The sequence below is a fragment of the Aegilops tauschii genome, chromosome 4, assembly GCF_002575655.3.
Source record: "Aegilops tauschii subsp. strangulata cultivar AL8/78 chromosome 4, Aet v6.0, whole genome shotgun sequence".
NCBI lineage: Eukaryota > Viridiplantae > Streptophyta > Magnoliopsida > Poales > Poaceae > Aegilops > Aegilops tauschii.
The window spans coordinates 347,218,247-347,290,335 of record NC_053038.3 but is presented as its reverse complement, the minus strand read 5'-3'; the positions used below and the strand labels follow the sequence as shown (position 1 = coordinate 347,290,335).

Genomic DNA, 72,089 nt, shown 5'->3' with positions numbered 1-72,089 from the left:
AAGTAAATAAAGTGCAGCAAGGTGGCCCAATCCTTTTTGTAGCAAAGGACAAGCCTGGACAAACTCTTATATACAGAAAAGCGCTCCCGACGACACATGGGAATTATCGTCAAGCTAGTTTTCATCACGTTCATATGATTCGCGTTCGGTACTTTGATAATTTTATATGTGGGTGGACCGGTGCTTGGGTGTTGTCCTTACTTGAACAAGCATCCCACTTATGATTAACCCCTATTGTAAGCATCCGCAACTACAAAAGAAGTATTAAGGTAAACCTAACCATAGCATGGAACATATGGATCCAAATCAGCCCCTTACGAAGCAACGCATAAACTAGGGTTTAAGCTTCTGTCACTCTAGCAACCCATCATCTACTTATTAATTCCCAATGCCTTCCTCTAGGCCCAAATAATGGTGAAGTGTCATGTAGTCGACGTTCACATAACACCACTAGAGGAGAGACAACATACATCTCATCAAAATATCGAACGAATACCAAATTCACATGACTACTAATAGCAAGACTTCTCCCATGTCCTCAGGAACAAACGTAACTACTCACAAAGCATATTCATGTTCATAATCAGAGGAGTATTAATATGGATATAGGATCTGAACATATGATCTTCCACCAAATAAACCAACTAGCATCAACTACAAGGAGTAATCAACACTACTAGCACCCTACGGGTACCAATCCCAGACTTAGAGACAAGAATTGGATACAATAGATGAACTAGGGTTTGAGAGGAGATGGTGCTGGTGAAGATGTTGATGGAGATTTCCCTCTCCCGATGAGAGGAGCGTTGGTGATGACGATGGCGATGATTTCCCCCTCCCGGAGGGAAGTGTCCCCGGCAGAACAGCTCCGCCGGAGCCCTAGTTTGGTTCCGCCAAGGTTCCGCCTCGTGGCGGCGGAGTCTCGTCCCAAAAGCTTGCTTATGATTTTTTCTCGGACGAAAGACTTCATATAGCAGAAGATGAGCACCGGAGGGCCAACAGGGGGCCCACGAGGCAGGGGGCGCGCCCAGGGGGGTAAGGCGCACCCCCACCCTCGTGGCCAGGGTCTGGGCCCCCTCTGGTATTTCTTCCGCTCAGTATTTTTATTATTTCCAAAAATAACTTTCGTGGAGTTTCGGGACTTTTGGAGTTGTGCAGAATAGGTCTCTAATATTTGCTCCTTTTCCATCCCAGAATTCCAGCTGCCGGCATTCTCCCTCCTTATGTAAACCTTGTAAAATAAGAGAGAATAGGCATAAGTATTGTGACATAATGTGTAATAACAGCCCATAATGCAATAAATATCAATATAAAAGGATGATGCAAAATGGACGTATCAGTAGGCCAAGAAGGGTTCGGTCCATGGGGCAATGACTGCCATGATAAGATGGGCCGATGGTGTTATTTCGGTGGCTGAGCCCCCGATGGTGTCAGTGTGTTCGGGATCTGGGGATGTGGTCGGATCCAGACTGGTGTTGCCGCTCTCCCCTTGCCACACCACGGAAGGTTTAAAAAGCCTTTCCAGAAAGATGTTAGGTGGGACGGGGTCGCGCTTGGCGCCGATGCGAGCAAGGACGTCCGCCGCTTGATTGCTTTCTCGAGCCACATGATGGAACTCAAGCCCCGCGAATCAAGCTAACATTTTAAGAACAGCATTATGATAAGCTGCCATCTTTGGATCTTTGGCATCAAAGTCTCCATTTATTTGAGATATTGCGAGGTTTGAGTCCCCGCGCACTTCCAGGCGTTGTATGCCCATGGAGACGGCCATCCGAAGTCCATGTAATAAGGCCTCATATTCGGCTGCGTTGTTGGAGTCTGTATATAATATTTGGAGTACGTACTGAACTACGTCTCCGGTGGGCGACGTTAACACGACACCCGCTCCTAATCCTGCTAGCATTTTGGAACCATCGAAATACATGACCCGGTTGGAATACGTGCCGTACTCTTTAGGGAGGTCGGCCTCTGTCCATTCGGCGACGAAGTCAGCTAGTACTTGGGATTTAATGGCTCGACGCGGTTTGTATGTTATGTCACATGAAGGAGCTCAATGGCCCATTTGGCAATCCGGCCCGTAGCATCGCAGTTGTTTATTATGTCGTTAAGTGGTACTTCGGAGGCCACCGTGATCGAACACTCCTGAAAGTAGTGTCGTAGCTTCCGGGATGCCATGAAGACCGCGTATGCTATCTTTTGGTAATGAGGGTACCGGGATTTGCATGGTGTGAGGACAGTGGACACGTAATATACTGGCTTCGGAAGCGGGAATTTGTGTCCATCCTGTTCTCGCTCGACAACGAGCACGGCGCTCACCACCTGGTGTGTTGCCAATATATATAATAACATGGGTTCGCCGATGTTCGGCGCGGCCAGGATTGGGTTGCTTGCCAAAAGGGCCTTTATTTCCTCCAGTCCGGCCATTGCCGCGTCCGTCCACTCGAAGTGGTTGGTGCGTCGGAGAAGGCGGTAGAGTGGCAGGGCTTTTTCTCCCAATCTGGAGATAAAGCGGCTTAAAGCTGCCACACATCCCGCAAGCTTTTGGACCTGTTTAAGGTCCGTTGGCGTAGCCAATTGTGACAAAGCTCGGATTTTGGCTGGATTTGCCTCAATTCCTCTATTGGAAACGATGAAGCCCAGCAATTTTTCCGGCGGGGACGCCGAAAACACATTTTTCCGGATTGAGTTTGATGTCATATGCACAGAGGTTGTCGAATGTGAGACGTAGATCGTCTATTAGTGACTCAACGTGCCTAGTTTTGATGACGACGTCATCCACGTATGCTTCAACTGTCTTGCCGATCTGTTTCTCCAAGCATGTTTGAATCATGCGTTGGTAAGTGGTGCCAGCGTTTTTGAGCCCAAAGGGCATAGTGTTGAAGCAGAAAGTCCCATATGGGGTAATGAATGCCGTTGCGGCTTGATCGGACTCCTTCATTTTTATTTGATGGTATCCAGAGTATGCGTCGAGGAAGCATAGTGAGTCATGCCCTGCGGTAGCATCAATGATCTGATCGATGCGGGGGAGGGGGAAGGGATCCTTAGGGCAGGCCTTGTTGAGGTCTTTAAAATCGACGCACAGGCGCCAGGATTTATCCTTCTTTGGCACCATCACCAGGTTTGCTAGCCAGTCTGGGTGTTTTATTTCTCTAATGAATCCGGCCTCGATTAGCTTGGCTAGCTCCTCCCCCATAGCTTGACGTTTAGGTTCTGAAAAGCGCCGCAGTGTTTGCTTGACCGGTTTATATCCCTTCAATATATTGAGGCTGTGTTCCGCCAACTTGCGTGGGATTCCTGGCATATCAGAAGGGTGCCAGGCGAATATATCCCAGTTCTCGCACAGGAACTCTCGTAGCGCGGCGTCAACCATTAGGTCTAATTGTGCACCAATGGATGCTGTCTTCTTGGGGTCCGCTGGATGGACTTGGAATTTGACTATTTCTTCTGCCGGTTTGAAGGAGGTGGATTTGGGTCGTTTGTCTAGGATTACGTCGTCCCTGTCCATCGTGGAGCGCAGTGCGGTTAATTCTTCGGCCGCGAGGGCCTCAGATAATGCCTCAAGGGCTAAGGCTGCGGTTTTATTTTCGGCGCGGAGTGCTATGTCCGGATCACTGGCAAGAGTAATTATGCCGTTGGGCCCGGGCATCTTAAGCTTCATGTACCCGTAATGAGGTATAGCTTGGAAGCGTGTAAATGCATCTCGCCCCAAGATAGCGTGATATCCGCTGTTGAAAGGGGCCACTTGGAAGGTTATCTCTTCGGACCGGTAATTCTCCGGCGTGTCGAATACCACGTCAAGTGTGATTTTTCCCGCACACCGAGCCTCCCGACTGGGAATGATTCCTCGGAAGGTCGTGCTGCTTTGCTCGATGCAGTTCCTATCTATTTCCATTTTGTGGAGTGTATCCTCATAGATGAGGTTTAGTCCGCTGCCGTCGTCCATGAGGACCTTGGTGAGCCGAAAGCCGTCCACAATTGGACTGAGGACCAAGGCGGCTGGTGCTCAAACTGTCCTGTACTTTGGTTCGTCACCGGCATTAAAAGTTATAGCCGTGTCGTTCCAAGGGTTTATTGCTGCGATTTGGCAGACTTCGGCGAGTTCGCGGAGTGCCCTTTTGCGCCTATTGTTTGAAGCAAATGTCTCGAAGACCGTTAATACTTTGAGGTTGTTGTCTTCTGGGGGGTGTTGTTCTGGGGTGCTCTTGGTGAGGATATCCTCGCCGCTCTTGGCCACTTGCCGGAGTACCCAACATGCTCTAAGGCTGTGGGTTGGCGTGTTATCCGGTGTTGTATGTATTCTGCATGGCCCATCGAGCCATCATTCCAGAACGGTTCCGTGCTCCATAATGGGCTTGTATTTCTTTACTCTTGGACCGGACGTGCCATGAGGGTGCGCCCTTTTTCCCTGAACGAGGGGTTGAGTGGGGACCGATGATTCCCAGCAGGCCACCTGAGTCTTCCAGGCGCTTTCCATTGCACTGTACTTTTGTACGATAGTTGCCAAGTCGGCGAAGTGTAAAATGCGGCGACGATTGATGGCGTTAAGGATTCTTTCATCTGTGCAGTTGTTGCGGAACGCTGAGATCGCGTCTTCGTCGCGGCAATCTTTTATCTTGTCTTTGACAAGGAGGAATTTGGCCCAGAAGTGATGGACCGTTTCCTGAGATTGCTGTTGTGTGCTCATGAGAGCGCTTATGTTCGGGTGGGTGGGTGGATTTAAATCCAAACCCTGGCCCAACTTTGGATCCGGAGTTTGAAGATCTTCCGGAATTAATAGTTCGGGCTCCGAGATTGCTGTTGTGTGCTCATGAGAGCGCTTATGTTCGGGTGGGTGGGTGGATTTAAATCCAAACCCTGGCCCAACTTTGGATCCGGAGTTTGAAGATCTTCCGGAATTAACAGTTCGGGCTCCGAGATATTAATTGATTTTTCAGGCTTGCCATCCGATTCTATGTTCGGAGTACAAGGTGTGTCTTTCAGCCGGTGGGTGTCCGGCTCTTCGAGATCGGAGATCGGAACATAGTTCGTCCTCAACGTAGAGGAAGAGTTGTCTTGCTCCTCGACTACCTCTATCCGGTGGGTGATCGGCGGAGTTTTAATCTCTCTCTGGCCGGGTTTAAGCCCAGCCCGATCGTAGTCTGTAGTGACTCCCAAGGCGGTGATGCGATCTAGGAGTTCATTTAAGGATGATAGCTCCGTCGGATCCATCCGTTTCGAGTGTTCAGGATCAACGCGGAGGCGATTTTCGATGACTCGAGAGGTCATCGTCAGCTTAAGGGCCGGATAGGCGGTCATGACGAAGCCGCCCAGCCGGAGGGTTTGGCCTGGGGCCAAGGTTCCTCCGGTGGTAATATTTTCCTTGACAACAAGGCAAGCCATCAACCCTTTCGACGACGGCACATTGGAACTCTCAATGAAAGCACCAATGTCGGTGTTAAAACCGGCGGATCTTGGGTAGGAGGTCCCAAACTGTGCGTCTAGGATCGATGGTAACAGGAGACGGGGGACACAATGTTTACCCAGGTTCGGGCCCTCTCTATGGAGGTAATACCCTACTTCCTGCTTGATTGATCTTGATGAATATGAGTATTACAAGAGTTGATCTACCACGAGATCGTAATGGCTAAACCCTAGAAGTCTAGCCTGTATGACTATGGTAATGAATGTCTTGATCTGGACTAAGCCCTCCGGTTTATATAAACACCGGAGGGATCTAGGGTTACATAAGGTCGGTTACAGAGAAAGGAAATCTTCATATTTGGTTGCCAAGCTTGCCTTCCACGCCAAGGAGAGTCCCATTCGGACACGGGTGAAGTCTTCGGTCCTCGTATCTTCACAGCCCATCAGTCCGGCCCATGGCTAACAGGCTGGACGCCCGAGGACCCCTTAGTCCAGGACTCCCTCAGTGAACGCGGCTCTCCCCAGGCTTGAGGCCACGCGCCCGCTCAGGTGGTCCAAGTGCACCATTACCTTCAGCTCGTCAGACCAGCTCAAGTGCGTGGCAACTGCTGCCCCCCCCCCCCCCCGATGCTCTGCTCGCTCATCATCAGCAACGTCCAAGTAACCAAGACCCTCATCGACGGCGGCGCACGGCTCAATGTCCTATCCGTCGAGACGTTCGATCGCCTCCAGGTGCCGTATGATCAGCTACAGCCTACCAAGCCCTTCTCAGGAGTGACCGACGGCTCCACCACCCCGATAGGGCAGGTCCGCCTCCCTGTCACCTTCGGCAAGTGCGATAACTACTGCAGCGAGCTCATCGACTTCGATGCCGCCCACATTCGCCTGTCGTACAATGCCATCCTTGGGTATCCAGCCCTGGCCAAGTTTATGGCGGTGACTCATCACGGCTACAATGTCCTCAAGATGCCAGGGAGCGGCGGCATCATCACGGTCGCCTGCAAGGAAAAGGACACAGTGTGCTCTCTCAAGCACGCCTACCAGGCGGCAGCAGCCGAAGACCCAGACAACGAAGGCGCCCTGTACCCTCCTGAGGCTGTCCCCAAGAAGAAGAAGCAACTCAGCCAAGGGCCCCAAGAGAGTGGTGGCACCACATCAGGACCTGCGCCCACGGATGGGGCGCCTCCCTCCCTCGCATAGGAAGGCGCGCCCGGCGCCCTCCTCAGGCTGGGCTCGGGGGCTCTCTTCTGGAGGGCCTCTGACCTAGCCCATGCCACAAGGGAGGCACTCGGGCACCACGTGGAGGCGTGCTTCACCGCATGTTTCCCTCAAGAGGGCACAAGGCAGGGAGTGCCTGGTGCTCAAGAGTTCATCACCAAGGCGACCGAGGAACTTCAAGGGGCGAGAGCCATGCGCGGCGACCGCCGCCCACCACTTGGCGTAGCCCTTCGTCCTGGCGAGGACGACGAGCTTCGCGTCTGCGTCGACATTCCAGGGCTCAACAGGGCCGCATCTCAGGAGCGTTTCTAGCCTTCGCGCGTTGGTCGGTGCGAGGGTCCACCTCACAGCTATGTTCGCATGCCATTCGGTTTGCCGAACGCGGCTGTCACCTTCCAGCACCACTTGAGGAGCATTCTGGCGGCTTAGGAGGCCAGGCATCACGCTGTCCTGGCGGAGATGGCAATGGTTCATCATGAGCCACCCGGGCCCCCAGAGCCTCTCGAAGCTCAGGGCCCAAGCGACCCATGAGGAGCAACCCCTTCAACGTGCGTCTCCGGCTACGTCAACACCTCTCGAGCAATGGTACCAGGTGACTCTTTCTAGTTCATTCAGTCGGGAGCGCCTCTCGGGCTGCATCATTCACAGGTCGCACGGGCCTGTCCCTGTGACGCGTATCCTTTTGCATCTTTAGCTTACTCTATTGGGGGCGCCCCTCGGGCTGCATCATCCCCAGGCCGCACGGGCCCATCCCTATGGCATGTATCGTTCTTGCATCTATTCGAATTAGCTTGCCTCCTTGCATGAGTTACCTTACGATTACCACCTACCTGTCCGGTACTTCGATACCATGAATGTCGTGCGCCCTTGCAAGCCCACCCACGACCGCCTCATGATTAAGGACTGGCACGGCGTCTGTGCTCGGGTCCGTCCCTGCAGCGTCGCTAAACCCAAGAGGCTGAGCTCTGGCTCGCGGGCCATCTCCCGTGCACGTCACCTCCCATGGCCCTTGGTGCATTGTTCTTGCATGAGATAATCGTGGACGGACAAGCTAGGGCGCGCGACCCGGTGCCTCGCCACCACGGGAGCCGCGTGCCGGTCGTCTTTCTTCAGGATTTTTCACATGAGAAGACTAGGCACGACGTCTGTGCTCGGGTCCGTCCCTGCAGCGTCGATAAACCCAATGACTGAGCTCTGTCTGGTGGGCCGGCCCCGTTCACGTCATCTCATGGGGTCGTTGGTGTTTGGCCTTCTCATGTGATCACCTCAGGAGATTCATCCGGCGCAGGTTGCCTAACCATCTCGCAGGGCCACCGCAGCTATCAAGAATCAAGACCATGCGCAATCCGCCTTGAGGAAGGGCCTCGCGAGTCTCGCGCTAGCTCACGAGTGCCCAGACACACCTCGTCTAGCCCTGCCGTGCAAGCCACGTGTCAGGGCGGGGCTGTACACGCCCCGGGGTCTCCACTTAGAGGGAGCCCTCACCCACGCACCAGTGGAAGCACCATGCTCCGTGCTGGCAGTCTACACGATCGAGGAGCGGCTATGCCCATGCAAGTGCGGAAGCACTATGCTCCACGTTGGTGATAAACAATTGAGGGTGGCCGTACCAATCTCAGGGAGCCTCCTGGCTCAGTGTCCAGCCTCGTCGCAACACTTCCCCTCGGGAGAGTCGCGCGAGGGGGCTGGGCACGGGGGCTGCGCTCGGATCACACCCAAGCGTACGCCACCCTACCAGGTTCCTCAGACCTGGTCATGCGTGCCCCTCCCGAGCGGGACCTTGGCGAGGATATGTATGGAGGTCTGTTCGTACGTCAAGGGGGACTCCTAAGCATCGCGACTCAGGAGCCTAACTAGCCATGTGGCCCCTCATCCCTTGGTCTCGTCCTGGTGACCTGGACGACCCAATGGCGGCTGAGGCATGCGCGGGGCTGGGCCCTGCCGACGCAGAACGCTAAGGCCTAGTTTCGCGTTTCCCTCCCGAAGGTTGTTCGTACGTCAAGGGGGACCCCTGAGCATCGCGCCTCAGGGGCCTAACTGGTCATGTAGCCCCTCACCCCCGGGCCTCGTCCTGGCAATCTGGATGAGCCAGCGGCGGCTGAGGTATGCGTGGGGCTGGGCTCTGCCGACGCAGAACATTAAAGCAAACGGGAAGGAAATTGCAGAATCCTAATAAGTTATTACAAAACATACTATTCTTCAAATACCAGACACAAATTTTAAACGCCTCCACGAGGCATGGTGCATGTTGCAAGAGATGAAGTGGGAAGAGGCGCCGTCAGCAAGCCCCCTCATCAGCCTTAGGCGCTGCCATCGCCCGCGAGGAGCGCTCCTTCGTTGACGGTGTTGCCGCCACCCGTGCCGTCCGCCGGAGCCACAGGGCCGGCGGCACCGTCAGTCGGGGGTGCAGGGTCGATGGCAAGGAACTTCTTCAATAGGGCCTCCACCTGGCCGTTCACGGCTTCAGCACTGGCTGCGCAGCGCTCTTCGTCTACGGGCTCGAGTAGGACACCGAGGTCGGCATCAGGGTCGCGAGGATGAAGGTGGCTGAAGACGCGCGTCAGGGCTGATGAGGAGAGCGCGCGGGCTTCCCCCTCCACCATAGGGCCGATCCTGTTGACGACGCCCTTGAGCGTCGTGACAAGCTGAGGGAGTAGCTGGGCAGGGCCCTCATCATCAATCACCAATGGCTTCTCCAAGACCTTCTCGTAGAGCTCTTGCAGTGCCTCGCGGGACCTCAAAACTCAAGAGATTTAAAGGCCACGCGATCCTTGGCAAGAACCTTCACCTTGACTTCCAGTTGGGCCTTCTCCGCTTCCACCTTCTTCGCCAGCTCCTCCACGCGGCTGCGCTCCATGGCCAGCGCCCGCGCTGACTGCTCCAGCTCGGCGTCGCGACCGGTGATTGCGTCTTCCCAAGCCTTCAACTTCTGCTCCCGTACCCCGTGCTGGCGAACCTCGGCAGCACGTTCCTTGTGCAGGGTCTCCAGCTCGGCCTCTGCCACCCGGCAGCGCTCCTTGGCGACCTCAGCTTCCTTCAGTGCTGCGTCACGGGCGGCAGCGGCCAGGCCAGTGGCCCGCTCGCCCTCCTTGGAAGCTGCTATCGCCTAGCCCCACGCCGCCCTGATGGACGCATTAGATCGCAGCCACCCTGAGATCAACTCCAGGCGCCCTGACACCAGGCGACGGTCGGCGCCTTGAAGGTCGTCCCAAAGCTGGGTCGGCGCGGAAAAAGCCTCCTCCAGAGCGTCGGGCGAAGCAGAAGGATCACGGCCCAACGGCATGATGGGAGGGGGAGGAGACAGCGTCATCGCCAAGGCCTGTGAGCTGGTAGCAGCAGAAGAAGAAACTGGGGCTCCTAGACCTTTGGGACCTCGGCAGGCGAGTTGGGAGCGGGTGCCTCCGGAGCCGACTTGGCTGTGGAGGTCGTTTTCTCCCGGGGTCGGTCCTCCGGGCCTCGCGAGGATGACCGGGCCGAAGAGGCACGAGGGTCGGCGCCGCCCTTACGCGCCAAAGGAGGTGCGGCCGTGGCAGGCTGCTGGGTCCCAGAGGGTGTGGCCGCTCCCTCTCTCTTCTTCTTTGCCGCCAGCATTGGCCTGATGGTGTAATGGAAAAGCGTCAAGAAGCAGCGGCAGAAGCAGGAACGAAGTCAGGGCAAAGCACTTACTGGTCCACGGCGGCGTAGTCCCTCGGCCTCTTCTAAAGTACGAAGCCCAAAGGCTTCGTGGCCTGGGGCGCCGGCGTGCGAGTCCCAGGAGCGGATGAGGGCACGGCAGCTGGCCCTGCGGCAGCACCTGTCGGTGTCAAAGCAGGGGCGCCGCCTCGGGGGATCAGCGCCGACCTGCTCTTCGTTGGGACCCCAGCCAGCGGCTTCTTCGGGGGAGTGATCTTGGACCTCGTGGTGACCCCAGCGGGGGGCAGGGACTCCCTCACCGGATGGTCTTCGGCATCGTTGTCATCGGGGAAAGCACGGAGGAGATCGGTCATGCACGGAGGGGAAGTCTCCCCTGCCCCCTCCCGGGTCGCCTCCAAGTCCGGCTCCTCCTCCTCGCCAGAGTCACCAGAGGATAGCACCACCGGGGCCTCGGCGGGCACCGGCGGCATGAGCCCGTGCTCGTTGAAGACAGGCATGGCGGCAGCAATCTCTGCCCCGTCAGGGCGGCGGTACAGCGGAAGATGGGTGTCCGGCGGGTACCCCTGATCCTCCCCAACCAAGAGGCAGGGAGCCGTGCCCAGCTCCTCGTCGGACAAGGGGTCCGAGCACAAGCGGAGGTCATCCCCCCTCGTCCTCAAGCTTCCACAGGGGGCGCGAGCGCGCCTGGAGTGGGGCCAGGCGCTGCGCTAGGAACTCCTTGACTATCATGGCCCCCGTCAGCTTCTCCGCCCTCGGGTCGTCACGCTTCAGGTTGGTGGCCATATTCTCCAGCACATGCTTCGCCCGGGGGTTTGCGAGCTTCGTGCTAAGCAAACCCTCGTGGGGCGAAGGCATCCCCGTCGGCAGCATCAGCCGAGGGTAGGAGCATTTGGCATCCATGAGGACCCACTTGTTCCTGAAGCCCTCGGCCTTCTTCCCAGCCTTCGAGATCGCGTTGGTCCCATTAGCCGCGACGAAGTTGGCACATCCCGAGCAATGGCCCTCCTTGTTCCGGAGGTAGAAGAAGTGGCGAAGCAGCGCCACGGACGGCATCATCCCCACGAATGCCTCACAATAAAAGGCGAAGATCGACAGGAGGAGAACGGAATTGGGATGAAGATGGAGGGCGTGGAGATTGTAGTGACTGAGCACGGCATAGAACAAATCAGAAAAAGGAGGGACCAGCCCCGTGAAGACACTATTCAAGAAGAAGGGATGGAAGGTACCGCCCGGAGCCTCAGGCTTGGTGGAGGCGGCCCGGAGCGCTGCCTCTCTTTCCTCGTCGTCGTCGCCCGCCGTCATTCAGCGTGTAGCGGCAAGCTTCTCCTCCGAGACGGGGGCGCGCTCAAGGCCGGATCGTACCAGGCGGGTGAGCGCGATGCCTTGGCCTTGTCAGGCGCCATCGGATGCGAGCTCGGGGAGGATTTCTGATAGATCGGGAGTCTCTTGGGGAAGAAGGAGAAAGGGGATCTGGAGCAAGGCGAACGAAGGCAATGAAAGCTCTGTGGCACACACCAGCCTTTTGCCAGTCCAGGACGGTTGCCGAGGCAGCGTGGGGAAGCGGAGGTGCCCACGTCCCGTCAGTCGCCATGTGTCGACCGAGGCTGCATGCGGTTGGGGCCCGCGGCGCTCCGCACTTGCCCTTTGGCTTCGCCTCAAAGCCAAGTTCGCGCGCGCCTTGGGCCCCGGGGCTACTGTCGGCGTCCTGGGAACGGGGGTACCCGGACTTGCCTGCCTGCGGCGCACGGCGTGGCTCCACCAACGGCCCTGTACGGCCCAACTTCGGCAACAACAACTCAAGACCCTCGCGAGGGGTCAAGCCTCACGAGGCGAATGACACCAAGACCTCCCTGGGGGCGGCCTCACTAGGCCGGCTCCCAAGGAGCGGAGATATCTATGCAAGGGGCACCTCGCGAGGTTCGCGTGACGTGAGCCATGACGACCAAGGCCAGGCGAGTGCCAGAGGGCGCAGTGTAACAGTTTCCTCTTTGGTGCTAAAGAGGCAGGCGCAGGCGAGGAGTCCCGAGGCATCAGACAAAGGTTTCCATATCGGTGCAACGAGACCAAGACCAGCAGGACGGCAGGACAGAGGTCACCACGGAGCCCACAACAACGTCACCACCAGAGCCTTTGGCAGGCAAAGACCACCTTTTGTTAGGATAGCTTGGACTAGTTGTCTCCCTTCAAAATTGGCCGTTGTGGGATCCCTTCCTGCCTACATTTGGGAAGAGGACCAGGGCCTCTATAAATAGGACTAGCCACCACCGTAGGAAGGGGACGGATTATTCGAATCACCCTCACACACACCAGCTCACCGAGCTCAAGAACACCTCTCCTCCTGAGGCTGTTCACCCATTGTACTAGTTCATCCTTAGCCCGCGAGGCAATCCACCACACCACACTGGAGTAGGGTATTACACCACGCGGTGGCCCGAAAAACTATAAACCTATGTGTCTCGTGTTCTTTTGGGTTCGTCGAGCTAGGCCGTGAGATCGTTGAGCGAGCGAACTAGGGAGAGGGAGTTCTTCGTGTGCACCCCAGAGTTCGAACCTTACAAGGGTTTGCCGAAACCCTGAATCCGACAGTGGCGCCCCTCCCTTTCCTTTCTCCCATGAGAGGGAAAGGCATGAAGGGCTAGCCCTCCTCCTTTTCCTTCCCTAGGGCTGTCCAAATGAGTGGAGGGGCGCACCAGCCCCTACTGGGATGGTCTGTCCCTCCCTTTGGCCCATTAAGCCCATAACTTGCCGGGGGGTGCCCGGAACCCCTTCCAGTTACCCTATTCCTTCCCGGTACGTCCCGAAACACTTCTGGTGTCCAAATACCATCGTCCTATATATCGATATTTACCTCTCGACCATTTCGAGACTCCTCGTCATGTCCGTGACCTCATTCGAGACTCCGAACAACATTCGGTCACCAAATCATATAACACTATATCGTCAACGAACGTTAAGCGTGTGGACCCTACGGGTTCGAGAACTATGTAGACATGACCGAGACACCTCTCCGGTCAATAACCAATAGCGGAACCTGGATGCCCATATTGGCTCCTACATATTCTACGAAGATCTTTATCGGTTGAACCGTTATGACAACATACGTAATTCCCTTTGTCTATCGGTATGTTACTTGCCCGAGATTCGATCGTCGGTATCTTCATACCTAGTTCATTCTCGTTACCGGCAAGTATCTTTACTCGTTCCGTAATACATCACCTCACGACTAACTCCTTAGTCATTTGCTTGCAAGCTTATGATGTGTATTACCGAGAGGGCCCAGAGATACCTCTCTGATACTCGGAGTGACAAATCCTAATCTCGATCTATGCCAACTCAACAAACACCTTCGGAGATACCTGTAGAGCATATTTATGATCACCCAGTTATGTTGTGATGTTTGATAGCACACAAGGTATTCCTCCAGTATCCGGGAGTTGCATAATCTCATAGTCGAAGGAATATGTATTTGACATGAAGAAAGCAATAGCAACAAACTAAACGATCATTATGCTAAGCTAACGGATGGGTCTTGTCCATCACATCATTCTCCTAATGTTGTGATCCCATTATCAAATGACAACTCATGTCCATGGTTCGGAAACCTTAACCATCTTTGATCAACGAGCTAGTCTAGTAGAGGCTCACTAGGGATACAGTGTTTGTTTATGTATTCACACATGTATTTAAGTTTCTGATCAATACAATTCTAGCATGAATAATAAACCTTTATCATGATTTAGGAAATATAATAATAACATTTTATTATTGCCTCTAGGGCATATTTCCATCATTTTCCCCTTATGCCATTTCAAAATTTAGAACAACTATTTATGCATATCTTTGTTTTCAGTCCTTTCCAAAGCAGTTCACCGATGATTACCTCTCAAACCACCTGCATGGTAAAGAGGTGAGGAAGGTATTCATTCAACACCCACGGTACAATATTGAATTCTTCCTCAAGAGGACGAAGGTTGGGCGAGCAATTATCCATAGCCACTAGCCTAAAGTTGCAAGGACATTCAACATCACTGAAGGCTCAATATTCGCCTTCTGCTTCTGCAGTTTCCCAGATGTTGCATGTGAAAGTTGGTGCTGTTGTATATATGGTGTAACTGAGTGCTGAAGCTATCTAATGTAATTCAATTTCGAAATCCTGGTTGTTGTTGCATGGATATGAAATATATGGTGTGTTTTATAAGAAATGTCAATTTGATTACTAAATGGATTATCAATAATAGGCCAATTAGCCTGCTTATTGGGGTTTTCTATTGCAGACGACTTCTCAGACAACACCGTGGGCGATGAACTCAAACTACGCACACGGTTTCTAGAAAGTAGGCATGTTGGATCAGTGAACAATCACACACGACTTTGGCCAGAGAACCATTTGCGTTAGGCCACCTTGCACAAATGTTTCCACATAAAAAATTGTGCATGATATACATACGAAGGAAAACGTTTTACTAGGATTCACTATGTGGGATGAACATATGAACAGAAACAATTGGGCATGTATAATTGTCTCCGATGCCTCGTCCGATCACACACGAGCTCATTTTTTCCCACGTGTGTGACTGGATGACCTATCCCCGACGTTTTCTGGGTCATGTGGGAAGACCCCCTATCGCCCACACTGGCAAGGAGACGGTTTAAAATGTCATCGCGGAAAGGGGTTAAAAACGGTTTGTATAGCACGTCTCTGCACCAGTGTTTCACTATGTTTGTCCAAACATTGTAAAAAATTCCCATATCAGTACATATCATATGCTATTTGGTGTCTACAAATTTCAGGAATTGAAAACATCGTGGACTATGCTATGAGGTAGTCCACTTCAAACTTGCATGTCCATGTTTCTTAGACCATCATGTTCAAGATAGCAGCTTGGCAAACATAGCAAATAATGCTACTACTAAAACACATTTCATTACAAATTTCTCTCCCTCTAATTTCTTTTGCGTAACACTAAACTGGTTAATAGCAGCACAATTTTCAACATATTTCTTCAATAACACCTCAATTTGCATATCTTTTTTCTTGAGCAAATATTCATTCCAAGCCTTCTTCTAATCCTAAGATACTCAAATATGCGAGTTTAGCAAAGATGATTTGGCAAAGTAGGGGACTACCTGCGGCGCCGGTGAGAGGAAGTAGCCTCGTCAGCACCGTCGCGCCCAGTCAAGATCCACACCTCCACGCCCCGTCTAAATCACGGGGAGGAAGACCTCAAACATGTAGGAGACACACTGTCGAGGAGGTGCGGTGATGGATGGGGGTGGGGCACCGTTGGATCACCTCTCTATAGTACCGAGACTTAGGGTTCGAGGAGAGAGGGGAGAAAGGAGGGAATGCGGTGGTTGGACTGAGCTTTAGTGACTTAACCGCACCTGCCTTTGGGTCTATGACTTGTGGGCTAGCCATCTGTTGGGACCACCTGTCATACAGACAAAAGATGGGTGTAGTAGGTCACCGTTGTTGCGTCTGTGGCGGCTAAGTGCATGACTTGGGGGTCCCACTATTTTTTATTTTATTGGTGCCAAACTTGCCTTTTTTGTGAAACAACTAGGACAAATAAGATTGATAATTGCTCCTTTGCAATTTTCACACAAAGTAGACAACATTCGAGGTCTACTGTCATTTTCATGAATTTTAGAGCTTTTTCCCTATATTCCATTGATTTAATGGATTTCTAGACATTTATTGGAAGTTATTCAATTTGAACTACAAGTGTGTTGTTGTTCGGTAAAAAAATTAGGAAAAATCATTTTAAGCAATTACATTAGGAATGTGGGCAATAGCCACAAAAAATGTTGAAATGCCCAACCCTGACCATGAATAGCCATCCTTGCAAGTTTGATCACATTTTGGAAAAAAAATAAGGAAAATGAAAAAAGTCTAACACATTGAAATCCTTTTGCTTGCAACCTTTTTTAGGCACTAGTTTGTAGGAAAAATGATAAACTTGCAATACCACAAAGTACAAAAAAAACCTTCACAAAATGGCGTATCCCATGTGAATATCCATGACTTTCAAGCCAGATGATCAAGTTCATTGCCATATTCATGGCATAGTACAAGATAACATGACCATATTTGGCTCAAACATGGGTCTTACCATTGTAAACAATCTTGCGAAAGAAAGTTTTCAAGTTTTTTTTCATAAAAACTTATTTTTTTACTTCTTAGGTGCCAAAATTGCCTTTTTGTGAAACCACTAGCACAAACAAGATTGATAATTGCACCTTTGCAGTTTCACACAAAGTAGACAACATTAGAGGCCTACTGCCTTTTTTCATGAATTTTAGAGCCCTTTTCCCTATATCCCATCGATTTAATGGATTTTTAGACATTTACCGAAAAAGGTTTTCGCCCCCTTTATAAATAAAGCAAACCGCCAAAGAGCACACATACAAGGACTAGTCCAGAACACACACACCCAAGTCTCACAAGAGGAAGTACAATAGGTTCTGCTGAGGGCACAACTCAACAAGCCCAAACAAAAAAGAATAGAAAGGGGAGCCGGAGAACACATGCGTTGTTGTTTGGCGAAAAACTAGGGAAAACCATTTTAAGCAATGTCATTAGGAATGTGGGACTAGCTGATGATTCCCTTTAGTAATCCGGTAAAAGAGCAGAAATGATTCTCGTGTTTTCCCCTAAGGTGACCCTGAATTATCGAACACACGAGAGGAAGTGCACTTTTAAGACAAAGGTTTCTATCAAGCTTTGCAAGAGAATTTAATTCCAGTTTCGACTGGACCGAATCAAGCTGCACAATTCAACTCTTATAAATAAAAATAGGCATGGGTATGAGAACTTATTCTTATAACCATATATTTGTGAACGGGATCATCATGATAGTCGTTTGTGCTCAGGAAATCAGCACCAAGATGTGCTTGCAACATCTCTCGAAATGGGGAATGTGTCTAAATTACCTTGACTGGCACGCGTCTTGCATCAAGAGTCGGTTGTACAATCAAAGACCCTATCCGTCGCATGGTGTTGCCTCAGTAATTAAGATAAGTCAGACAAAAACATTGGAAGTTTAACGAATACACCTTTTGTATCTGCAGAGATAGGATCCACGCTACCATACTAGTGTTCAGAATAGCATATCACGACTCTCTTTGCCCTTAGCCTCTCCGTGGCTCGATCTCTGTGATCCTGGGTACCTAAAAGGACAAGGATTGCGAATGAGATAAGTGACAATTAAGAAGAAATTTTATTTACACACATACAAGACATTAAAATACTTTCATCGATTCCTCCAGCAAATACACCGGGCTGCAGGACTATGTCTCAACCCATGAACTTACCGAACTACTCACATATGGCAATGAGATTGCAAAAAGAAACCACTGAAAAACACATCATGAAGATTGATTGATAAATAATATGTCTTACAATAGTTGCGGGATGCCATACACGATGACAAAGTATGGCTAGTTAGAAATGTACTAGTTTTAATTTTTGGGTTTTTATCATTTATGCCACCAATTGTGTCCCATTACTCAGTTTTGCCACTAGAAATTTCAACTCCTCAAAAATGCCATTGCTTCGTTAGACACATGCTCAAAAATGCCACTGAACATCATTATTGTGATCTCAAATCTCTTTTGCCATGTTATAATGACATAAATATCTATGAACCAACATGCCAGCTCTCCCTCTATCTCACTATAATAAAGTATGGGGCCCACTTGTTCCCAACAACGTTCTTATTTTCCTGTAAAATTATTCGCTTGATTACTCCTGACAAGTGGGGCCACACTTATCATTGTGAGATAGATAGAACTGACATGTGGGTCTAGGTTTATTTTTATCATATAACATGGTCAACGGGTTTGACGTGAAAATAACAATGTCCAATGGCATTTTTGAGCAAACATCTAAAGAAACAATGACATTTTTGCGATATCTAATGGCATTTTTGAGCAAGTATCTTACGAATCGATGTCATTTTTGAGTAGTTGTAATTTCTAATGGCCAAACTGAGAGTAGGACACAATTAGTGGCATAAATGATAAAAACCCATTACATAATATACTTGTCCCTTGTTTAAAACAAGGTGTGTGCACGACGAGTACCGATTCGTTCGCAGTAGAATTCAAATCAAAGGCGAAAGGTGAATCTGTGCAGGTTTTCGACCGGTTTCCGGCACGACCTCGTATCCGGTGCAGCGACGCTCACCCCAATTTGCCTCCCCTTAATTTCGAACCCACAGTGTAGCTTTCCTATTTCAAAGTTCAAACAGCTCGCTCCCTGTCGCTGCAGACCTCAGCCTCCGCGGCCCATCGCATCGTCCCAGGCAGCCCACGGCGACGGCAACGCCCGCGGCGATGGAGTTTCGGCACGGTGGCTCGCCGGGGGGCGGCGGGGGCGACGGCAAGCCGCGCGAGAAGTTCTCGGTATACCAGAACCCGTCCCTCACCCGCGCGCTCGCCTCCCGCAGCGTCCGCCCCTCCCTCCCCGTCCTCCTCCTCCTTGCGCTCTCCCCCATCGCATCTGCCTCATCCCTCATGGCCCTGTCGTCCCGGTAAGCCTGAACCCCCCCTCCCCCCTCCCTCCCATCTCCATCTAAACCCTGAACCCCAGATCATTAGTTCATGACAAAGCGTGGGTTCTCACGTGTTGCTGTTATCACAGGGAGGGGCAGCTCTTCAAGGTCGCTGGTGGCGCGGGTCTATCCATGGCTGCTGTCGGTAAGTCCGCTTGTCTCTATGCTAGATTGGGTGTTCTGAAAATTCTCGGCATGGGCGGGCCAGCACTGTGCTTGGTTGCTCATGAGGTGTTTGTAGAAATGCCAAGCTTGGCTAGTCTGGTTGCCTGGCACAGAAGTTGCTGGCAGAGATACCACACTTTCATGCACATCTAATAATGATAGTAAAACTTGACACTCTTAGGTCTTATAAAGATGCTTTGTTGTGCCAGATGTGCCTGCAAAATTTAATTCGTCGTGCTCTTTCAGTGTTTGCCGTCAGGTTGGTGGAGGCAGCCCTGGGCCTTGTCGCACTTTTGACACTGCCAGCGTTCTTCAGGGCACTGGTGCTGTACAATGGGGGGAAGGCATTGGCCAAGGAGGACAAGGTTGTGTTGTCCGAACGCCAACTGGGGCTTCTTGGGTTAAAGACCACAGGTTCAGAAGGATCTCCCATGGGTGAGCAAACCAAGAAGCCTCCCAAAGCAAAGCCATCAACACCCTCAGAGCCAATTGTTCCTATCAGGAGATCTTCGTTCAGCTACACACCGTCACGGGTGCAACCAAGGATTGGCTCCAGCCATTTGAGCCCTGGTAGTGAGAGATTGACCACATTACAAATGTCGCCTTCCACTCCACTACAGAAGCCTGTTTCTTCCCCTTCAACTCCATGGTCGAGGAAAAGCTCAGGCAGTGCCAAAGGCATACAAACTGAGGCGATGTTGGACCAGTTCTTGGCTACCTTGGATGAAAATATTGATAATGTCACGGATTCAGCCAATAAAACTGCAACGCCTCCAGCAACCATCACGAGCTTTGGCATTGCCAGCCCTGTCTCAATCACCACATCAACCACCCCTTCTGGTGCTACACGGAGCACACCTTTGAGGCCTGTGAGGATGTCTCCTGGCTCCCATCAGAAGTACAGCACGCCTCCGAAAAAGGGCGAGGGTGAGCTTCCACCGCCAATGTCCCTGGAGCAGGCAGTGGATGCCTTTGAAAATCTGGGTGTGTATCCTGAGATTGAGCAGTGGCGAAACAATCTCAGGCAGTGGTTCTCTTCAGTCCTGATGAGCCCGCTTGTTGAAAAGATTAAATCAAGCCATATTCAGGTGCTAATTAATTGGCATTGTTTTGCTGGAACCTATATTTCTAGTACAGTTCAGTAGTCACCATTTTATATTGTTATTATGCTCTGTTTCAGGTTAAGCAAACAACAGCTAGTATTGGAGCTTCAGTTAATGTTAGCCAAGTTGGAAGCGATCTGCCAAGCACGACACCACCAGTTAGCTTATCTCCACTTGGTGGGACTAAAGATTGGCAGCCAACTGTCACCGTTGATGAGGATGGTATTCTAAATCAAATGCGGGCTGCACTTCTGCAATCTCGTAATGCTCCTGTTGGTGAGTTGCTGGTGTAGTTGAACTTTCCTGTTTAGTCTTGTCTGTTCATATGTTTCCATCAACTTGCACAGCACAGGCTTTTGATGTGGTTAAAGTTAGTTTACTCATTAAGTTTGGCATGAACTTCCTGACTTACTAGTAATTCTTTTCTCTATACAGCCCAAACCTTCGGGAGCCCACAACAGCCACAGTCAAACCCCCTCCTTCCAGCTATTCAAGCATGTATCGATGCAATTACAGAGCACCAGAGGCTTAACGCTCTGATGAAGGGAGAGCTTATAAAAGGCTTGCTGCCACAGAGTAGCGTCCGTGCTGATTATACTGTTCACAGAGTTCAAGGTGAGTCATTCATTATTTTATCTGAAAAAGTAAAGTATATAGACTTCAGTCTCTTGATGCTATTTAGACCCGCAGTCATAAAATAGAGTGATTATAAATATTGATATAGGTGCAACTTTGTTTACTTATATCTTGACCCAGAACTTGCTGAAGGAACGTGCTTGAAGAATTATGATTACATGGGCTATAGAGATGGCTATGGTAAATCAGAGAAAAAATGGACCAGCGAGCTGCCAACTGACTCACATCTTCTTCTCTACTTGTTTGCTGCTTTCCTTGAACATCCAAAGTGGATGCTTCATGTTGATCCAACCTCCTACTCTGGTGCCCAGTCTAGCAAAAATCCTTTATTTCTAGGAATCCTTCCACCGAAAGAGAGGTTTCCGGAGAAGTATGTTGCTTTGATATCTGGCGTTCCAGCAATTATTCACCCAGGAGCTCTTGTACTGGCTGTGGGCAAGCAGAGTCCTCCAGTTTTTGCTCTATACTGGGACAAGAAGCTGCAATTTTCTCTTCAGGTGATTCAAGCATTTCTGTTGATCAATTAATCATACATAATCATTATTCTCTTGCCTTAACTGCCAAATATAATCATTGAACATGTATTGTGAAATTGCTGAAACGGAGAGTTTAATAAGAGACGCAACATTGAAAGTTAAAGGATTGACAAGAAACAAACCCAAAAGGTTGTGAGTGGGAAAGAGCTGGGATATGTTTCGTGTTATAACAAGTGGCTGAAAGTAGATGTTCTGATGCAGCAATTATACATCTTTTTACCCCTTGTCTGGCTGTATGTTGGTGTGGAAATGGTGAATTATGATAACAAATAAATGGTGATTTTGACATGGAGTGGTTTGGTGTGACACGCATTTAAGTTAAGTTGAGCTTCGTATCTGCCAAAGTATTATTGTGTTGTTCTAGCTTAGCATGACAATAGTTGCATAGAGGTATATAAATCAATTAGATGCACTCTTCTTGTTTTGTGTTTGTATGCATGGCAAGGTAACTATTTACTCGATAAGTTCGTTCACCTTTGCTTCTATTTTTTTATTGTTGCTGACAAAACATGTTCACCATTTATGAATTGTTTCATACCTGGGCTAGTTAGCAACTTTGCGTCATAAACTTAATTTAGTAGTGTATTAAGTGGTACTAATGTTGTTACACACGTGTTTTGACTTTCCAGGGAAGAACAGCACTGTGGGACGCCATTTTGCTTCTATGCCACCAAATCAAAGTTGGTTACGGCGGTATTGTCAGGGGTACCCACATCGGGTCTTCTGCCTTGAACATCCTTTCCGTCCTTGATTCAGACATGGAGAGCTGAAGAAGGGCTGCTTGCTCGTCGGGAGAAAACTGTTGTAATTTGTTGTACTCTGAACTGAGGGAGATAAATTATGAATATCCCAGTTGCTGGTGATACCTTGTTATCAACACCAGCAATGTCTCGAACTAACTTAGTGTTAGAATGCGGTATGCCCTAGTCGAGCGGACACCTGATATTTATTTCTGAGTTGTATCTTACATCGCTGATTGTTCAAACTCCTTAATGTAATGCTTGTTTGCTTGAATTTCCTACTACATCATCTTCCTTTTATTTAGTAAATCAATTATCATCATCAGTGAACACACGCCCTCTCTTTTTGTTTCTTCGCTAGAAAGAAAGAAAAGCTCCCAACAGTCTAGGGTTTCTCCACCTCCTGTCGGCGCTGCCACTGAACTACCTCGTCTTCTGTGGCCTTAGGGCCATGGAGGCACGGTGGACCCCGGCCCTTGCCAGCGGCAGGGCTTATGCTAGTCTCTTTAGGGTGTGCGTCCTACTTAGAAAGGTGAGGCGACATCGGCTTCTTGAAGATAGAATAACGTTCTCCCTACCCAGTCCTCGTCCCAGCGGTGCGTCTCACATTGTCGGAGGGCGTGTGGAGGTGTCTCCGGTGGATCTTGCGGGATTTGGTCTGCACTTGTCTTTGTTGGGCATGCGTAGATCTAGCCTTTGTTCGTCTGCGGTCGTGTATCTATATAGGTTATACCCTAGCTTGTACAGGATTGTCAGACATAAATTTGTTACAATCAAACAAGTTCTGGGCCAAGTAAACCCTGATATTTCTTTTCGTAGGGATCTGCTAGGACCTCGTTTGGCAGCATGGAATGAATTACCCATCCGTTTGGAGGTGATTCAGCTGTCGGATGAATCGGATATTTTTCAATGGAAATTGCATCAGAATGGCAAGTTTTCAGTCAAGTCCATGTATGATGCTCTGGTTCATAATGAGGTTCCAGTTGAGAACAAAAAATTGTGGAAGCTCAAAATTCCCCTAAGAGTGAAGATATTCCTCTGGTTTCTTAATAAAGGGTCATCTTAACTAGGGATAATTTGGCACGGCGTAACTGGCAAGGGAGTAAAAAATGTGTCTTCTGCCAACATGACGAGTCTATTACACACTTATTTTTTGAGTGTAAGTTTGCTCGGTCTGTGTGGGCCGTTGTTCAAATAGCTTCAAATCTTTACCCACCACGTAGTGCATGGAACATATTCGGCAATTGGTTGAGGGGAATTGATAAACAATTTTCTGCACACATTCTAGTGGGGCGGCTGCCTTATGTTGGGCATTGTGGCTAACCAGGAATGATGTAGTTTTTAACAATAAATGTGTTTCATCTCCTGTGCAGGTTATTCATGTATGTTCGCGATGGCTCCGTACTTGGTCTATCCTGCAGAGGCCGGAGGACATGGACCTTTTTATGATGGCGTCTACACGGCTGGAGCGTACGGCCAGGGAGGTTTTCTACCCCCATGGATGGCGGTGTGATCTTCAGATAGGATCTGCCGCGTCCTAGGCTGGCTTATGATTTTTGTCTTAGTTGCTTTTCGAATTTTTCCTTCTTTGGACTTGTGGACTTGTTGGCTGTGTGCATCTAGTTATGCAGAGGCCGGGCGTTCTTTCGATGCGATTTTATCACCTCAATATTTCAATTCAATGAAATGCCCTTTATCGAAAAAAAAGATCCTTCTGATCAACGTTTTTCTTCATCAACGACGGTTGTTGTTCTGGTGCACTGGTTTTTTTGGGCCTTAGCATGACAACTTTCGTAGTGTCTAGTACAACAAGGTTTGCCCCGCTCCAGTGAGGGAGAGGCAATAACGGCGGCGCGTTTTCGGTTCGCTCTAGTGCTTGTAGTCGTCGCTTGCTGGTCTACGAACTTGGATGTATTTTTTGTTACTTTTACGGTAATGATAACTCCCGAACGTTCAGGAGTTAAGCATGGCAACCCGAACGGGTTTAGATGGCAAGTTTAGTTTGCGTGAGATTAGGGAAACATGGTAATTTTCTGACAAAAAAAAGAAAAAGGACAAAGTTGCGATCCCTATGAACTAAAGTTGCCATCCCTATGAACTAAAGTTGCCATGCAAAAACGTTCGGGACGAAATGCTCAAAATCCGAACGTTCGGGAGTTATTGGATTCCTACTTTTAATGTTCTTTGTACTGCCATGATATTTGATGAATATATTGGACGTTTTTCTATTATTTTTATCATCATCAGTGATCAGTCATCACCTTTTTCAAAAAAATAATTGAAACCACCTTTTTTTTCATGTGGGGCCTGAATCCTTTACGCAGCCAAACCGGGCCTGCCAGCCTACTAAAAGGCCATGTAGTCAACGGCCTCACCCAAAAGGTAAATATCGGGCCCAGCGAAGCGCCCAGCTCCTCTCTCGCTCGTGGGAGCGCCGGCCAGTTCAAAATATTTCAAACTCAATGCCCCCCCACCGGCCAACGGGCGACTCCCCCAGTCCCCACCACCTCCCCCACTTTCTCCACACTCCCATCTCATATCAGCAGTTTCCTTGAATCCAACACCCCCGCTCCTCCGCATCTTCCGCCATTTCCTTCATCCAAACACCGTCCGCTGCTCCATCTCCCGCGCTCCCCTCCTCTCCCCGCCGTCGCCATGGATCCCCACCCCACCCCCTTCCGAGGTAAGATAAGAAACCGGCGCCATTCCGCTCTCAACATCCGAGCCCTGCCTCTAGTTTCCGGGGATTAATTTCTTCGTGGTTTACACTTTACAGCGAAGCGGAAGTCGGTTGCTGCGCCGGCAAAGACGCCAGCGCCGAAGCCCAAGTCCGTCACCACCGCGCGCGGGAAAATGACCACCTCCGCCACCACCAGCGCCGTCTCCGGCGGGGCTGCTCCCCAGCCACGGCAAGGATCGCTGCGGCTCCGGAATCTCTAGATTTGTTTGCGTGTGACTCTGTTCATTTTGCTTACCTATGGCCTGCTGTTTCTAGGCCACGGCGCGCGTTCGGCACTGTCCGGAGCAGCAACCCCCTGGCCGAGAAGCCGGCCCCGCCGCCGCCGCAGAAGCATTCAAAGCTGTCGCCCCCGCCCCCGCAAAAGCCTTTGAAGGTGTCGCCGCCGAAGCTGCAGAAGCCTGCGGCAAAGTTGTCGCCTCCGCCTCCGCAGAAGACTGCCAAGGTTTCGCCGCCACCTCAGCAGAAGCCCTCGAAGCTGTCTCCGCCGATTCCGGCCAAGGCGGCCAGGCCTTCTCGTCCCGCAGAAAAGCCACTGAAGAAAGCTTGCCCAGCGCCCCCGGATCTGGCGGCCAAGGCCAAGAAGAAGAGCCAGAGGGTGAGCTTCCAGGATGACGTGGCAGCGCTGGCTGTCCCCGGAAGCGGGGAGAAGGTCAAAGCCACCGAAGACTCTGCTGGGCGCACGCCTATGGTGCCTGTCAAAGCCCTGGAGAAGAAGCCGGCGAAGGTTGTGGCCGCAGAGACCCCGTTCTTCAGCGCTCAGAATTGCAGCAGCTGCACGCTTGATCAGCTCGAGTCCGCCTCCTACTGGCTGGCACAGATCCACCTGGCCGAGTCTGTTGGCAAGCACAATGTCTCTGCGGCATTCTTCCGCCTTGCATTTGAATGCCAAGCTCAGGTAATAGTTCAAAGTACACTTACGAGTGAACGATTTGATATATTTTCTGTGTATCTGCTCTAGTAGCCTACTGTTAGGAGCATATGAGCATGACATGAATGGTTAGTTTGATTTTCAGTTCACAGTGGCTGCATGATTAGTACTGTACTTAGTACCAATCCAAGTAGGCTAAGACCGTTCCTTATTTCGGGAATAAGAACATGTTTTTTTTTCGTTGGCAGCCATTTCACAGGATCCGAAGTGAGCTCAGGAACTATGTGGTGCGCCATGAGAGTGCTAGCACTTTGACCCCTTTATTCCATGAGCTCCTGGTTGCCCATGCCATGGCAGTGAACCAACTAAAGTTTGACACTGATGGTTCTGAAAGGGTGGATACACCTGCAACTACAAATACAGTTGATCAAAAGCTCGATGCTACCACACTGGTGCATGAATGCTCTGAACGTGATTGTGGTGGTGATCTTGTTGATGTGGGGGAAGTCAGTGTTATCAAACAAGGAGAGGAAGAGATGGACCAACCGAGCTTTGAGCAGAAACTGGATGCAAGTTTTGCATTTGATGATTGTGAGGCTGTCATCGTGGACCGGCTAGCGGAAGAACATTCTGAATTCGAAAAGATTATCGGTGTCAAAGGTCCTTGTGACAGTGAAACAGTCCAGTCAGCTTGTCGCTCTTCCATCGACAGGCTGAGCTTGAGAGGACCCCCTCTAGCAAGGGGAGCATCTGAAAGACGCCTCTCGTCAGAGAGCCATTTAGATAAATTGTCTCCGTCTGCAGGGAGCTTGTCTGCAAAGCGCTCATCATCATCTGGTAGCCCTTTCAACAACTCTCCGTTCTGCCGGGGCTCATTACAGAGGTTCACATCCAGTTGCCCTTCTTCTAAGAAGTCCTCCGCTAAAGGCGGCCTGTCCTCAAAGCGGATATCATCTGGTGGCTGCTCTGATGGGGAGCCTATTGATACTGCTGGAGCTGGTGATTCTAGCAGAGTGATTGAGGAAGGGGAAGCTGGTTGTCATGCTACAGGTATGTTAACATGTGCAGAGCTTTTCCTTTGACTTAGTCATTAAAAGATTATACTAGTTATGTTCTGACTAGAGCTGCATGCAGTTGAACCGATGAAATTGAAAGAGCATGGGGAGTATGATGATGCTGCCATTGATGAGGTGCGTTTATGAACTGATAATTCTGCTCCAAATATATCTTCTGTTGTATCAAAGCTAATGACATAGCTTCGTCCTTACATTTGATGTGCTCATCCAAGCACCAAGTGTGGAGACGTCAGTTACGACAGGAAATCTTGTACTCCCTCCGTATCCACAATAAGTGTTGCAGTTTTAAACTAAGATTAGTTCAATTATAGTTCAAAACTGTGACACTTATTATGGACGGAAGGGAGTAGTATATATACTTGACTCTTGAGTGCTGCCAGCTTGCCGTCACAATGTTCTAGTGCGACAAATCACATGCCTCTTTACACTAGGCACTACGCTGATTCGTTGAGCATACCAGTAGTTGCAGACTCGCAGAACTTATCTACACTAGTATACTCCATGTATTCGTCCAACATGTGAGTAGGTGCTGACTCGCACTACTTATCGGCTCAGCTTTCGGATTTCACAGCAATATAGGCATTACATCTGTTGCCACTCGTCTACCTCTAGTTTCTAGCATCTTTGGAAAAGATTTTACAGTGTTTTTCCAAAGGACGGAGATATTTACAGTTTCTGCTCTTATGGCCCAGTAACAATTACTGTTGTTATTATTCATAATCAGCCAAAATAGTTTAACTGTGTTCTCTTATGCAATCGTGAACCTTGGTACTGTTCAGGCAAATAATTAGTGACAGTCTATGTTTCAGTTTCACCCACGTAATTATTGCTTCGACAGTAAGTGACGTGGAGCTAACTTACCCTTGTATTCTTTACAGACCCAGTAGCTGCTGGAGATGGAGCCACGACGACCTCAATGAACTAATATAAAGTTACCGTAGATGCTGTCTAGTCTAGTTTGATTATGCGTGTGTTGTGTATGCTGCGAGTTAGTTTGCAACTCTCAATTGCTTAGTTTGCTCTGTTTTTGTGAGCAACGATCATCACGCTCTGATGATCTTTGAGGGGCTTGACAGGTTTAGCGTGTGTGCTGGCTGCGTGAAGTGATGTGGTGCTTGCTCTTGGTTGATACGGAAATCAACCAAACCTTTTGGATTTCAGATTGTAAGCGGAGCGGAGTTCCGCCTATGTATGACCTTGTGAATACTAGTACTACTATGCTTTGCCTTCTTCTCATTTAGTATATCATTATAAAGAAATGGTTGTGATAACCCCAAGACATTTAGTTTGGAACAAGTGCGAACTTCTTGACCTACTTTTTAGTCAGAAATTGGTAGCTACTCCTTCCGTCCGAAAAAAATTTGTTCCTCAAATGAATGTATCTAGCATTAAGCAGAAATTGGTAGCTACTAGTTTTAATACTGGTATAAAGATGATCATAGTTTATGCTAGTTAACCGCTATGTTCAGATTCGACTGCTGCTGACCACTATTTTGAGCAGAAAGACTTGCGTTCGTTTGCGACGTGGAAGGTCTGCAAACAAAAAATACAGCAAGAAGCAAGGAAAACAATATATGAGTGAAAAAATATTTGGACGGAAGAGCAGCTGTGCACCGCACGAGGCGACGCTCATGTACCGGGTGCCGCGGCCAACGAGCTACATGGTCCTCGCCATCGACTGACGACACGTCGACACGGCACAAGTTGGCGACTCTCTCTGGGTCGTGGCAACCGCACCGGCGTGTCGGTCAGCCTGGCTCCGTGCTTCCGCAGCTGTGGCCCAGCTGATCCAAGTCCACCATCGACACCGAGAGCTGCGCCGGTCAGACCCTAGAAGAATCGGCGGACGCCGTAGGATAGGAGGGTCGGTGCACGGTGACGATCGAGGAAGACGTAGCATGCATTGAGTTGAGAATGACAACGCCGCATCTATCACGCAGCTCGTGCGTGGCACGCCTAGGTACATCGTGGATGACCACGACTGATCGAGACGGATCGACAGGTAGGGCTGAAAAAAACCTCGAGGCTGGTAAGCCGCTCGAAATCGACTCGTTTTTTGGCTCGATTCAAGATCGACTTGAAAATAAATGAGCCAAGTTTGAACACTTTATATAGCTTAATGGAGAAACAAGCCGATCTTGAGCCAATATTGGTTCGCTCGATTTTAGCTCGACATAATACCATTATATTCAATGATTATGCCATATATTAAATGAAAATAAGATAATTTGTTACCATATATAATGTCCATATTTTTCTTCATTTTATTAACCGGCAAACACGGTAGCTTAATTAAGTGTGGAGAAGATTTAGGCCTAATTGCGGTACGTGATCGGCTATGTGTTAAATATCCTATTGCTTTTGGCAAAATTTCCCAGCATATGCACCTTCTTTTTCTTGTTTTTCGTCCACGAAGACCACATCTATTTCTAGTTCGCCCAAGAAACAAAGATGTGCTTGAAGCTCTCCCGAGCACGATGAGACTGGCGTACAAAGTTGTGTCGTGTTGTGTCCTTATCTAGTTTGAATAATCATCATAGATTTATAATTGTTACCGTTTCATTTAGCTCGAAACTAGCTCGAGATCGACTCGAGATCGTTACAAGCTGAGCACGAGTCATGTTCTATAGCTCGACGTTGAACTTCACTTAGATTGAGCTCGCCCGAATTTTAATATGAGTTGAGCTGAGCCAACTCCAACTCGCTCGAACTCGACTCATTTGCAGCCCTATCGATAGGCTGTGCAAGCGAAGAAACCGACCCGCCGGAGCATTGTTTTTCTTGCCAAGCAAATCATCTTTGACTCACGCAACTTTGCCACGTTAGCTACAAGACCAAGGGTATAGAGGTGGAGACTAGTATAAGATCCCCCTTAGGTGAGATCAAGTTTTTTTAAGATACAAAACATGTTAAAAGATTCTGAAAATATTTGGAAACACACTCCATGTTTGATGTACAATCTTAAAAAAATTCTGCTCCTAATTCAAACTACAATGAAAGAACCAAAAAAGATAAAGTCGCATGTGAATAACGTCAAATGCTATTCACCCAAAACTGACACTATTCATTGTTGAATTTGTCTTTTTAGAATCTCTAAGTGTAGATTGAGTTTTGAACTGATTTTTTTTGGAGTTGCAGACATATCCCGCAGGTTTGTTGTAAAAAAATTAAGATTTTTTTTGGAATGTCTAAATATGAATTTTTAGGGTTGATCCTACGATCTCACCTAAAGGGCAGAATCTATACTAGTTCCCCTCGGGGTATATATGTTACCGCGTCGCTTACTTTAGGGAGGTGTTTGTTTTGAGGAGTGCACACACACATATACATATATTAAATAAAGTGGCTAAGCCAACATTTTGCTCAAAATTTTGAGGCTCTCGTGCGAGTTGCGACCGATCGGCAGTATTCTACTTCTTTGATTGCCATGTGTTTGCAGTAAAACCTTTGGCGTGTTGGTGGAATTCACTGCTTTGACTCAGCGTCAGAGTCAATTGCTTAGACTGAATCTTGTGCGAACCTCTCATGTTTATTCTTCCCCACCTTCCACCTCTCCCATTTTCGCCTCCACAACCAACCCTGTAGCAAAAAAAAAAATCCCACCGCCTACCGTCCTGTTGCATGCCTCCTCCTGCTCTACTGCCGCCGACGGCCCCCTCACTCTCTGATGCCTCCCCATGCCTCTCCCTTTCTTCTCTCCCGATGGCTGAGGTGTGGCTATGGAGGCGGAGCCCGAAGCAGAGAAGGAAGGAGATGTGTTGGTACGAGATATATTGACCTGGGCAGTGTCAGTTGATACGTCTCCAACGTATCTATAATTTTTTTATTGTTCCATGCTATTAAAGTATCATTCTTGGATGTTTTATATTCATTTACTAGCAACTTTATATTATTTTTTGGGACTAACCTGTTGACATAGTGCTCAGTGCCAGTTGTTGTTTTTTGCTTGTTTTTTACTTCGCAGAATATCCATATCAAACGAAGTCCAAATATAGCGAAACTTTTTGGAGATTTTTTCTGCCTGGAAGACACCCATGAGGCCAAGGAGGCGTACCAGAGGAGGCCCGTGGGCCCACTAGGCACCAGGGCGCGCCAGAGGCCCCAGGCGCACCCTGGTGGGTAGTGGGGCCCACGGGAGGCTTTTCCACCGCCTCTCAACTCTATAAATACCCAAATATTCCAGAAACCCTAGGGGAGTCGTCGAAACACAATTCTAGCCGCCGCAAGTTCCAGAAGCACGAGATCCAATCTAGAGGCCTTCTCCGCCACTCTGTCGGACGGGTCAACAATCACGGAGAGGTTCTTCATCATCACCATTGCCCCTCAGATGATGTGAGTAGTTCACCACAGACCTACGGGTCCGTAGGCAGTAGCTAGATGGCTTATTCTCTCTTTTTGATCTTCAATACAATGTTCTCCTCCATGTTCTTGGAGATCTATTTGATGTAATGAATTCTGCGGTGTGTTTGTTGGGATCCGATGAATTGTGAGTTAGTGATCAGTTCTATCCATGAATATTGTTTGAGTCTTTGTTGAACTCTCTTATGCATGATTGTTATAGCCTCGTATTTCTTCTCTGAAACTTTGGTTTGGTTTAACCAACTAGATTGATTTTTCTTGCCATGGAAAGAGGTATTTTGTGATGGGTTCGATCTTGCGGTGCTCAATCTCAGTGACAGAAGGAGACATGACATGCATGTATCATTGCCATTAAGGATAAAGAGATGGGGTCTATTCCTACATGAATAGATCTTGTCTACATCATGTCATCGTTCTTATTGCATTACTCCGTTTTTCATGAAATTAATACACTAGATGCATGCGGGATAGCGGTCGATGTGTAGAGTAATAGTAGTAGATGCAGGCAGGAGTCGGTCTACTAATCTTGGATGTGATGCCTATATACATGCATTGCCTTGGATATCGTCATGATTATTCACTTTTCTATCAATTGCCCAATAATAATTTGTTTACCCACCGCATGCTATTTTCTTGAGAGAAGCCTCTAGTGAAATCTACGGCCCCTGAGTCTATTTCTAACATATTGTTTTCAGATCGATTATTCCAAAAAAAACAAAAATATCTTGCTGCAATTTTTCTTTATTTATTTTATTTTGTGTTTTTGATAGATCTACTTATCCAATCTCATACAATTTAATCTATCTCAATACCAAGGAGGGATTGACAACCCCTCTTATCCGTTGGGTTGCAAGTTTTTATGGTTTGTGTGCAGGTGCTGTTTACATAGTGTTGCTTGGTTCTCCTACTGGATTGATAACCTTGGTTTCATAACTGAGAAAAATAATTACCGTTGTTGCACTACTAGGAAAAAACCTAATAGTAGCAGGGCTTAAACAACTAGTAGTAGCGCGGGTGCCCGCGCTACTACCACGGCGCTACAGCTAGCTGTTAGTAGTAGCGCGGTGCATCCCGCGCTACTAGTACGTGTGTTAGTAGTAGCGCGTGTCTGTGACCCGCGCTACTACTATTAATTTCAAACACCAAAAAAATCTCGACCCCGTGCAGGCTGTCAATGGTGTCAATGGTTCGATCCAGCGACAACAGGGGTCGTCAGAGGTGCGGACGGGTAGCGGTAGACCAAATCCAGCGACGGCTGTTGGAGAGGGACCGGATCCAGTGTAGAGCAAGACGACGGTGTGAGGAACCTCTTCGCGACCAAGGCGGAGAGCTCCCGGTTGGCCATATCGACGACCTGCGCAGGCATGGGCATGGGAGGTGAGTAAAATCGAAGGGAGAGGGAGAGGGAAAAAGAGAAACAAGGGAGAAAGGAAGGAGATGGAGGGCACATCGGGGCTGGTCACCGGTGGTGAGGTGCTCCGTCGTGGTGGCATGGAGGCGAGGGGGAAGATGAGCGATCTCCTGGATGCCAGCGACGCGAGGAGACGGACTCGTTGGGCGCCATGGAGGAGGAGATGTGGTTGGGCAGGAGTGTTGGGGAACGTAGTAATTTCAAAAATTTCCTACGCACACGCAAGATCATGGTGATGCATAGCAACGAGAGGGGAGAGTGTGTCCACGTACCCTCGTAGACCGAAAGCGGAAGCGTTAGCACAACGCGGTTGATGTAGTCGTACGTCTTCACAATCCGACCGATCCAATTACCGAACGCACGGCACCTCCGAGTTCAGCACACGTTCAGCTCGATGACGTCCCGCGAGCTCCGATCCAGCAAAGCTTCGAGGGAGAGTTCCGTCAGCACGACGGCGTGGTGACGATGATGATGTTCTACCGACGCAGGGCTTCGCCTAAGCACCGCTACGATATTATCGAGGTGGACTATGGTGGAGGGGGGCACCGCACACGGCTAAGAGATCCAAAGGATCAATTGTTGTGTCTCCAAGGGGTGCCCCACTCCCCGTATATAAAGGAGTGGAGGAGGGGGAGGGCCGGCCCTCTCTATGGCGCGCCCTAGGGGAGTCCTACTCCCACCGGGAGTAGGATTCCCCCCCTTCCAAGTAGTAGGAGTAGGAGTGAAGGAAAGGGGAGAAAGAAGAGAAGGAAGGAGGGGGCGCAGCCCCTCCCCCTGGTCCAATTCGGACTAGGCCTTGGGGGGCGCCCAGCCTCTCCTCTCTCTTTCCCCTAAAGCCCAATGAGGCCCATATACTCCCCGGCGAATTCCCGTAACTCTCCGGTACTCCGAAAAATACTCGAATCACTCGGAACCTTTTCGATGTCCGAATATAGTCGTCCAATATATCAATCTTTATGTCTCGACCATTTTGAAACTCCTCGTCATGTCCCCGATCTCATCCGGGACTCCGAACTACCTTCGGTACATCAAAATACATAAACTCATAATATAACTGTCATCGAACTTTAAGCGTGCGGACCCTACGGGTTCGAGAACAATGTAGACATGACCGAGACACGTCTCCGGTCAATAACCAATAGCGGAACCTAGATGCTCATATTGGCTCCCACATATTCTACGAAGATCTTTATCAGTCAAACCGCATAACAACATACATTGTTCCCTTTGTCAACGGTATGTTACTTGCTCGAGATTCGATCGTCGGTATCTCAATACCTAGTTCAATCTCGTTACCGGCAAGTCTCTTTACTCGTTCAGTAATACATCATCCCGCAACTAACTCATTAGTTGCAATGCTTGCAAGGCTTATAGTGATGTGCATTACCGAGTGGACCCAGAGATACCTCTCCGACAATCGGAGTGACAAATCTTAATCTCGAAATACGCCAAGGTATGTACTCATTGAAAAAACTTATCAAGCGTCTTGATCTATCTCTATAGATCTTGATGCTCAATATGTAAGCAGCTTCACCGAGGTCTTTCTTTGAAAAACTCCTTTCAAACACTCCTTTATGCTTTGCAGAATAATTCTACATTATTTCCGATCAACAATATGTCATTCACATATACTTATCAGAAATGCTGTGGTGCTCCCACTCACTTTCTTGTAAATACAGGCTTCACCGCAAGTCTGTATAAAACTAAATCCTTTGATCAACTTATCAAAGCGTATATTCCAGCTCCGAGATGCTTGCACCAGTCCATAGATGGATCGCTGGAGCTTGCATATTTTGTTACCACCTTTAGGATTGACAAAACCTTCTGGTTGCATCATATACAACTCTTCTTTAATAAATCCATTAAGGAATGCAGTTTTGTTTATCCATTTGCCAGATTTCATAAAATGCGGCAATTGCTAACATGATTCGGACAGACTTAAGCATAGATACGAGTGAGAAACTCTCATCTTAGTCAACACCTTGAACTTGTCGAAAACTTTTTTGCGACAATTCTAGCTTTGTAGATAGTAACACTACTATCAGCGTCCGTCTTCCTCTTGAAGATCCATTTAATCTCAATGGCTCGCCGATCATTGGGCAAGTCAATCAAAGTCCATACTTTGTTCTCATCTCAGATTTCATGGCCTCAAGCCATTTCGCGGAATCTGGGCTCATCATCGCTTCCTCATAGTTCGTAGGTTCATCATGGTCAAGTAACATGACCTCCAGAACAGGATTACCGTACCACTCTGGTGTGGATCTCACTCTCGTTTACCTACGAGGTTCGGTAGTAACTTGATCTGAAGTTACATGATCATCATCATTAGCTTCCTCACTAATTGGTGTAGGAGTCACAGGAACAAATTTCTGTGATGAACTACTTTCTAATAAAGGAGGAGGTACAGTTACCTGATCAAGTTCTACTTTCCTCCCACTCACTTCTTTCAAGAGAAACTCCTTCTCTAGAAAGGATCCATTCTCAGCAATGAATATCTTGCCTTCGGATCTGTGATAGAAGGTGTACCCAATTGTCTCCTTTGGGTATCCTATGAAGACACATTTCTCCAATTTGGGTTTGAGTTTATCAGGATGAAACTTTTTCTTATAAGCATCGCAACCCCAAACTTTAAGAAACGACAACTTTGGTTTCTTGCCAAACCACAGTTCATACGGTGTCGTCTCAAACGGATTTAGATGGTGCCCTTTTTTTACGTGAATGCAGCTGTCTCTAATGCATAACCCCAAAACTATAGTGGTAAATCGGTAAGAAACATAATAGATTGCACTATATCCAATAAAGTACAGTTATGACGTTCGGACACACCATTATGTTGTGGTGTTCCAGGTGGCACGAATTTGTGAAACTATTCCACATTGTTTTAATTGAAGACCAAACTCGTAACTCAAATATTTGTCTCCGCGAGATTGTAGAAACCTTATTTTCTTGTCACGATGATTTTCCACTTCACTCTGAAATTCTTTGAACTTTTCAAATGTTTCAGACTTATGTTTCATCAAGTAGATATACCCATATCTGCTCAAATCATCTGTGAAGGTCAGAAAATAACGATACCCGCCGCCAGCCTCAACACTCATCGGATCGCATACATCAGTATGTATTATTTCCAATAAGTCAGTTGCTCGCTCCATTGTTCCGAAGAACGGAGTCTTAGTCATCTTGCCCATGAGGCATGGTTCGCAAGCATCAAGTGATTCATAATCAAGTGATTCCAAAAGTCCATCAGTATGGAGTTTCTTCATGCGCTTTACACCAATATGACCTAAACGGCAAGGCCACAAAAATAAGTTGCACTATCATTATTAACTTTGCATCTTTTGGCTTCAATATTATGAAAATGTGTATCACCACGATCGAGATCCAACAAACCATTTTCATTGGGTGTATGACCATAGAAGGTTTTATTCATGTAAACAGAACAACAATTATTCTCTAACTTAAATGAATAACCGTATTGCAATAAACATGATCAAATCATATTCATGCTCAACGCAAACACCAAATAACACTTATTTAGGTTCAACACTAATCCCGAAAGTATAGGGAGTGTGCGATGATGATCATATCAATCTTGGAACTATTTCCAACACACATCGTCACCTCGCCCTTAACTAGTTTCTGTTCATTCTGCAACTCCCGTTTCGAGTTACTACTCTTAGCAACTGAACCAGTATCAAATACCGAGGGGTTGCTATAAACACTAGTAAAGTACACATCAATAACATGTATATCAAATATAGCTTTGTTCACTTTGCCATCCTTCTTATCCACCAAATACTTGGGGCAGTTCCGCTTCCAGTGACCAGTCCCTTTGCAGTAGAAGCACTCAGTCTCAGGCTTAGGTCCAGACTTGGGCTTCTTCACTTGAGCAGCAACTTGCTTGCCGTTCTTCTTGAAGTTCCCCTTCTTCCCTTTGCTCTTTTCTTGAAACTAGTGGTCTTGTTAACCATCAACACTTGATGTTTTTCTTGATTTCTACCTTCGTCGATTTCAGCATCACGAAGAGCTTGGGAATTACTTTCGTCATCCCTTGCATATTATAGTTCATCACGAAGTTTCTACTAACTTGGTGATGGTGACTAGAGAATTCTGTCAATCACTATTTTATCTGGAAGATTAACTCCCACTTGATTCAAGCGATTGTAGTACCCAGACAATCTGAGCACATGCTCACTGCTTGAGCTATTCTCCTCCATCTTTTAGCTATAGAACTTGTTGGAGACTTCGTATCTCTCAACTCGGGTATTTGCTTGAAATATTAACTTCAACTCCTAGAACATCTCATATGGTCCATGACATTCAAAACGTCTTTGAAGTCCCGATTCTAAGCCGTTAAGCATGGTGCACTAAACTATCAAGTAGTCATCATATTGAGCTAGCCAAACGTTCATAACGTATGCATCTGCTCCTGCAATAGGTCTGTCACCTAGCAGTGCATCAAGGACATAATTCTTCTGTGCAGCAATGAGGATAAACCTCATATCACGGATCCAATCCGCATCATTGCTACTAACATCTTTTAACTTAGTTTTCTCTAGGAACATATATAAAACATAGGGAAGCAACAACGCGAGCTATTGATCTACAACATAGATATGCTAATACTACCAAGACTAAGTTCATGATAAATTTAAGTTCAATTAATCATATTACTTAAGAACTCCCACTTAGATAGACATCCCTCTAATCCTCTAAGTGATCACGTGATCCAAATCAACTAAACCATGTCCGATCATCACGTGAGATGGAGTAGTTTCAATGGTGAACATCACTATGTTGATCATATCTACTATATGATTCACGCTCGACCTTTCGGTCTCCGTGTTCTGAGGCCATATCTATTATATGCTAGGCTCATCAAGTTTAACCTGAGTATTCCGCGTGTGCAACTGTTTTGCACCCGTTGTATTTGAACATAGAGCCTATCACACCCGATCATCACGTGGTGTCTCAGCACGAAGAACTTTCGCAACGGTGCATACTCAGGGAGAACACTTATACCTTGATAATTTAGTGAGAGATCATCTTATAATGCTACCGTCAATCAAAGCAAGATAAGATGCATAAAAAGATAAACATCACATGCAATCAATATAAGTGATATGATATGGCCATCATCATCTTGTGCTTGTGATCTCCATCTCCGAAGCACCGTCATGATCACCATCGTCACCGGCGCGACACCTTGATCTCCATCGTAGCATCGTTGTCGTCTCGCCAATCTTATGCTTCTACGACTATCGCTACCGCTTAGTGATAAAGTAAAGCATTACAGGGCGATTGCATTGCATACAATAAAGCGACAGCCATATGGCTCCTGCCAGTTACCGATAACTCGGTTACAAAACATGATCATCTCATACAATAAAATATAGCATCATGTCTTGACCATATCACATCACAACATGCCCTGCAAAAACAAGTTAGACGTCCTCTACTTTGTTGTTGCAAGTTTTACGTGGCTGCTACGGGCTGAGCCAGAACCGTTCTTACCTACGCATCAAAACCACAACGATAGTTTGTCAAGTTAGTGCTGTTTTAACCTTCTCAAGGACCGGGCGTAGCCACACTCGGTTCAACTAAAGTTGGAGAAACTAACACCCGCCAGCCACCTGTGTGCAAAGCACGTCGGTAGAACTAGTCTCGCGTAAGCGTACGCGTAATGTCGGTCCGGGCCGCTTCATCCAACAATACCGCCGAACCAAAGTGTGACATGCTGGTAAGCAGTATGACTTATATCGCCCACAACTCACTTGTGTTCTACTCGTGCATATTACATCAACGCATAAAACCAGGCTCGGATACCACTGTTGGGGAACATAGTAATTTCAAAAATTTCCTACGCACACGCAAGATCATGGTGATGCATAGCAACGAGAGGGGAGAGTGTGTCCATGTACCCTCGTAGACCGAAAGCGGAAGTGTTAGCACAACGCGGTTGATGTAGTCGTACGTCTTCACGATCCGACCGATCCAAGTACCGAACGCACGGCACCTCCGAGTTCAGCACACGTTCAGCTCGATGACGTCCCGCGAGCTCCGATCCAGCAAAGCTTCGAGGGAGAGTTCCGTCAGCACGACGGCGTGGTGACGATGATGATGTTCTACCGACGCAGGGCTTCGCCTAAGCACCGCTACGATATTATCGAGGTGGACTATGGTGGAGGGGGGCACCGCACACGGCTAAGAGATCCAAAGGATCAATTGTTGTGTCTCCAAGGGGTGCCCCACTCCCCATATATAAAGGAGTGGAGGTGGGGGAGGGCTGGCGCTCTCTATGGCGCGCCCTAGGGGAGTCCTACTCCCACCGGGAGTAGGATTCCCCCCTTCCAAGTAGTAGGAGTAGGAGTCAAGGAAAGGGGAGAGAGAAGAGAAGGAAGGAGGGGGCGCAGCCTCTCCCCCTAGTCCAATTCGGACTAGGCCTTGGGGGGCGCCCAGCCTCTCCTCTCTCTTTCCCCTAAAGCCCAATGAGGCCCATATACTCCCCGGCGAATTCCCGTAACTCTCCGGTACTCCGAAAAATACCCGAATCACTCGGAACCTTTCCGATGTCCGAATATAGTCGTCCAATATATCGATCTTTACGTCTCGACCATTTTGAGACTCCTCGTCATGTCCCCGATCTCATCCGGGACTCCGAACACATAAACTCATAATATAACTGTCATCGAACTTTAAGCGTGCGGACCCTACGGGTTCGAGAACAATGTAGACATGACCGAGACACGTCTCCGGTCAATAACCAATAGCGGAACCTAGATGCTCATATTGCCTCCCACATATTCTACGAAGATCTTTATCAGTCAAACCGCATAACAACATACGTTGTTCCCTTTGTCAACGGTATGTTACTTGCCCGAGATTCGATTGTCGGTATCTCAATACCTAGTTCAATCTCGTTACCGGCAAGTCTCTTTACTCGTTCTGTAATACATCATCCCGCAACTAACTCATTAGTTGCGATGCTTGCAAGGCTTATAGTGATGTGCATTACCGAGTGGGCCCAGAGATACCTCTCCGACAATCGGAGTGACAAATCCTAATCTCGAAATACGCCAACCCAACAAGTACCTTCGGAGACACCTGTAGAGCACCTTTATAATCACCCAGTTACGTTGTGACGTTTCGTAGCACACAAAGTGTTCCTCCGGTAAACGGGAGTTGCATAATCTCATAGTCATAGGAACATGTATAAGTCATGAAGAAAGCAATAGCAGAATACTAAACGATCGTGTGCTAAGCTAACGGAATGGGTCAAGTCAATCACATCATTCTCCTAATGATATGATCCCGTTAATCAAATGACAACTCATGTTTATGGCTAGGAAACATAACCATCTTTGATCAACGAGCTAGTCAAGTAGAGGCATACTAGTGACACTCTGTTTGTCTATGTATTCACACATGTGTCATGTTGCCGGTTAATAAAATTCCAGCATGGATACTAAACATTTATCATGATATAAGGAAATAAATAATAACTTTATTATTGCCTCTAGGGCATATTTCCTTCAAGGAGCACCATGGGAGAGCTTATGGAGAGAGGGGGGAGAGTGAGAGAGAGGAGGGATTCGGCCGAGGATATGGGGACTTCACCTACCTCGTACTTAGTAGTAGCGAGGGGTATAAACCCGCGCTACTACTATCAACTGAAGGAAATATGCCCTAGAGGCAATAATAAAGTTATTATTTATTTCCTTATATCATGATAAATGTTTATTATTCATGCTAGAATTGTATTAACCGGAAACATAATACTTGTGTGAATACATAGACAAACAGAGTGTCACTAGTATGCCTCTACTTGACTAGCTCGTTGATCAAAGATGGCTATGTTTCCTAGCCATTGACATGAGTTGTCATTTGATTAACGGGATCACATCATTACGAGAATGATGTGATTGACTTGACCCATTCCGTTAGCTTAGCACTCGATCGTTTAGTATGTTGCTATTGCTTTCTTCATGACTTATACATGTTCCTATGACTATGAGATTATGCAACTCCCGTTTACCTGAGGAACACTTTGTGTGCTACCAAACGTCACAACGTAACTGGGTGATTATAAAGGTGCTCTACAGGTGTCTCCGAAGGTACTTGTTGGGTTGGCGTATTTCGAGATTAGGATTTGTCACTCCGATTGTCGGAGAGGTATCTCTGGGCCCACTCGGTAATGCACATCACTATAAGCCTTGCAAGCATTGCAGCTAATGAGTTAGTTGCGGGATGATGTATTACAGAACGAGTAAAGAGACTTGACGGTAATGAGATTGAACTAGGTATTGAGATACCGACGATCGAATCTCAGGCAAGTAACATACCGATGACAAAGGGAACAACGTATGTTGTTATGCGGTCTGACCGATAAAGATCTTCGTAGAATATGTAGGAGCCAATATGGGCATCCAGGTCCCGCTATTGGTTATTGACCAGAGAGGTGTCTCGGTCATGTCTACATAGTTCTCGAACCCGTAGGGTCCGCACGCTTAACGTTCATTGACGATATAGTACTATGAGTTATGTATGTTGGTGACCGAATGTTGTTCGGAGTTTTGGATGAGATCACAGATATGACGAGGAACTCCGGAATGGTCCGAAAGTAAAGATTGATATGTGGATAGTAGTGTTTGATCTCCGGAAAGGTTCCGGAATCCATCGGAAGGGGTTCCGGATGTTTCCCGAAATGTTTGGGCACGAGAACACTTTATCTGGGCCAAAGGGGAAAGCCCACGAGGTTTTTGGAAAGGGCAAAAGGTAGTTTTGCGGAGTCCAGGGGCCAGACGCCAGGGTCCCTGGCGTCTGGGTCCAGACGCCGGGAACCCTGGCGTCTAGCCCTGGAGTCCGAGAAGGACTCTTGCCTTTCGGGTGAAACCGACTTTGTGGAAGCTTTTACTCCAAGTTTCGACCCGAAGGCTCAACATATGAATAGAGGGGTAGGGCTAGCACCCAAGACACATCAAGAAACACCAAGCCGTGTGCCGGCAACCCCGTCCCCTCTAGTTTATCCTCCGCCATAGTTTTCGTAGTGCTTAGGCGAAGCCCTGCGGTGATTGTTCTTCACCAACACCGTCACCACGCCGTCGTGCTGCCGGAACTCATCTACTACTTCGCCCCTCTTGCTGGATCGAGAAGGCGGGGACGTCATCGAGCTGAACGTGTGCATAACTCAGAGGTGCCATGCTTTCGGTACTTGGATCGGTCAGATCGTGAAGATGTACGACTACATCAACCGCGTTGATATAACGCTTCCGCTTACGGTCTACGAGGGTATGTAGACAACACTCTCCCCTCTCGTTGCTATGCATCACCATGATCTTGCGTGTGCGTAGGAATTTTTTTGAAATTACTACGTTCCCCAACAGTGGCATCCGAGCCAGGTTTTATGCGTAGATGTCATATGCACGAGTAGAACACAAGTGAGTTGTGGGCGATATAAGTCATACTGCTTACCAGCATGTCATACTTTGGTTCGGCGGTATTGTTGGATGAAGCGGCCTGGAGCGACATTACGCGTACGCTTACGCGAGACTGGTTCTACCGACGTGCTTTGCACACAGGTGGCTGGCGGGTGACAGTTTCTCCAACTTTAGCTGAACCGAGTGTGGCTATGCCCGGTCCTTGCGAAGGTTAAAACAACACCAACTTGACAAACTATCGTTGTGGTTTTGATGCGTAGGTAAGAACGGTTCTTGCTCAGCCCGTAGCAGCCATGTAAAAACTTGCAACAACAAAGTAGAGGACGTCTAACTTGTTTTTGCAGGGCATGTTGTGATGTGATATGGTCAAAGCATGATGCTAAATTTTATTGTATGAGATGATCATGTTTTGTAACCGAGTTATCGGCAACTGGCAGGAGCCATATCGTTGTCGCTTTATTGTATGCAATGCAATCGCCCTGTAATGCTTTACTTTATCACTAAGCGGTAGCGATAGTCGTAGAAGCATAAGATTGGCGAGACGACGACGATGCTACGATGGAGATCAAGGTGTCATGCCGGTGACGATGGTGATTAGGACGGTGCTTCGGAGATGGAGATCACAAGCACAAGATGATGATGGCCATATCATATCACTTATATTGATTGCATGTGATGTTTATCTTTTATGCATCTTATCTTGCTTTGATTGACGGTAGCATTATAAGACGATCTCTCACTAAATTTCAAGATAAAAGTGTTCTCCCTAAGTATGCACCGTTGCCAAAGTTCGTCGTGCCCAGACACCACGTGATGATCGGGTGTGATAAGCTCTACGTCCATATACAACGGGTGCAAGCCAGTTTTGCACACGCACAATACTCAGGTTAAACTTGACGAGCCTAGCAAATGCAGATATGGCCTCGGAACACTGAGACCGAAAGGTCGAGCGTGAATCATATAGTAGATATGATCAACATAGTGATGTTCACCATTGAAAGCTACTCCATTTCACGTGATGATCGGTTATGGTTTAGTTGATTTGGATCACGTGATCACTTAGAGGATTAGAGGGATGTCTATAGAAGTGGGAGTTCTTAAGTAATATGATTAATTGAACTTAAATTTATCATGAACTTAGTACCTGATAGTATCTTGCTTGTCTATGTTAATTGTAGATAGATGGCCCGTGCTGTTGTTCCATTGAATTTTAATGCGTTCCTTGAGAAAGCAAAGTTGAAAGATGATGGTAGCAATTACACGGACTGGGTCCGTAACTTGAGGATTATCCTCATTGCTGCACAGAAGAATTACGTCCTGGAAGCACCTCTAGGTGCCAAACCTGCTGCAGGAGCAACACCAGATGTTATGAACGCCTGGCGGAGCAAAGCTAATGACTACTCAATAGTTCAGTGTGCCATGCTTTACGGCTTAGAACCGGGACTTCAACGACGTTTTGAACGTCATGGAGCATATGAGATGTTCCAGGAGTTGAAGTTAATATTTCAAGCAAATGCCCGGATTGAGAGATACGAAATCTCCAATAAGTTCTACAGCTGTAAGATGGAGGAGAATAGTTCTGTCAGTGAGCATATACTCAAAATGTCTAGGTATAATAATCACTTGATTCAACTGGGAGTTAATCTTCCGGATGACAGCGTCATTGACAGAATTCTTCAATCACTGCCACCAAGCTACAAGAGCTTCGTGATGAACTATAACATGCAAGGGATGGATAAGATGATTCCCGAGCTCTTCGCAATGCTAAAAGCTGCGGAGGTAGAAATCAAGAAGGAACATCAAGTGTTGATGGTTAATAAGACCACCAGTTTCAAGAAAAAGGGCAAAGGGAAGAAGAAGGGGAACTTCAAGAAGAACAACAAGCAAGTTGCTACTCAAGAGAAGAAACCCAAGTCTGGACCTAAGCCTAAGACTGAGTGCTTCTACTGCAAGCAGACTGGTCACTGGAAGCGGAACTGCCCCAAGTATTTGGCGGATAAGAAGGATGGCAAGGTGAACAAAGGTATATGTGATATACATGTTATTGATGTGTACCTTACCAGAGCTCACAGTAGCACCTGGGTATTTGATACTGGCTCTGTTGCTAATATTTGCAACTCAAAACAGGGGCTACGGATTAAGCAAACACTGGCCAAGGACGAGGTGACGATGCGCGTGGGAAACGGTTCCAAAGTCGATGTGATCGCCGTCGGCACGCTACCTCTACATCTACCTTCGGGATTAGTATTAGACCTAAATAATTGTTATTTGGTGCCAGCGTTGAGCATGAACATTATATCTGGATCTTGTTTGATGCGAGACGGTTATTCATTTAATCAGAGAATAATGGTTGTTCTATTTATATGAGTAATATCTTTTATGGTCATGCACCCTTGAAGAGTGGTCTATTTTTGATGAATCTCGATAGTAGTGATACACATATTCATAATGTTGAAACCAAAAGATGCAGAGTTGATAATGATAGTGCAACTTATTTATGGCACTGCCGTTTGGGTCATATTGGTGTAAAGCGCATGAAGAAACTCCATACTGATGGACTTTTGGAATCACTTGATTATGAATCACTTGGTACTTGCGAACCATGCCTCATGGGCAAGATGACTAAAACGCCGTTCTCCGAAACTATGGAGCGAGCAACAGATTTGTTGGAAATCATACATACAGATGTATGTGGTCCGATGAATGTTGAGGCTCGCGGCGGATATCATTATTTTCTCACCTTCACAGATGATTTAAGCAGATATGGGTATATCTACTTAATGAAACATAAGTCTGAAACATTTGAAAAGTTCAAAGAATTTCAGAGTGAAGTTGAAAATCATCGTAACAAGAAAATAAAGTTTCTACGATCTGAACGTGGAGGAGAATATTTGAGTTACGAGTTTGGTCTACATTTGAAACAATGCGGAATAGTTTCACAACTCACGCCACCCGGAACACCATAGCGTAATGGTGTGTCCGAACGTCGTAATCGTACTTTACTAGATATGGTGCGATCTATGATGTCTCTTACTGATTTACCGCTATCATTTTGGGGTTATGCTTTAGAGACGGCTGCATTCACGTTAAATAGGGCACTATCGAAATCCGTTGAGACGACGCCTTATGAACTGTGGTTTGGCAAGAAACCAAAGTTGTCGTTTCTTAAAGTTTGGGGCTGCGATGCTTATGTGAAAAAGCTTCAACCTGATAAGCTCGAACCCAAATCAGAGAAATGTGTCTTCATAGGATACCCAAAGGAGACTGTTGGGTACACCTTCTATCACAGATCCGAAGGAAAAACATTCGTTGCTAAGAATGGATCCTTTCTAGAGAAGGAGTTTCTCTCGAAAGAAGTGAGTGGGAGGAAAGTAGAACTTGATGAGGTAGCCGTACCTGCTCCCTTATTGGAAAGTAGTTCATCACAGAAACCGGTTCCTGTGACGTCTATACCAATTAGTGAGGAAGTTAATGATGATGATCATGAAACTTCAGATCAAGTTGTTACTGAACCTCGTAGGTCAACCAGAGTAAGATCCGCACCAGAGTGGTACGGTAATCCTGTTCTGGAGGTTATGTTACTAGACCATGACGAACCTACGAACTATGAAGAAGCGATGGTGAGCCCAGATTCCGCAAAATGGCTTGAGGCCATGAAATCTGAGATGGGATCCATGTATGAGAATAAAGTGTGGACTTTGGTTGGCTTGCCCGATGATCGGCAAGCCATTGAGAATAAATGGATCTTCAAGAAGAAGACGGACACTGACGGTAATGTTACTGTCTATAAAGCTCGACTTGTTGCGAAAGGTTTTCGACAAGTTCAAGGGATTGACTACGATGAGACCTTCTCAGCCGTAGAGATGCTTAAGTCTGTCCGAATCATGTTAGCAATTGCTGCATTTTATGATTATGAAATTTGGCAAATGGATGTAAAAACTGCATTCCTGAATGGATTTCTGGAAGAAGAGTTGTATATGATGCAACCGGAAGGTTTTGTCGATCCAAAGGGAGCTAACAAAGTGTGCAAGCTCCAGCGATCCATTTATGGACTGGTGCAAGCCTCTCGGAGTTGGAATAAATGCTTTGATAGTGTGATCAAAGCATTTGGTTTTGTACAGACTTTTGGAGAAGCCTGTATTTACAAGAAAGTGAGTGGGAGCTCTGTAGAATTTCTGATATTATATGTGGATGACATATTGCTGATTGGAAATGATATAGAATTTCTGGATAGCATAAAGGGATACTTGAATAAGAGTTTTTCAATGAAGGACCTCGGTGAAGCTGCTTATATATTGGGCATCAAGATCTATAGAGATAGATCAAGACGCTTAATTGGACTTTCACAAAGCACATACCTTGACAAAGTTTTGAAGAAGTTCAAAATGGATCAAGCAAAGAAAGGGTTCTTGCCTGTGTTACAAGGTGTGAAGTTGAGTAAGACTCAATGCCCGACCACTGCAGAAGATAGAGAGAAGATGAAAGATGTTCCCTATGCTTCAGCCATAGGCTCTATCATGTATGCAATGCTGTTTACCAGACCTGATGTGTGCCTTGCTATAGGTTTAGCAGGGAGGTACCAAAGTAATCCAGGAGTGGATCACTGGACAGCGGTCAAGAACATCCTGAAATACCTGAAAAGGACTAAGGATATGTTTCTCGTTTATGGAGGTGACAAAGAGCTAGTCGTAAATGGTTACGTTCATGCAAGCTTTGACACTGATCCGGACGATTCTAAATCGCAAACTGGATACGTGTTTACATTGAACGGTGGAGCTGTCAGTTGGTGCAGTTCTAAACAAAGCGTCGTGGCGGGATCTACGTGTGAAGCGGAGTACATAGCTGCTTCGGAAGCAGCAAATGAAGGAGTCTGGATGAAGGAGTTCATATCCGATCTAGGTGTCATACCTAGTGCATCGGGTCCAATGAAAATCTTTTGTGACAATACTGGTGCAATTGCCTTGGCGAAGGAATCCAGATTTCACAAGAGAACCAAGCACATCAAGAGACGCTTCAACTCCATCCGGGATCTAGTCCAGGTGGGAGAATAGAAATTTGCAAGATACATACAGATCTGAATGTTGCAGACCCGTTGACTAAGCCTCTTCCACGAGCAAAACATGATCAGCACCAAGGCTCTATGGGTGTTAGAATCATTACTGTGTAATCTAGATTATTGACTCTAGTGCAAGTGGGAGACTGAAGGAAATATGCCCTAGAGGCAATAATAAAGTTATTATTTATTTCCTTATATCATGATAAATGTTTATTATTCATGCTAGAATTGTATTAACCGGAAACATAATACTTGTGTGAATACATAGACAAACAGAGTGTCACTAGTATGCCTCTACTTGACTAGCTCGTTGATCAAAGATGGTTATGTTTCCTAGCCATTGACATGAGTTGTCAATTGATTAACGGGATCACATCATTAGGAGAATGATGTGATTGACTTGACCCATTCCGTTAGCTTAGCACTCGATCGTTTAGTATGTTGCTATTGCTTTCTTCATGACTTATACATGTTCCTATGACTATGAGATTATGCAACTCCCGTTTACCTGAGGAACACTTTGTGTGCTACCAAATGTCACAACGTAACTGGGTGATTATAAAGGTGCTCTACAGGTGTCTCTGAAGGTACTTGTTGGGTTGGCGTATTTTGAGATTAGGATTTGTCACTCCGATTATCGGAGAGGTATCTCTGGGCCCACTCGGTAATGCACATCACTATAAGCCTTGAAAGCATTGCAACTAATGAGTTAGTTGCGGGATGATGTATTACAGAACGAGTAAAGAGACTTGCCAGTAACGAGATTGAACTAGGTATTGAGATACCGACGATCGAATCTCGGGCAAGTAACATACCGATGACAAAGGGAACAACGTATGTTGTTATGCGGTCTGACCGATAAAGATCTTCGTAGAATATGTAGGAGCCAATATGGGCATCCAGGTCCCGCTATTGGTTATTGACCAGAGAGGTGTCTCGGTCATGTCTACATAGTTCTCGAACCCGTAGGGTCCGCACGCTTAACGTTCGTTGACGATATAGTACTATGAGTTATGTATGTTGGTGACCGAATGTTGTTCGGAGTTTTGGATGGGATCACGAATATGACGAGGAACTCCGGAATGGTCCGGAAGTAAAGATTGATATGTGGATAGTAGTGTTTGATCTCCGGAAAGGTTCCGGAATCCATCGGAAGGGGTTCCGGATGTTTCCCGAAATGTTTGGGCACGAGAACACTTTATCTGGGCCAAAGGGGAAAGCCCACGAGGTTTTTGGAAAGCGCAAAAGGAAGTTTTGCGGAGTCCAGGGGCCAGACGCCAGGGCCCCTGGCGTCTGGGTCCAGACGCCGGGAACCCTGGCGTCTGGCCCTGGAGTCCGAGAAGGACTCTTGCCTTTCGGGTGAAACCGACTTTGTGGAAGCTTTTACTCCAAGTTTCGACCCCAAGGCTCAACATATAAATAGAGGGGTAGGGCTAGCACCCAAGACACATCAAGAAACACCAAGCCGTGTGCCGGCAACCCCGTCCCCTCTAGTTTATCCTCCATCATAGTTTCCGTAGTGCTTAGGCGAAGCCCTGCGGAGATTGTTCTTCACCAACACCGTCACCACGCCGTCGTGCTGCCGGAACTCATCTACTACTTCGCCCCTCTTGCTGGATCGAGAAGGCGGGGACGTCATCGAGCTGAACGTGTGCAGAACTCAGAGGTGTCGTGCTTTCGGTACTTGGATCGGTCGGATCGTGAAGACGTACGACCACATCAACCGCGTTGATATAACGCTTCCTCTTACGGTCTACGAGGGTACGTAGACAACACTCTCCCCTCTCGTTGCTATGCATCACCATGATCTTGCGTGTGCGTAGGATTTTTTTTGAAATTACTACGTTCCCCAACATCAACTCAGTAGTAGCACGGTTTTATACCCCTCGCTACTACTATGGCATTGTCCCAGGGGGGGCATAGTAGAGACAACTTAGTAGTAGCGAGGGGTAAAGACCCGCGCTACTACTATCAACTTAGTAGTAGTGAGGGGTAAAAACTCGCGCTACTAGTAAGTAGCAGTAGCAAGGGGTATAAACCCACGCTACTAGTAAGCGTCTGCCTATAAGCTTTTCCCTAGTAGTGTTGTGCTGCATCATCCTCTCCTCTTCGGGGAATTACCAACGTAGATACAAGCAATCACTAGCCTATGCGACGAAGGCCGTCGGTCCGCTGTGCTCCCTTCCCTACTCCCTCTCCCATGTGTGCATCGGCTGCCACCTAATTGACCGGAATGGTCGTTGCTCCCCTTCGCCTTACCCTGCGTGTACTTCTCCCAAATCAGAGCCATCTTAGTCTGGAAACGGCAAGATCTTCCATTCCCTTATCTTCTGCTCATGCAATATTTCTTGCCCATAGAACCTGATGCATTTGACTAAGTCATCACACTCCTTCCTTATGTTGATTCCTTTTTTGTCTTCTTCTTTTGCACCCGCACACAATATTTGAAATGATGAATGCTTTTAAGAAGTTTTGCTAAGGTTTCTACATTACAAGCAGTGTACTGTCAGCTTACATATATATAAACCAATAAATTTTGACCTCTTCTAGCACCTTGATGTTTCAGTTAGCTCTATAATGTTCATGTATATCTTCTAACAGTTCTAAGGAATGCTTATGTGATGCATGCTATGATACAAACCATGGGGCTGAGAGAATGTAGGGAAGTAGGTATCAACAGGTTGTGACAAAAAAATATGTGTTTGGTCTCATGCAAGTTGCAATTGTGATATCTATACACCTACTATTAAAAGGAGAAGCGTTTCTTACCACTGTAATTTCGTATGTTTGAACAATTTTTCATCCGTCCTTCGATCGCATCGTACGGGAGAAGCATTTCATCCTACATCGAGCAGGTCTCGTCCGTCACTTGACTGGACCGAGCCGTGAGTTTCGTCCTCACCCACCTGGGTCGAGTTGGCATGGCCCGCACTTCATTATTTATTAAAACGATGATTGGAGGAGCAGCGAGACATACTTAGGTGCTTCTTTTTGTGGCCGTATGTGTCATCCTCTATTATTGGCCAGTAATTGTTTCCTCTTTACCTCTGTGCAAATATGGATATCTATTTCCTCGTTGCTATTGTGAGCTTTTGGTGCACTGCACAGAACACTTTTGTTTTAAGAGTGTTTTGTGTTGTTCAAGTAAAATGTCACACCGGCAATGTTGCTTGATTGCTTAATTTTAGTGGAATTGCACAAAAGAAGATCAGAATTCCTATCTGTGTTGGCAAATTTCTTTGATATCTTGCTTATGAGTCGTTTTAAATCTCCCTCATGAGAGTTCAATACCAGCCTTCATCCACATGAGTGTGCAATGTGATTTGACATGATGTGCTACTTATATTATGGTACTGTTTTGATTAAAATGTTTAATTGAAGCTATTGTATTGCTATCTTTTCACATTAAGTGAAAAAAAATGAGACCAACTCAGATATGTGGCTTGTTTCTTTGTTGCAACAAACTCTGCATCACCCGTTTATACGTCAATGGAAGCACATGGTGCTGTTGTTCCCACTCTCCCATGCAATTGTTTAAGCTTTTTGTTAATCTAATGCCACTGGTAAAATTAAGCAATGATAGTCTTAAAAGTAATTATTGAACCTTAGTTCTAAACTGCAACACTTATTGTGGATCGGTGGGTGTACATGTTTAACCAATGTATTGTTAAGACAATGTCTCTGTTAATATGAATCAATGACACTATTTGATAATTGCTACTATCCTGCTTTTTTCCCATTAAGTTAAGGTAGATGTTTTTTGTTGTGGGCGTACAAGTTATCAACCGTTATTGGTCAGTAATTGTTTCCTTTATACCTCTTTGTGCAAACAAGAATATCAAAACTTCTACTAGTTGCTATTTTGACCTTGATTTCGTGGAACTACACAAAACGAGATCAAATTTCCTATCCGTATGTGCACCATAATATCCCATTGAGGTAAGATAATGACATTTTACTAATGTTTGCCTCTATTTTTTACTGTCATCAGAAAATTAATGCTATTGTTTATTGAAATACTTGTGCTCCCTAATTGACATGCCAAATCTTACATTGAAAGCCAAGCTTGTCTGTCAATGAACCAAGTGATGAAGGGGAAGAACAAGTGGAAGAAGAATATGAATCAAATCTTGGTGTTGTAATGAACACTGGAACTGTGATCACACAAGTAATCATATTCTTTTGCATTTTAATTTATTGACACTCATGGAATGAGCCAATGTTTTGCTACTGTTTTGGCACTGTGATTTGATGCCCCTCTTAATGTAATAAGTAGTTGTCTTTCTATGATTTCATCACCTCATTTCTACTTCTGCAAACAGGGATCGTGCTTGCAGATGATACATCTCCATTGTATCTACTTTTCCAAACTCTTTTGCCCTTGTTTTGGACTCCAATTTGCATGATTTGAATGGAACTAACCCAAACTGATGTTGTTTTCAGCAGAATTGCCATGGTGTTATTTTTGTGCGGAAATAAAAGTTCTCGGATTGACCTGAAAATTTAAGGAGAATATTTTTGGAATATATAAAAAATACTCGTGAAAGAATAATCCAGAGGGGGTCCACCCAATGGCCACAAGCCTGGGGGGCGCGCCCTGGTGGCTTGTGGGTCCCCTGGACCTCCTCCGACCCTAACTCCAATTGTATATATTCACATCTGCGGAGGAAAAAATCAAAGAGAAGGATTCATCGCGTTTTACAATACGGAGCCGTTGCCGCCTCCCGTTATTCATCGGGAGGGTTGATCCGGAGTCCGTTCGGGGCTCCGGAGAGGGGGATTCGTCGCCATCATCATCACCAACCTTCCTCCATCACCAATTTCATGATGCTCACTGCCGTGCGTGAGTAACTCCATCGTAGGCTTGCTGGACGGTGATGTGTTGGATGAGATTTATCATGTAATCGAGTTAGTTTTGTTAGGGTTTGATCCCTAGTATCCACTATGTTTTGAGATTGATGTTGCTATGACTTTGCTATGCTTAATGATTGTCGCTAAGGCCTGAGTGCCATGATGTCAGATCTGAACCTATTATGTTTTCATGAATATATATTTGTGTTCTTGATCCTATCTTGCAAGTTGTAGACACCTATTATGAGTTATGATCCACATACCCCAAGGTGACAATAATTGGGATTCTTTCCGGTGATTACCCTAGTTTGAGGAGTTCATGTATTCACTAAGTGCTAATGCTTTAGTCCGGTTCTCTATTAAAAGGAGGCCTTAATATCTCTTAGTTACCATTAGGACCCCGCTGCCACAGGAGGGTAGGACAAACGATGTCATGCAAGTTCTTTTCCATAAGCACGTATGACTATATACAGAATACATGCCTACATTATATTGATGAATTGGAGCTAGTTCTGTGTCACCCTAGGTTATAACTGTTGCGTGATGAATGCCATCCGACATAATTATCCATCACTGGTCCATTGCCTACGAGCTTTTCACATATTGATCTTTGTTAAGTTAATTTGCCGTTGCCACTGTTACAATCGCTACAAAACTGCTACTGTTACTTTTGCCATTGTTACCATTACTTCCATATTACTTTGCTACTAAAAACTTTGCTGCAGATATTAAGTCTTTCAGGTGTGGTTGAATTGACAACTCAGCTACTAATACTTGAGAATATTCTTTGGCTCCCCTTGTGTCGAATCAATAAATTTGGGTTGAATACTCTACCCTCGAAAACTGTTGCGATCCCCTATACTTGTGGGTTATCAGCAGATAACATAAATTTTAGCGGAACTGCACAAGATACTAACGAATGGCTTCCAGTGAAGTGCTTCATCTATATGGTGCAAGTCTGGAATAAGCCTCCTAACGAAGGTTGGTATCAGCCCACGGCCTTCATCCATATGACTGAGCTTTGTCATCTCTATTGGTATTGTGCTACTGTTTAGCTACTTTCATCAGAATGTGCTATTGTTTTGCATGTTAATCTAAGGCTGCTAATAAATTGAGGCACTATTTTGCGACCGTTAGAGCCACTGTTAAAATGAAGTAATAATACAATTCAAGTAGAGCTGTTGTCCTTGCTACCATATCATTTCCCATGAGGATAATGAAAATGCATCTCTTTGTGAGTATACATTTCATCAGTTAGTCCCATTGTTAATGTAATGCCATGTTTTAAATATTTCTTTTTCTTTTTTGCGAGCAAATAGGGATGCTTAATTTTATTTGAGCTACACAAGAAAATATTGGAATGACTAGGGCAGTTTCTCTGCTGCCTCTCTCAAGGACTTGAAAAAGTTTGAACAAATTCCCCTCATGGCAAGATACTAGGACCTGAAAATGAACTTGGTCTCAGATAATTTTCCAGAGAGAGGTCAGTACCAGCCTTCATCCACATGATCGTGCTTTGTCATGCTGTGCTACTTATATTATGGTACTGTTTTGAGTAAATGTTCAATTGAAGCTATTGTATTGCACCTTTTCCCGTTAAGATATGAAGATGCTTCTCTTTGTGAGCTTATATTTTATCAACTAGTACTATTCTTTTGTCATTCACATTGTTCCTATGATAGTAGTCTTCTCTATTTCACTTGGTATGATATATAGTCAGATATATTGAACGGACATTTTTATTTATTATAGAGAGTATCTCTTTTTATCCTGTTTAGGATCCATTTTTCAAACAAAAATATTCATTGTTCCTCTCCAGGTCATCCCTGAATGATTTGTTTAGTGTTTCAAGGGTGAATTCCCAAGAGACATGATACTTGAAACACGAAATCATTGCAGTTATGAAATTGGAGTTGCCAAGAACAATGAAAAGCTTGTCCTTACAATGGGATGGGGGAAATTCGTTGATACCTTTGGTCTAGAGATGGGTGACGCCATCGTATTTAGATATAATGGTAGCACTCAGTTTAATGTCATAATCTTTGATGAACTAGGCTATGAGAAGGCATCATCAGTTCTCGTGGATCCTTTTCTGCCTCATGTGCAAAAAAGGTGCATAAGTGCTACTGATACTGTGATAAGTTCTCATTTTCATCCTCAGCCCACACGAATGGTACTGCCAGAGTCACCAGCAACAAAAAGGGATGCCATACAAATGTAGCCATTTATCATAGTGAAAGGGATGCCAACAGATTCACCAGGTCTCCAACTGGAAATGGACAAGTCATGTCAAGACAACAACATTGTGATAAGTATTTCCTCCTGCGAGTCATCATGTATCAATTTACGATTGTAGATATACCTTCCCTTGCAAATCATTCTCATATTTTTATAGCTAGCATTTAGTTGTTCTCTTGTCTTTGCACAACGGAATCTTCCTCCTCTGAAGAAGAATATGTACTACGTGAAGTGCCTAGTTCCGGTTATGTCAGGAATAAGAAGGCCAGTCTATCTTAATATCAGAAGGGGCAGTTGAAGGATGGTTACATTAACGCCCACAAGACCAAACTAACATCAGCTCAGAAGGAAGTGGTGAAGCAGAAGGTCCAATCTATACACTCGGAGATCCCGATCTTTGTTGCTATGATGGGCAAGTACAACGTTGTTGTAGAGTTCTTTCTGGTGAGTTCCATTTTTTAAATGTGTGTTCTGCATGGACCATGTAGCTGCATGTTTAAACTGTAAAGTGTGAAGTGCTAGTTATGGAATACTAATTAATACACTATCCAATAATGTGAACTCATAACTAGTCATCTCTGAATTTAAATACAGTTTGAGTCATACTAATCACCTTTTCTGTATTTATGCAAACAAGGATGCTCAACTGGATTTCAGTGGAACTGCACAAAGTGTCGGGATGGTTCTTGACCTCCATAATACTTCATCATGCACAACACATTGAATGGTTCTTGAATCATTCATTGCCACCTTGAGGCACCAAACTAGCTACAAGAAAAGAGCTGTCGATATGTTCAAGGCGTTGCAACATATAAACGTGAAATCCTACAAGCTACACATGAAGTTGGTTGATTTTAGTGGAACTGCACAACAAGAATAGCTGGTTAATTTAGCATGAGGTCACATGTCAATGTGCAAACTGATGACAAACCCCGCCCATTCCACAATCGTAGTGAAAGGATCAATATGGTTGACTAGAGGAGGGGGTGAATAAGCAACTACCATTTTTTTTGCTTTTCTTAACATATTAGGTTTAACAACAAATAGGTTGTCTAGATATGAAACTAGGTGAGCAACCTATATGATGCTACCTACAAAAACAACACAAGCAAGCAAGGGATAAAACATAAGTAAAGCTTGCCCAAAGTAAAGGTAAAAAGTAACCACAAGTGGAGCCGGTGAAGACGAGGATGTGCTACCGAAGTTCCTTCCCTTTGAGGGGAAGTACGTCTCTGTTGGAGCGGCGTGGAGGGACAATGCTCCCCAAGAAGCCACTAGGGCCACCGTATTCTCCTCACGCCTCGCACAATGCAAGATGCCGTGATTCCACTAGTGGTGCCCTTGAAGGCGGCGACCAAACCTTTAAAAACAAGGTTGGCGCAATCTCCACAACCGAATTAGAGGCTCCCAACACCACCACGAAGCTTCACCACAATGGATTGTGGCTCTGAGGTGACCTCAACCGTCTAGGGTGCTCAAACACTCAAGAGTAACAAGATCCGCAAGGGATTAGTGTGTGTAATCAAATTTCTCTTGGTGAAAGTTAGATCGGGGCCCTCTCAACAAATCCCTAGAAAATCAACAAGTTTGATTGGATAGGGAGAGAGATCGGGCGAAAATGGATCTTTGAGCAACAATGGAGTTTGGGGGAGGAAGAGGTGGGGAAGAAGACCCCCCTTTATATAGTGGGAAAGATTCCAACCGTTACATTGCTCACAACCTGCACTAAGCAGTACTACCGCTTAGGGGAGTGGTACTACCACTCTGGCGGTAGTACGCAGACTGAATGCACGGGCAGAGTGCCCCGATGTGGTAGTGCCGCTGGAGCGGTACTACCGCTTGCCCTAAGGGTAGTACCACTTAGGGTGCATTAAGTAGAGCACATGGGGTAGTGGGGGGAGTACAACCACCGTTGCACTGCCGCCCCACTTCTGCGAGGGAGCAATTCATTCGAGAAGGCTTTGCATAAGCGGTAGTGGCAGCGGTAGTGAATGGGCGGTTGTATCGCATGCAACACTACAAAAAAAACACTTCCGTAATGATACGTGTTTGTCATAGTAGGTCACGATTTTTGTCATGCATGTACATTGATGACCCACAAGTATAGGGAATCAATTGTAGCTCTTTTCGATAAGTAAGAGTGTCGAACCCAACGAGGAGCAGAAGGAAATGACAAGTAGTTTTCAGTAAGGTAATGTATGCAAGTGCTGAAATTGTAAGTAGCGGAGTAGTTTGATAGCAAGATAATTTGTAATGAGCAAGTAACGGTAGTAGTAACAAAAGTGCAGCAAGGTAGTCCAATCCTTTTGAGGCAAAGGACAGGCCAAAACGGTCCCTTATGATAAGCAAACCGTTCTTGACGGTACACGGAAATTTCATCTAGTCACTTTCATCATGTTGGTTTGATTTGTGTTCGCTACTTTTATAATTTGATACGTGGGTGGACCGGTGCTTAGGTGCTGTTCTTACTTGAGCAAACCTCCTACTTATGATTAACCCTCCCGCAAGCATCCGCAACTACGAGAAAAGTATTAAGAATAAATTCTAACCATAGCATTAAACTTTTGAATCCAATCGGTCCCTTACGAAATAGCGCATAAACTGGGGTTTAAGATTCTATCACTCTCGCAACCCACCATCTAATTGCTACTCCACAATGCATTCCCTTAGGCCCAAATATGGTGAAGTGTCATGTAGTCGACGTTCACATGACACCACTAAGGGAATAACAACATACATACTATCAAAATATTGAACACATAACAAGTTCACATGATTACTTGCAACATGAGCTCCCATGACCTCAAGAACAAAAGTAACTACTCACAAATGATAAACATGTTCATGATTGGTGGAGTATTAAATAGCATATTGGATCTAAACATATAATCTTCCACCAAATAAACCATATAGTAATCAACTACAAGATGTAATCAACACTACTAGTCACCCACAAGCAGCAATCTATAGTTCCGGTAACAAGATTGAACACAAGAGATGAACTAGGGTTTGAGATGAGATGGCGCTGTTGAAGATGTTGATGGAGATTGCGCTCCCCAAGATGGCAGAGTTGTTGGTGATGATGATGACGATGATTTCCCCCTTCGGGAGGGAAGTTCCCCTGGCGGAATCGCTCCGCCAGAGGGCAAAACTGCTCCTGCCCAAGTTCCAACTCGAGACGGCGGCGCTCTGTCCCGAAAGTCTCTCCTTTATTATTTCTAGGTCAAAATCACTTATATACCATAAGATGGGCACCAGAGGTGGGCCGAGGAGGCCACAACCCACCAGGGCGTGCTTGGGGGGCCTGGCGCGCCCAGGTGGGTTGTGCCCACCTAGTGGCCGCCCTCTGGTGGTTATTGGCTCCAGTATTTCTTAAATATTCCATAAAAAATCTCTGTGAAGTTTCAGCTTATTTGGAGTTGTGCAGAATAGGTGGCGTGATGTAGCTTTTCCAGGTCCAGATTTCCAGCTGCCGGAATTCTCCCTCTTGGTGTGTACCTTGCAAATTATGAGAGAAAAGGCATTAGAATTACTCCAAAAAGCATTATTATGGATAAAAACATTATAAATAACAATAAGAAAACTTGATGCAAAATGGACGTATCAACTCCCCCAAGCTTAGACCTCGCTTGTCCTCAAGCGAAAACCAAAATCGGAAAACATGTCCACATGCTTTGAGAGAGAGGTGTCGATTAAAACAAAACACGGACACAGAAGCATCATGTTGATTATTATGACAGCAACAAAATTAAACATAGGACTTTTATCATATACTTCTCATGAATAAGTAATAGTTCATCACACAATCAAAATATAAAGCAAAAACTCTATTAGAAACTAACAAACTATGTTCTCAGTCAACTTCGCAACTGCAATTCATCATCTTTTCAGGAAGGGTCACGTGTCGGAGCCTTTAGGCAAGTCCACATACTCAACCATCATATAGTCTTCTATGATTGATAACACTCACCTCGTACCCATGAGCAAAACGTTTCAACCAAACACATAGAAAGATAGGGGCTTATAGTTTTGCCTCCCAACATATTCACCTCAAGGGTGGTGTCAACAATAATAACTCATGCTATCTATATTCAACTGGACAAATGTGCCTAGATCTTTCCTCACCACATGATGCTTGCCAAAGGAGAAAAATAAAAGGAATAGAAGGAAAACTTTGACTCTCTGCATAAAAGTAAGTGCATAAAAGTAAAGAATAGACCCTTCGCAGAGGGAAGCAAAGGTTGCCATGCGCTTATTGGTTTGTATGATCAATCCCTTAGTGCAAGAGAACGTCATGTTGTATTGCCCCTTAAGATGACAACCGTTATTATGCAGTCTGTCGCTTTTATTCTTTATCATCCAAGTTCGTACAACACTCAATTTTCTCTTACATTAAATGATCTCACACTTTTAGAAGCAATTTTTATTGCCTTTTTTGCACCGCTGACAACTTACTTGAGGGATCTTGCTCAATCCCTAGGTAGGTATGGTGGACACTTGAAAATAAGATTTGGGTTTAAGGGTTTTTGAATGCACAAGTAGTATCTCTAATTAGTGCGGAATTTTTGGTTAGCAAAGATAGGGGGAAAGCACCACATGTTGAAGGATCTATGACAATATGACTTCTATGTGAATGTAAACAAACATAAATCATTAAGTTGTCTTCCTTGTCCAACGTCAACAATTTTGGCATATAATATCTTGATGAGGGCTCACAATCACAAAAGATTTCTAGGATAGTATATCTATATGTGAATCTTCTCTTCCCTTATTAATTCTTTCATGAGTTGCATCATTGACTAATGCTATGTTTGTCAATATCTAATAAAATTTTCTACTTATACTTTTCCTTATGTGGTGCTATTACCTACCATAGGATTAGTATATGATCTTATTGATTTATTTCCTTTCTCCTTTTTATTTCCTTTCTCTTTTTCTTTCTTATTTCTTTTCTTTATTTGCAACATGAAAGTAAAGAAAGCAAAAAACTCAAACTGACTTTATTATATAACTTGCACACGATTACAAGGATAGATCACTAAGCAAACTCTCAAGGGAGAAAGGATCGAACTAAAATTTTATTCATCTAATGCAAAAGATCGAAGTAAAATAAGTAAAAGCAATAAGATAATGGGATGATACGATACCGGGGCACCTCCCCCAAGCTTGGCGGAAGCCAAGGGGAGTGCCCATACCCGATACTCAATTCTCTTTTGGTGGTGAAGAAGATGGTGGTGGTGATGACAATTTTTCCTTCAACTTTTTCATATTGTAGTTGAGGAGAGCAATTTCTTCTTTCAGGTCGTCGACCTCCAACTCCAACTTCAAGATTTTTTCACATAAATCCCCTTTGCTTTTCTGCCGAAAACGAGAAGGAATAGATCGGTTAGGTCGTTTAGGGAGGCTGGATTTCTTGAACTCTATATGCATATCCCCGGGTTGAGGTAGAGGAACATCTTCCTCCTCCGAGCTTGAATCATTGACCCTCATCAAGTGAGCATCCTCCTCATCATCCCAAGTTCGACCATAAGGAGATAGGTCCTTATAGGTCTTTGGGTCAGCAATAAGATGTGAGACATAGCTCTGTCCGTCGGAGTCTTGGGACGACATACTTTCAAAACTGCGCAGGAAACATCAAGAAAAGAGGACAGAGGATTTCTCTGCGATACGGTGGTTAATAGGTTCGGGAAGTATATATAAATTTTTTTATCTTGGAGGACAAGCATATGGAAGAAAAACGGAGTACGGAAGGTGTCCCAGGTGGGCACAACCCACCTGGGCGCGCTAGGCAAGCCTGGCGTGCCCTGGTGTCTTGTGCCCACCAGGGGACGCTTCCTGGGAGTTTCTTTATTTCCAAAATTCTAAAATATTCCAAAACTGATAAAAAATATTTTTGCGGATTTTTTGGAGTCCGTTTACTTACCGTATCACGTACCTCTTTATTTTCACGATTGTGGAGTGTTCCGGAAGGACTCTTTTATGTGTTCTTCCGGTGTCAAAGTTTGGATGATATTACTTTCAACATTAATAGGCGTGCCTGAGATATGATGCTTTATTCGTTGCCCATTGACAACCTTTGGGTTAGTACCTTCAAATCTAAAACGAGAGTTGTACAAAAGAACATATTCTCCAACTTTGAACTCACGCTTTTGAATTCTTTTGTCATGCCACCTTTTAACTTTTTCTTTGAATAACTTTGCATTTTCATAAGCTTGGGTTCTCCATTCATCTAAAGAACTTATATCAAATAACCTCTTTTCACCAGCAAGTTTGAAATCATAGTTGAGCTCTTTAACTGCCCAAAATGCTTTATGTTCTAACTCAAGAGGCAAATGACAAGCTTTTCCATAAACCATTTTATAAGGAGACATACCCATAGGATTTTTATATGCTGTTCTATAAGCCGAAAGTGCATCATCTAATTTCTTAGATCAATTCTTCCTGGATCTATTAACAGTCTTTTGCAAAATTAATTTTATTTCTCTATTACTAAGTTCAACTTGACCACTAGACCGAGGATGATAGGGTGATGCAATTCTATAGTTAACATCATACTTGGCAAGCATTCTACGGAAAGCACCATGAATAAAGTGTGAACCACCATCAGTCATTAAATATCTAGGGACTCCAAACCTTGGGAAAATAACTTCCTTAAGCATTTTAATAGAGGTGTTGTGATTAGCACTACTGGTTGGAATGGCTTCTACCCATTTAGTAACATAATCAACAGCAACCAAAATATGTGTATACCCATTAAAGGAAGGAAAAGGTCCCATGTAATCAAATCCCCAAACATCAAATGGTTCAACAGCAAGTGACTAATTCATAGGAATTTCTGGACGCTTACCGATATTACCTATTCTTTGACATTCATCACAAGAAGAGACAAACTTACGTGCATCCTTGAAGAGAGTAGGCCAATAAAATTCAGATTGCAATACCTTGTGAGCAGTTCTATCTCCAGCATGATGCCCTCCATAAGCCTCGGAGTGACTTTTCCGTAGGATTTGTCCCTATTCATACTCAGGTATGCAACGTCTAATAATACCATGTACTCCTTCTTTATAAAGATGTGGGTCATCCCAAAAATAATGTCTTAAATCATAGAAGAATTTTTCTTTTGCTGGTATGTAAAGCTAGGTGGTAAATATTTAGCAACAATGTAATTAGCATAGTCAGCATACCAAGGAGTACTATTAGCAACATTTATTGCAGCTAACTGCTCATCAGAAAAACTATCATCAATAGGTAGTGGGTCATCAAGCACATTTTCAAGCCTAGACAAGTTATCGGCTACTGGGTTCTCAGCTCCTTTTCTATCAATGATATGTAAATCAAATTCTTGTAACAAGAGAACCCAATGAATAAGTCTAGGTTTAGCATCTTTCTTTTCCATAAGATATTTAATAGCAGCATGGCCTGTGTGAACAGTTACTTTGAAATCAACAATATAAGGTCTAAATTTATCACAAGGAAACACCACTACTAAGAATTCTTTTTTAGTAGTAGCATAATTTGTTTGAACATTATCTAGAGTTTTATTAGCATAATGGATAACATTCAATTTCTTATCAACTCTTTGTCCTAGAACAGCACCAACAACATAATCACTAGCATCACACATAATTTCAAAAGGCAAGTTCCAATCAGGTGGTTGAACAATATGTGCAGATATTAAGGTTTTCTTGAGTGTTTCAAAGGCTTCAAGACAATCATCATAAAAAACAAAAGGAATATCCTTTTGCAAAAGATTATTAAGAGGCCTAGAAATTTTAGAAAAGTATTTGATAAATCTCCTATAAAAACCAGCATGACCTAGAAAACTACGAATACCTTTGATGTCCTTAGGACATGTCATTTTCTCAATGGCATCAACCTTAGTTTGGTCCACTTCAATACCTTTTTCAGAAATTTTATGACCCAAGACAATGCCTTCATCTTTCCCTAATAATAATAAAGCACGGATTGACTCCATGGGTTCATTGTCATAATACGCTTCTTCTCGTGAATTTATGTTTTTAGTTTGAATTTAAAACATATATGCGAGGTGGTATAGTTTCGTCGGTCGTCAAAATTTCTGTAGGTCGCTGTTGTTTTAACTGACTTCTCCCCTGATCCGTCTGGGCCTCAGCCCACCGGTACCCTTGCGGGCCTCCGCCTCCGGCAGTCCACTCCGACCTCCGCCGGTCCTATCCCTGCCGTCCGTTCGGCAGACGGTGCCCTTGTCCTGTGGTGAAGACGGCCATGGCCTCTGGGGAGGACGGGAAGGCGGCTGTCGTGCTCGCGCCGGAGGATGGAGGCCGCCTCGCCTGGACGCGTGCTCGGCTGAGGGGTGACGCCCTTGTCAGCGGCGGAGATGGCTATGGCCGCAGCGGAGGACGAGGGGGAGGCACTGGTGACGACGAGGAAGGCGGGAACACGGTTTCCCGGGCAGATCCATGGCAGCGGCGGCTTCTGGGCAGGAAGGGAGGTGAGGGAGAGAAGAAGGCAGAAAATAGGAGCGGTGCCGCGACCGAGGCAGGAGCTCGTCGGAGCTGGGTGACGGCGGACGGGCGCAGGAGTGCGAGGGCGCTGGTCTCGCGCGCGAGGAGCGCCTCTCCTCGGGCGGATCGGGAGGGAGCGAGGGAGGGAAACTCGAGAGCAAGCTCCCGCTTGGGCGGCTGCGCTGGTTGGTTCGGCGCACAAACGCCCACCTTGGCCGTCTCCGATGGCTCATCGCCGCCGCGGATGTCATGGACTCCGACCACGGGGAGCTCGCACGCCCTGCAGCGGCTGGAACTGGCTGATGGTCGTCCCGCATCCTCGACTTCATCCTTTCCCGAGCCCTCCTCCATCCATGACCTCTGGTACACTACTGCTCCTGTATTAACTTCAGTTAGATGTTAGTCATGTCATTTTCGATAAAAGGGACGAAAATGGAGTTTGGGATACATCAACACCATCCATTACACTACTCAGCAAAGATGCATCAGCGCATCAGGAGAAGCAGAATCCTACATCCCTATACATCTAACCATATCAAAGTATGCCAAAACGCTTCCTACAGGAATGAGATGTGAGTCTTGTCGGCAGAGTACTATTGTAGACCTCCTTCCATTCCGTGATGACCCCTAATTAGTACATGTGCAGGCATCGTTTATTGCTCATGGCTTTTCTGTTCAAACAGAACTTTGAAATCCACTTCATACAATTGCTCATGACTTGACAGAAATCATTCTTATGAGCACATCATTAGGTCAGTCAACTTCAACTTCCATGTGGAAGTGGAACTATTGTTGTCCGTCAGTTAAGACAGTTGGGAACTTGGTGTATCATTTTTGGCTGTTATATTAGGATACTAGCGAGCACTTACATGCAGATATGCTTGTGATTCTAAAAATTGTACACTAAGAGATTGATGTGTGGGTGGCTCAAGTCCTGTGGGGTGCTGGGCTGAAGGTGTTCCATATACATGAACCATAAACTAGAATTGAAATTATTCTCTGCACGCACAAGTAAAATCAATGCAAAGTGAACGATCCATAGTTGCAGTTTATATTCAATACTTCTTCATTGCAACTGTCGGTTTCGACGCACTTTCTTTCTCTAATTCTGCAACTCTATAAACTGTAACTCAGTTTTGCTAACGAATGCTTTGCTCCTCATAAAACTAATTTTCTACTAACTGAGTTCTTTATTTCCATTATAGTATATTCGTTACCATGGTCAAGGAATTATTAGCGGTTTTTTCTGACTTAGTCAACTTACCCTCGCAGTAATCTGCCATAAAAGATAGATTGTAAACAAAGGTCTACTTTAGCAGTTGGGATCAAGATGGTACTCCAATCTATAAATGAAACCAAACCAGGTGGACTTCATGATCAGCCAACATGGCTGCACACTACCTAGCTAAGGAAGGTACTGTAATAACTCTTGCTGCTTAGTTACCTCTGCTACTAGCTAGCCAAACTATAACGGATACATGTATAGGTAATTAGCATCTGCTGCTTCCCGTTAAATATCTCAAGAGATTTGAACTTGCTTTTTCATGCACATTATGTTTTCATGTACATGGAAAAGGAATCATCAATTGTTATTTCGGAGTTGAGAAATCTTTTCTTGCTATCCTGGCTGCAAGCTCAATGTAAGCACCAAGCACTAGATTGAAATTTATTTTCTTTTGTGAATATGGAGCCTTGTGTTTATGCGCTCATATAAGATGTTCTTTGTCCGGTGCTTGGTTCTGCTAAATTAGCATCATAGTGCTATTACTTGCCAAGCCACCACTGGCTTTAAAATTACAGTTTTAACTTATGTTTTAGTAATTTTACAAGCTTTATAGTGGTGGCAGTAAAAGCTGATTGTGATTTGCTGACTGTCTGAATCTTTACTTTTACATACTTCATTTGTAATTTTATTGTTTGACTAATAGTACGTCTGTTGGAACAAGTGCAAAGGCAACATCATCTTCTAGCAGAAATTTCCCCTGCATTGACCGCTTCAGAGATGCACTAGGTGGGTACAACATCGACAGTTTTGAGAAGGCCAAGCCGTATGTACCACTATTATGTTGTATTAACGAATCTAGCATCGGTTAGGATGATATAAGGAAAGTAAACAGATATCCTGATGAGCTTAATTAATTCAAAAAAATTGTTCTTGATTTTTGTTTCTAGATGATACAACATAGAAAGTTTTGAGAAGGTCAAGCCATATGTATTACTATTATGTTGTATTAACGAATCTGACATCAGTTTGGATGATACTCCCTCCGTTCAAATATAAGTCTTTTTAGATATAAGTCTTTTTAGACATTTCAAATGGACTACAACATACGGATGTATGTAGACATATTTTAGAGTGTAGATTCACTCATTTTGCTACGTATGTAGTCACTTGTTGGAAGTCTCTAAAAAGACTTATATTTGGGAACGGAAGAAGTATAAGGTAAGTAAACAAAGATGTTGATGAGCTTAATTAATTAGAAAAAATGTTCTTGATTTTTATTTGTAGATGAAATATTTGATTCATTGTTGTGGATTTTCCAGGACAGAGCAGATTCTAGTGGGCTACTATTGTTTATCATATAGATTGTAGATTGCAGTGGTAATGTATGATACTCTGTTCGTCCGGAAATACTTATCGGAGAAATAGATGTATCTAGACATATTTTAGTTTTAGATACATTCAATTTTATCCATTTGTGTGACAAGTAATTCCGGACAGATGGGGTATGTTACTACCTCCGTCCTGGTTTACTGGTCCTCATTGTATTTTGTACCAAATTTTGACCAGAAATTTAACTAACAAAATGTTCATGCATGTCACAAGAAACTACTTCCTCCGTCCGAAAATACTTGTCATCAAAATGGATAAAAGGAGATGTATCTAAATGTATTTTAGTTCTCGATACATCTCTTTTTATCCATTTTGATGACAAGTATTTCCGGACGGACGAAGTATATCTTTGGAAACTATGTTCAAATACGAATCCAACAATATAAATTTTTTGACATGCATTAACATTTTATTAGTTAAATATTTGGTCAAAATTTGGCACAAATTACAAAGGGGACCAATAAACTAGGACGGAGGTAGTATATAACAATCTGGTTGCCGTGACCTTGCTATTCCCCATAGAGCCAGCGAGAAAATAGAATAAAAAGGTTCACTGGAGAAATAATGAATTGGCGATTGAATATCAAATGGCCGTGATTTTATATGTATGTGGGAGCTTGATGTAAGATTATGTGATTATTTATTTAGATGAGCTATTTCCGGAGCTTTTTTAACAGAGGGAGCGATATCGGAGCTTTATCATCATTATAATTACACATGATACATCACATATAATATACACATCTTCTTAGACTTTTGTAGAAAGGACCTCAAACTGAGAGACACAAACATGATCAGGTCCGTGTAGGTTTCACCTCGCCGTCGCCGCGGAAGGCTGCCCTTCAACCTGAAGAGTCACCAAAGCGATGAGGACCGCCCATCGATCACCAAAGACCAGGTTCAGCGAGCGGCATAGCTTCATAACGAATTCCGGTGAGAATAGGCTCACATCCAACCATATAGTATAATTTTGGCTGAGAATAGGCTCACATCACACCATATAGTATAATTTTGGCTGACGTTAACACCAAAGCTAAACAAAACAATTAGGACCAGTTCGGAAGTGACAATTCTCATGAAGTCATCTTGACCCTAAATATTGGCTTTACAAGAAGACATTCTTTTTTCACAATAATGGATGAGCGAGATTTTTAAAAACCAATGTTCCTTTTTGTTATCCATGTAACGTAATCATATGTTTGAATCATTTTCCGTGGCACCAAATCGTGGTTCATAAGAACTGCTGTTCTCCCCGTTGCAACGCACGGGCATTTGTGCTAGGATGATAAGGTGATGCAATTCTATGGTTAACATCATACTTGGCAAGCATTTTACGGAAAGTACCATGAATAAAGTGTGAACCACCATCGGTCATTAAATATTTAGGGACTCCAAACCTTGGGAAAATAACTTCCTTAAGCATTTTAATAGAGGTGTTGTGATTAGCACTACTGGTTGGAATGACTTCTACCCATTTAGTAACATAATCAACAGCAACCAAAACACGTGTATACCCATTAGAGGAAGGAAGAGGTCCCACACTACAAAAAAATACACTTCCGTGATGATACGTGTTTGTCACAGTAGGTCGCGTTTTTTGTCATGCATGTACATCCATGACAAATTTATGACAGAATCAAGATAGTCATACCTGTGCTGTCGTAGAAGTGTTTCATGACATTATCAAAATTATCATCACGGAAGTGTCCACTTCCATGACGATAAATCGCGCGTCACAGAAGTGCTTTCGTCAAGGGTGACCGACACGTGGCATCCACCGTAACGGAACGCCGCTAAGCTATCGGGTGGGGTTTTGGATCCGATAACCCGTTAACAGCCCCGACCAATGGTGATTTTCCACGTGTAAAATCATCATTGGCTGGAGGAGACACGTGTCAGGTCCGCGTTGGCACAGGTGTCACTCATCCAATGGGCGAGACACGCCTATGATATGTTGACACGTGGACCGGCCCATCAAGTTTAAATGGGCCGGCCCAACTGAAGGCCCACAGGATTTTGCGGACCATAATGGGCCGGCCCAGCTAAAGGCCCACGAGATTTTGCGGACCATAATGGGCTGGCCCAGCTAAAGGCCCACAAGATTTTGCGGGCCATAATGGGTCGGCCCAGGTAAAGGCCCACAAGATTTTTGTGTGCCATAATGGGCCGGCCCAGGTAAAGGCCCATAAGATTCTTGCGGATCATAATGGGCCGGCCAGCTAAAGGCCCATGAGATTTCGCCGACATTAATGGGCCGGCCCAGCTGTAGGCCCACAAGATTTTGAGGACCCTAGTAGGCCGGCCCATTAACTGGCTGCCATGTTTTGGGCCAAATGCCGGCCCATATTTGATCCGGTCCATTAATGGCCTGCCACGCTCCGGGCCTAATAGTGGCCCATATGAGATCCGGCCCGTTAAAAGCCTACCACGTTCTGGGCCAAATTACGGCCCATATCAGGTCCGGCCCTTTAAGAGGCTTTGGGCTCAATTATGGCCCATATCAGATTCGGCCCGTCAACTGGACACTATACTTTTGGGCCCACTTGCTAAAGGCCCACTTAGTAATTCGGCCTGATATTAGTTTTGGCCTGTTAAGGGCCCGTTTAACATTTCGGCCCTATATTAATTTCGGCCTGTTAAAAGCCCGTCATATAGTTGGGCCTAACTATGGCCCGGTTTGCATCCGGCCTGCTCGCAGCCGATATCTGATTGGGCCAAACAAGGACCGAGACAATTTTGGCCTGTTAAAAGCCCGTGATTTGATTCGCACAATCATGGGCCGGGGTTCATTTCGGGCTGCTGCCGGCCCGTGAGCTGTTCGGCACGTTTCAGGCCCAACCTACATCGTGATTGCATGACGGCCCGATTATGTACCGTAATTTTACGGTTTGGCCGGTTTACTGCGAAGACATGATATATATACAGTAAAATAACTGCAGCATCGTGAATAAGAAAAAACCTAGACTATACAATAAAGAAATTACGGCATATTACATCCACTGGGCATCAAAGTTCGCCATTATGATAATAAAGCACAAGCAGACAGCAGATTACATACACTGGGCATCAAAGATCGCCACCAGTGCAAATAAACACGCCGACAAAATAATATACAAAACCGACATCACTTCAATAGAGTTCAAGAAAGGTTAGCCCTGCTGGGGAGCTGCAGCGCAAGCAGCTGAGCAAGATGATGAGACTGCGCTTGTTCAACACTTATATCTTCCTCACTCTGAAAGATAAACAAGCAGACAGATGACATGTTTTGCACATAAAAGTATCAGTGCTGACAATTCATCACATTTCTTACTGACGAATAAAGTGACACAGTTTAAAATTGCATTAACACAATATGATATTGTTCACGTCAAGATATGGCAGGAAATGACATTGTGAAGGAGTTGGCAGCTTCACGACACCACTGGATTACAGATCAAGAACTCATAAGTATCAATGGTTAGTGTGCTGTCAATTTATACCATTTCAGATTGGCAAATAAAGAGACGGTTTAAATAATAGTAGAATGATATGACATTGTTCATAGTTATGACATTGCAGAATATGACATTGTGCTGTAGTGGGTAGGTTCACCACACCACTGGATTACGGATGAAGAACAGAAGCATACATGCAGTGCAAAAGAAGATCACTTGCTCTGTATAGTTTAATTTACATGGTATGAAGAAGGAACTTGGTTGTACAACTGAAAACTTAAATTAAGAAAGGACAAACTTTTGTTTATGAACTACATAATAAACTTTAAACAAGCAATTTGATGCAAACACCAAAAATAAACAACTGTTGCAGTCATGCCTAACAAAATATATACAACAAAGTTTGAAGGCTTGAGATGGACAAACTTACATTATTGGTGAAGACAGGCTCTATAAAGGCCTTGTCCATGCTGATGGGGGAGCAATTCAAGAAGTTTACCACAGAATCTTCTTCAAAAGCATTGCCTTTATTCTACATTTTGTTAAGAGTAAATATAGATGTGATAATATATGAAAAAATGGAGAATATTTAAGATAAGATGAAGAGTGATGCTACATAACCAAGTAGCTATAAATGTAAGTGCAGCGATACAGGCAAAAGGTACAACCAAGAGCAATGCACAGCTAAACTTCTTCAGTACCAACCTTATGGTAAGAGTAAATATAGATCTGATGTGTAGAAAATGGAGGGCAAAGGAAAATAAGCTGTAGAGTGATGGTACATGAACAACTACCTGTCATTATAAGTACACTGATAAAGGACAGCATGTACTTACAAGAACAATGCAGAGCTAAAAAAATATTGGCATTGGATATATTCTACACTAATGTAACCATTCATACAGATCAAATAATTTGAAGCGAACAATTGATAAGCAAGCTATCATGCATACTGCTGTCACATAATGAACCAGGTATGTATGCAAGTACAGTGATACAGGACAACAGGTACTAACAAGAGCAAAGCAGCGGGCAGCATATTTGCGATATCCTGTCGTTCTTATCAAACCGGAATTCTTCTTCGAGCAGATTTCCTGCAAAAAAGATCCGTAAGGCACATGCGGAAAAGTAGAAGTTCAAATTGTCATGTGATTTCATAGACAGTACCTCATCCTAGGAACGAGACCAGTGCATAACAAGGTTTTTCCATTCAGTGTCTTCTAAATTTAGCACAGGAGACTTCACCGGAAATTCGTTTATAGACTTGCCATCAAAGTGTGATTTCCTCAGATAACACCGATACTGCTGCAATGCTTCCTTGAAAAGCACAAGCAAGCTTTGCTCGTCATGACTATCCAGATTGACCCTCGCCTAGTTACAACAATGTAATGTAAATCATTGATGTGTTCAATCAGCAGAAAACAAGAAAATAATAACCATGAATAATAGCACTTACACGTAAGTTGGATAGGAAGATGTGAAAATGGTGTTTGTCTTCACAATAATCTTCCCATGATGGGAATATATGCACGTAGTCCCTAACAACATTGAAAGCATTGTCTTTTAAACTGGGAATAAATGGAATGGGGTTCCAATCTGCAGGAATTGGCCGTCTCTGCAGTTGGGATAGATCTTCGGCCGGTGGACTTGCTGTACTTTTTGCTGGAGTGGGATTTTTCTGTGGTACAGCTGGTGCTATGGCAAATGAAATCGGTATACCTTTTGCTGGAGTGCAGGTCCTGTGTGGTGGGGCTAGTGGTGTGGCTAGTGAAGTATGGGTACAGTCTGCTGGAGTCGGTCCTACGTTTTGTGTCACTGGTTATACAACCAATATAAGTGGGGTGCTGTCTGATTTCTCCGGCACCACCACGTTTTTCAAGGACTTTGCTGGTGCTCCTTCAGGTTCGGCAATCACCCTCTTCCTTTTTGATGTCTGATGCACAAGAACAACATTTGAGTGAAAAAACATGGTATGATGACAGATGGAATATGTATTGATAATGGATGGGCATGGCATCTCGACATATATGATGAGTAAACTAAGAAGATGGCGGTGCAACAAAGTAGAAGAAATGCAAGACAACATATGCAAGATACCCGCAATCAATAAAACATTGCCAAATTAGAACAGGCACCTTGATGGGTGAACATGACATGTCATCTGCCTTTGACTCCTCGAGGTTAGAATACCGTAAGGCACATGCGGAAAAGTAGAAGTTCAAATTGTCATGTGATTTCATAGACAGTACCTCATCCTGGGAACGAGACCAGTGCATAATAAGGTTTTTCCATTCAATGTCTTCTAAATTTAGCACAGGAGACTTCACCGGAAATTCGTTTATAGACTTGACATCAAAGTGTGATTTCCTCAGGTAACACCGATACTGCTGCAATGCTTCCTTGAAAAGCACAAGCAAGCTTTGCTCGTCATGACTATCCAGATTGAACCTCGCCTAGTTACAACAATGTAATGTAAATCATTGATGTGTTCAATCAGCAGAAAACAGGAAAATAATAACCATGAATAATAGCACTTACACGTAAGTTGGATAGGAAGATGTGAAAATGGTGTTTGTCTTCACAATAATCTTCCCATGATGGGAATATATGCACGTAGTCCCTAACAACATTGAAAGCATTGTCTTTTAAACTGGGAATAAATGGAATGGGGTTCCAATCTGCAGGAATTGGCCGTCTCGGCAGTTGGGATAGGTCTTCGGCCGGTGGACTTGCTGTACTTTTTGCTGGAGTGGGATTTTTCTATGGTACAGCTGGTGCTATGGCAAATGAAATCGGTATACCTTTTGCTGGAGTGCAGGTCCTGTGTGGTGGGGCTAGTGGTGTGGCCAGTGAAGTATGGGTACAGTCTGCTGGAGTCGGTCCTACGTTTTGTGTCACTGGTTGTACAGCCAATATAAGTGGGGTGCTGTCTGATTTCTCCGGCACCACCACGTTTTTCAAGGACTTTGCTGGTGCTCCTTCAGGTTCGGCAATCACCCTCTTCCTTTTTGATGTCTGATACACAAGAACAACATTTGAGTGGAAAAACATGGTATGATGACAGATGGAATATGTATTGATAATGGATGGGCATGGCATCTCGACATATATGATGAGTAAACTAAGAAGATGGCGGTGCAACAAAGTAGAAGAAATGCAAGACAACATATGCAAGATACCCGCAATCAATAAAACATTGCCAAATTAGAACAGGCACCTTGATGGGTGAACAGGACAGGCCATCTGCCTTTGATTCCTCGAGGTTAGAATAGTCATTAGGATCATATTCTAAACAAGAATCAACAGGTGGGGAGCGTATGAGTTTCATTGCATCCAGAATGACACTCAATGCCTTGGTGCCAATTTTGTAAGTCATTGCAGTGTTTAGCTTCAAGAGTGGACTGCTGCTAGTGCGACACAAAGCAGCTACACAGATCATAGTGTAGATATAACGGGAAAACCTTAAGCATCAGAGTAAAATCAGCAAAGTGGAACTTGCTGGAATATATGTGCTAGTATTGCCGGTACGGCTAGAA

The 72,089-nt window shown here is 45.5% G+C and overlaps 2 protein-coding genes and 1 long non-coding RNA gene across 4 annotated transcripts; all 3 read left to right on the top strand.

The window, feature by feature from the left end:
• Positions 1-18,470: 18,470 nt before the first annotated feature.
• LOC109786325 (uncharacterized) lies at positions 18,471-22,260 on the top strand. The gene is made up of 7 exons (XM_020344928.4): positions 18,471-18,785; positions 18,896-18,951; positions 19,218-20,059; positions 20,152-20,350; positions 20,510-20,689; positions 20,831-21,207; positions 21,876-22,260. The coding sequence occupies exons 1-7, from the start codon at positions 18,589-18,591 to the stop codon at positions 22,014-22,016; spliced, it is 1,992 nt and encodes a 663-aa protein (XP_020200517.1). The 5' UTR covers positions 18,471-18,588; the 3' UTR covers positions 22,017-22,260.
• A 2,197-nt stretch (positions 22,261-24,457) lies between these two features.
• On the top strand, positions 24,458-27,906 carry LOC109786100 (uncharacterized). 2 transcript variants are annotated; one of them, XM_020344784.4, is made up of 6 exons: positions 24,458-24,669; positions 24,763-24,895; positions 24,982-25,621; positions 25,843-26,644; positions 26,717-26,784; positions 27,549-27,906. In XM_020344784.4, the coding sequence occupies exons 1-6, from the start codon at positions 24,642-24,644 to the stop codon at positions 27,555-27,557; spliced, it is 1,680 nt and encodes a 559-aa protein (XP_020200373.1). In that variant the 5' UTR covers positions 24,458-24,641; the 3' UTR covers positions 27,558-27,906. The 2 variants fall into 2 exon arrangements, with proteins under 2 accessions (XP_020200373.1, XP_020200432.1); XM_020344843.4 differs by having other exon boundaries at positions 24,459-24,669; positions 26,729-26,784.
• A 34,224-nt stretch (positions 27,907-62,130) lies between these two features.
• LOC109738439 (uncharacterized) lies at positions 62,131-64,974 on the top strand. Its single transcript, XR_012182110.1, has 2 exons — positions 62,131-62,868; positions 63,778-64,974. It is a non-coding gene; the product is annotated as an uncharacterized lncRNA (long non-coding RNA).
• The last annotated feature ends 7,115 nt before the right edge of the window (positions 64,975-72,089 follow it).

Excerpts from the sequence above, each read along its gene's own strand:
- LOC109786325 (XM_020344928.4), top strand. The coding sequence starts at position 18,589 with ATGGAGTTTCGGCACGGTGGCTCGCCGGGGGGCGGCGGGGGCGACGGC. Across the intron at positions 18,786-18,895 it reads CTCATGGCCCTGTCGTCCCG|GGAGGGGCAGCTCTTCAAGG; the intron begins GTAAGCCTGAAC and ends CTGTTATCACAG. Across the intron at positions 21,208-21,875 it reads AGCTGCAATTTTCTCTTCAG|GGAAGAACAGCACTGTGGGA; the intron begins GTGATTCAAGCA and ends TTGACTTTCCAG.
- LOC109786100 (XM_020344784.4), top strand. The coding sequence starts at position 24,642 with ATGGATCCCCACCCCACCCCCTTCCGAG. Across the intron at positions 24,896-24,981 it reads GGGGCTGCTCCCCAGCCACG|GCCACGGCGCGCGTTCGGCA; the intron begins GCAAGGATCGCT and ends TGCTGTTTCTAG. Across the intron at positions 26,645-26,716 it reads AGCTGGTTGTCATGCTACAG|AGCTGCATGCAGTTGAACCG; the intron begins GTATGTTAACAT and ends TGTTCTGACTAG.